This window comes from Saccoglossus kowalevskii, chromosome 3, assembly GCF_978046115.1.
Source record: "Saccoglossus kowalevskii chromosome 3, keSacKowa6.1, whole genome shotgun sequence".
NCBI classification, from domain to species: domain Eukaryota; kingdom Metazoa; phylum Hemichordata; class Enteropneusta; family Harrimaniidae; genus Saccoglossus; species Saccoglossus kowalevskii.
The window spans coordinates 13,171,505-13,243,593 of NC_140643.1; the positions used below are offsets into that span (position 1 = coordinate 13,171,505).

General features: G+C 37.2%; 5 protein-coding genes across 5 annotated transcripts; 1 reads left to right on the forward strand and 4 right to left on the reverse strand.

Moving 5' to 3' along the window:
• Window positions 1-6,269: 6,269 nt before the first annotated feature.
• LOC100377744 (general transcription factor IIE subunit 2-like) lies at window positions 6,270-15,046 on the reverse strand. Its single transcript, XM_006823145.3, has 8 exons — window positions 14,922-15,046; window positions 13,831-13,996; window positions 13,433-13,533; window positions 10,883-10,990; window positions 10,399-10,584; window positions 8,894-8,990; window positions 8,023-8,135; window positions 6,270-6,856 (listed from the first exon to the last, which is right to left on the reverse strand). Exons 2-8 carry the CDS (start codon window positions 13,973-13,975, stop codon window positions 6,755-6,757), a joined length of 852 nt encoding a protein of 283 aa, XP_006823208.1. The 5' UTR covers window positions 13,976-13,996; window positions 14,922-15,046; the 3' UTR covers window positions 6,270-6,754.
• A 2,511-nt stretch (window positions 15,047-17,557) lies between these two features.
• LOC146747488 (uncharacterized) lies at window positions 17,558-21,319 on the reverse strand. The gene is made up of 4 exons (XM_085497564.1): window positions 20,100-21,319; window positions 19,691-19,773; window positions 19,187-19,363; window positions 17,558-18,663 (listed from the first exon to the last, which is right to left on the reverse strand). Exons 2-4 carry the CDS (start codon window positions 19,770-19,772, stop codon window positions 18,449-18,451), a joined length of 474 nt encoding a protein of 157 aa, XP_085353690.1. The 5' UTR covers window position 19,773; window positions 20,100-21,319; the 3' UTR covers window positions 17,558-18,448.
• A 6,615-nt stretch (window positions 21,320-27,934) lies between these two features.
• Window positions 27,935-40,857, reverse strand: LOC102806462 (uncharacterized). Its single transcript, XM_085497292.1, has 5 exons — window positions 40,847-40,857; window positions 39,313-39,446; window positions 37,719-39,202; window positions 37,519-37,612; window positions 27,935-37,143 (listed from the first exon to the last, which is right to left on the reverse strand). Exons 1-5 carry the CDS (start codon window positions 40,855-40,857, stop codon window positions 31,442-31,444), a joined length of 7,425 nt encoding a protein of 2,474 aa, XP_085353418.1. The 3' UTR covers window positions 27,935-31,441.
• Window positions 40,858-41,407: 550 nt separating this feature from the next.
• On the reverse strand, window positions 41,408-44,851 carry LOC100366963 (uncharacterized). The gene is made up of 2 exons (XM_006816595.1): window positions 43,439-44,851; window positions 41,408-43,321 (listed from the first exon to the last, which is right to left on the reverse strand). Exons 1-2 carry the CDS (start codon window positions 44,849-44,851, stop codon window positions 41,408-41,410), a joined length of 3,327 nt encoding a protein of 1,108 aa, XP_006816658.1.
• Window positions 44,852-57,847: 12,996 nt separating this feature from the next.
• On the forward strand, window positions 57,848-64,001 carry LOC102806341 (patched domain-containing protein 3-like). Its single transcript, XM_006823146.2, has 2 exons — window positions 57,848-58,864; window positions 59,913-64,001. The coding sequence occupies exons 1-2, from the start codon at window positions 57,868-57,870 to the stop codon at window positions 61,643-61,645; spliced, it is 2,730 nt and encodes a 909-aa protein (XP_006823209.2). The 5' UTR covers window positions 57,848-57,867; the 3' UTR covers window positions 61,646-64,001.
• Window positions 64,002-72,089: the final 8,088 nt, after the last annotated feature.

A 72,089-nucleotide genomic window follows, 5' to 3' on the forward strand; every position in this document is an offset into this window, starting at 1 on the left:
AGTGCAAGGAAACAATTGTTGATTGTCATGTTGAGTTAATTGTCGACCAGCACAGAGAGATTAGTTAGGTCAAAACCATACCCTTTACCATTCGCTATGACAGATGGCAAGAGGTTAGGAGTATGTTAGAGATGGGTGTAATTGAACCATCAAATATACCTTATGCTTCACCTATTGTTTTGCCCAAGGTGAGACAGCTGCTAGCAAGGCCACTTTCTGATTGACTCATGTGGAAACCCAGGTGGTGTACCTGAATCTGGGCCATTTATGCATATAAATAGGCTAGACTAAGGGTAGTTGTGGTCCACCATTTCTTCTGAGTCTCCTGTGTGTTGCTCCTGCAATATTGCGAGACATGTGATACATGCTTCAATCGTCATTCTGTGAGACTTGTATGAACTGCTCTGCAATCTCCTGCTATCAGCAGTGCCCTCCAGTATAACAGCTTTCCTCTGCGAGCAAGAATCCTGTATTTCGCGGTCGTTGTGTTGCAGAATTCATTGACTGTCATCAATGTTCACACCCTGGAACTGCGAGTTATCGCCAATGCACACTTCCCTAGAAAATCCCCTATTTTAGTGACTTTATTCATTGTATTATTCTGTGCTTTGTTTCTTGTTATTATTTTGAGAGGTATTAAAACCAGAAGCTTTAACTTAATATTTTGGTGTATATGTATATCATTTTTAGTACTATTGTCTTGTCCACCCTGTTTTAGCAGTGAAAGAACCCCCTGTCCAGTGTGAGTTCTGTGGGTGCCAATCTCAATAGCAATAAGGATGCCTTACACTGCGACAACTTTTTATAATGTATTTACAGTCTTAGGCTGAAATTTTAGAGCTTTGAATTCCACAAGCGGGTTTTCATTAATCATTCCAACTTTTCAAAAAACTAAGCTGGTGAATAATAATTATAATTGTCAAAAAAAAGAATGAAGGAACGTATGCAGGGCGTGATCAGTTAATAATTGTATTTGCGTAAACAGATTATTTATTGTCGCTGTAATTCATTTGTCGTGATTTACCGATTACTTCCTCAAACGAATGTAGAATCACGGTATTCTGGGCTTTGTTTTCCACTCGCTTGGCAGGGTAATGATAAATAATATTATCTGTTCAGTATCAAGTCAATCACTTTTTAATTTTAAATTAATTTAAATAATCTTATGTCATTATGTGTAGCATATATCATACCATATATAAAATATCCTATCAGTCTAATTGAGCGCTAAAGATGATGAATTTAATTTGATTGAAGCTTTTTCATATAACAATGGGGCATGAATAAATTATTTTTGTGGTACGCCATCCTGTTTAAGTTATCAATATTTGCTCACAGTTTTGTCAGTTACTGGGCGACAGTATTCCTTCACGAAATAACATTCCTCATAGATTAGATAATCGTATATTTGTGATCGATTCACAGAAACTTCCGTAACCTATTCTCTTAAGTACTTTTTGAGTTTTCATAAACAAATTCCATGTATGCAGATTGAACCATTGACCATCATGACTGAATATCGCGGTTTTATACTGCATTGTTTGATGAATTATTCAAGATTTTAATAATTCGAATATTTCTGGTAGTTTCAGATGTCTGTTAATATGTGTATGTTATAACAATAAATTCAGGAAATAACTATGAATTATTCAACTTTAAAGGGCAGTGACCGTCGCGCAGCGCGAGTTCTAACGTCGCTAAGAGTCCCATATCGAACAGGATCGCCGACCTTTAACATCTTCGCGCACGTAAGTTTGCACAACCCATTTATAGTGGTCATTTCTCATACATTGCTAATCCAGCTTCCTCCGTCTGTTTCCCGTTTTCGCTAGTGAAGAACTACCGAAAAGCGAAGCGGAAAAAAAGACGGAGGAAGCTGGGGTAATTCATTGCGTAATGACCGCAGAATTACTAAATTACTTAGAAAAATAAACACACGGCGATCGATTATGCAAATGACACAGAATGCAAGTGTCTACTATGTATCTATGATATCATAATAGTTTCTTTAGCTAGCATCACTAAAAAAACAAAAAACGAAGCGCCCTCTCGTGGATACAAATTATGTGGTATATTATAAAAACGTTTCCAAACCGATGAGATGAAAAGCATCGGCTACTGATGCAATACAACATCAAACTCAAATAAAAACATAATCATTCATTTTGATTTTGAATAATATATTTATTTATTATCAACAATTTTTGAATCAGAGAAAAATTATGTGTGCATATATTGGCCAAGCTTGTTGTACATAGATGCAAATGAGTATAGGAACCATTAATGCTGTAGGGTGTACTGGGAGGGGTGGAGGATTTCATGTTTGTAATGACTGGTTGTAATGCGGTATCTCGTTGTTTTCAAGATGCAGCCTGATATTTGTTGCTTTCTTGCTTGTTCAATTGTGGCTAAAATTTGTGTGGTGGGTGGAAGATGTGTTTATTGTTTGTTGAGTCATTGTTTAGACACCCTGCAGCTTGAAATGGTATGGTCCAAATCCAAATTCGATATGGTGGTGTTGAATATCTGTGCGATATGGCAGTGTCGTCTAAAAACCACGCATCAAAATGATTTCTGTTTATTTATTTACTGTTGTAGATCCTGAGAACTAGTCATTGAATATGATGTCGGGAATAAATGGTTTTCTGAACAAGCTTTATTAATTATTGCTGGCAATATTCCAGTATGAATTGGGAGCAAACTGTGACACCAAATCTAGTCGTTGTATTGTTATGCTTCTAAAATATTTTTTTTAAATAAAATAAATTAAATAGAAATATTATGTGTATTTTTGTATGTGGAAACATGGCTTGCCCACTAAAAAATATAAAGAAGTGTGGTCTGCAGTTCTTTTTTTTTTAATTTTTTTTATTTGTGAAAAAAACTTTAGTGTAAACAATAAAACACTCACAGTGCAAGGCTAGTTCACCAACATGTCTATTCTCTTGCCTGAGTGTGAAAGTACATGATTTAGTGACTACCTCTTATATTTTTAAATTTTAGATTTTTTTTTATTTGGAAGGTTCTTCTATAAAAATAGAACAGATAGATATATATGTGTGTGTTCAGTCAAAATGTGGTTGATTTTTTTCAGAAACTATAGATGTATTTATGAGAGTTTCCCCTAGCTCGTCAGTTGCTCTAATGCATCTCAAAAATTATGAGAGTTGTACATTTACGATGCTGAAAATATACGAAAAAAATATACGAATGGGAATAATTTTAGCCCGCTAGAGGGCGTAGTAACAATGTTAGAGATTGTCATCAGGGAAATGAAATTTCTGAACATGACGTATGATCATTTACTAAGGGACGGACCATTTGATATCCTGGAGGGGCAGGAGGATTTTGTGAAAAAAAATTCTATGACAATGCTTGAAAAAAAAATCTACACTATATGTATGTGAAAAGTCAAGACAACTTAAGACTGGACAAAAAATATTTTTTTTAAAAGAATGATTTTTATTGATCCTTTTTCTCAACAATTTCATCAACTATGTTGTTTAGCAGTTCTTTCACAATTATGACTGTCTGCTGTATTTCTGTATAAACTGTCTCTAACAATTTATATTGTAGTATCGATGGGGTGGTGGATTGACGAACATCTCACCGACTGTGGACAGTATATTGCATTAGCTAACTAAATACTTAACCGATGTATTATTCCGTGTTAAAATATTTCAAGTGTGATCCCGATAGAAGTAAACACAGAAACAATATTGGAATACGAAACTGAATACGAAGAAAGCCTATGTCGATACAGCACTCAAATTTATCCGTAATTGGATTATTCACTAGTGTGATGGTGCTGTTTCGGGTTCTATGTTGAACCCTTCATCAGTCGGAACAGTACTTGACCGAATTGTTCGATTTATTTAGCTTTAAGAATGTTCGACGTTATTCTTTCATTATACAATTTAGTTATAATGGAAAGTAATTCTTCGTCGTTTGGTGTGTCGTTTTTCACGCGTTTGTCAGTACGTAGAGTAGAACGTGTAAGTTTATCTTTCGAGTTAGTATTTCTACGAAATGCAATGAGGAGAGAATTTGGAAAAATGTTGCGGAGTAACTGATCATACCGAATTAAGTCTCAGTTTTTTAATAGGGCTCTTTTGAGTTTAGCACCTTGTCTATAAGGGTTGAATGTAGTTGTGAATATCAAATATTGAAACGTTTCCGTTGTCTTGGTGTGCGTTTTCACGTCTGATTTATGATTCAGATCATGGAAGCGTAGTCCTTTATATAGGTCAAGGTACGTGACTTGTGTCATGGAGTATTCAAATGTGAGCCGGTATTTGTTATGAAGCATATTAGCTTCCCGACAAATTTGTGTAATTCAGGTACGGTGCATTTGAATACTATGAAGATGTCATCTTAAAACGTTACCAAGTTTTAATATATCGAGCACCAAATAGTAAAATTCGATTTTTCAGTAGGTGTTTGGGTATAATATTCATTATTAAACTCGAATGCATTTCTTTTCAGAATGATTTCAAGGAGTTTAATTATATATTCCATAGGTAGTGGTTTCAAAGGACTATCATTGTGTTTGTAATTCGATTGTATTGCATTAGCCGCGGTTGCTCGGATCGCTTCTTCGTGAACAGTATTAGTATACATTGATACGACATCCATGGTTACTAGAACGTTATTTTCAGATACTTGTATTTTTTCAATTTTGTGATTAATTAATCTTTGATGTATGTTGCCTTTTAACGATTGGAATTAAGAGGTGGTCAATCAATTCTGATATTTTCTCTGTTGGACCAGAGCAACCACCGACTGATTATTGGTCTACCGAAGAATATACTGCCCTCTGGTGGTGGTTTGTGTACTTTAGGTCGTAAATATACGACACCTGGGCGTTTTAACTTTGTAATTATATTTATACGTGTCGTAATCGATTAATTCCCAACTGTACATTTCTGTAACGAGCTCATAGACCAAATTAGTTGTAACTATGGTATCGTTACCACTAATTTTAGTATAGTATTGCTCGTTGTTTAGTTGAAGAAGGCTTTCATATATATAGTCAGTTATATTCATGTTTGTAATGCCACGAACTTTGTCGAATGGTTTTATTACAATTGTGTTATCATGATGTAGTCTATTTATTGCTGCTCCTTCGGCAGAATCCATGTTTTTTTTTGACAAACTTAGTAATGAAAATAAAGTCATATCATTACTGAGTGATGAGAAAATGTCAATTCCTTTAGCACAAAATTTGAAAAAAGTGTTTTAATGTAAGACAGCAGCACCTCACAAACTAAGCCAGTAACACTTTACTTGTATACAATTTTTTTTCAGTATTTGAATTTGTAGTTTCAATTTTTCCCCCCTAATCTATGCTTTATTTTCTTAACTTTTCATGTAGTTATTTTTCTTTAACTAATATCTGATTTGTAACCATATCATCCCCTCTGGGGGATTTTATGTTTTATGTTGTAATAAATCAATAAAAAAACATTACAGGTTTAATGTATTCTATTCATTATTCTATTTTTGTTGCAATTGTGATATCAAATTTGATTTCTTCTGGTGTTTACCCATAATTCATTGCAACACCACAAGTTCAAACAGAGTAACACCCCTTAGGTCAAGGTTCAGCAGCAGGTAATGAACCCCTATTTGCCTATTTACCGTAAAATCTGTATTGAAAGTCACATTTCTAATAGAAGTCGTACCCATTCTTTTTGAACAACTGAGAACCAAAAATTCACCATTTCTCACATGTTTAGATGCTCTAATAGAAGCCGCATCCCTTCCATTTCAATGTATAATTTTAATAAAAGCAGCGGCTTCGAATACAGATTTTACAGTAGTCAATTAACTAGTATTAACCAGTAAAAAAGACCAGCAGTGATCAAAAACAAGGGAATATTCTTTTTTTGAAAAAGTACCGATAACTCACTTAGAACCTAAATCTGACAGCAAGATGCTAATTTCCTAAAGTTTTAATTTAGAATTAAATTTAAACATTATGGACCAATAAATTTGCTTTACTTTTAGAAATTTTCTTTCAATATCCTTCATAGTCTTTACCTTGAAGTTCATATTGCGTTTTTGTAAATTAAATGCTGTGAATGCCCAGAGACAGATCAATTCTACTTGTGTAGCATATTAACATGAGCATGTCAGAGCTTCTTATTTGATTGAAATAGAGACTACACCAACCCCTCCTGTCATCTTGGTCTAAAATTGTGATCCAAACAATCAAATACTTTTTCTCTCCACTCAATATATGAAGACAGAGCAATACATACAAGTAATTTAGATACACACAGGGGTAAAAGATATATTTATTCTATCACAATGAAAAATACAGCATTGGGGACTGAGCTGTCCCTATGAAGACAATCAGGAAAGTGAAGCTCAATGAAATATTTCTCTCATCGATTTATGTGAATATTGTTGGTCAATGTCTTCAATATAAACCTCTCATTGTAACATTCAATGTTTTCCATATCGATACAATTTCTGAAAGAACATTAGATTATAATAATTTTCTGTCATCTATGAGTTCATATTCAGTGACTGTAGAAATCTACTTGACTGTGCAAGTTTATAGTTCCATGAACAAATCCTGTTTACAGTTAACAAAGATAGTAATACTATAACAGAAAATACTAGATATCCTTTCATATACAGTGTTTTTAAGTCAACCATTCACAGGCAAACTATACTGTAAACTATATGTCACATTGAGTAAGTGAATTCTGTGTTCCACAGCAGGAATATTTCATTTTGATTGTCTCTAGTTTTCAGAATAGTCTTTCAATACATCACCCATATGATCATTATGTTTCTTGAATTTCATTCCTTTTCTGCTTGGTTTTCTTCTCTTTTGTACCTGTATCTAAAATGATAAAATCAGAATGGAGGCATTTATTACAAACAATCAGAACACTGTCAGAGCATGCAATAGTTATTACTGAAATCATTCTAGTACAAACCCCTCTCCAGTAACACTGAACGGCCCATGTTTATACCAAGGCTCTGCTATCCCACAGATTGCCCTAGTGCATCATGAGAAATTTAATTTGATTAGCCCACAGACTCACTCATCATTTGCTATTTACCGGTATACAAACTTTCCCTGGCTTCTAGCATACATGACCAATATCCAGCACCCGAATGGCAGAAATGCTTGATTTTGATGAATTTTAAGCATAAAAATGACTGGCATTTGGCCAACTGGAATCAGATCATGAAACAAATACACATGCATATGTATCCAAAGAGGTGGGCACGCATGGATTGACATGAACGAACACATGCACGGATGTCAATCTATAAGTCCTGTTTTCGAACTGTGACTGAACATGACTTATAATCAATGGATTGATGGATACAAACCAATTAAAAAAGTGTGCATAAAGATCCTGAAAAAATGCAACAACTAGGACAAATGTTTTCTCCCTCATATACCTTGACCTTCATCTACGATGACGCAGACAATGCAATAAAAAACTATTTTGTGCCATATCTTATACATGTACATGTATGGGAATACAATATAATGAACATATAAATCACAAACTGCTGACTTAGGTGGCTGGATGCATGCATAACTATGCATATTTAGGATAAATAATCACCTTGCATATAATTTCCTGCTACATATGCTGATGCAACTAAATACACCATGGGCCTGTCATGTAGAATTTTTAAAGTGGCATTCAGCCTTCGTAATGTTGTTAGAACTCATTATATTGAGTCTATTGAGGTATTTGGGCTTGTGAAAATGCACAGATAGTGAGAAAACAGTCAGTAACCAACGGAATCACTAGCGGTATATAACTAACCGACGCCTCTCGATCGTTACCGATTCAACCCGCGTCCATCCAGTGCTTTGTTATGAGAGTCAGTTCCCATCAGCTTAGGGAGTTCACAATAGCAACTCAATAAGCTAACAGACTCTGTCGCGTTGAGCGCTTTTACGAAATGTCAACCACTGTATATGTAACACAGTATGACTATGTGTTCAAGAACAAACTGTTCATGCTTTACAGGCTTGCTTACTTTTTTGCCACCTATATCCTGCATTGATGTGATTCCTTGTTTCTTTAAATATTCTTCTATTTTTCCTTCATCTAGGGAGTCAACTGCTATACTTCTCCAAAGTTTCTGAAAATCTAAGAATATTGGCAAACGTATATAGTATAGGATTGAAGGGGGGTGGTTGTTGCATGCATGATTTTAATGTAAACAAACAATTCATTTTACATGCGTTGGAAATGTTGCTATGAGATCCATTTGGAACAAGACGCAGGGACCACCACCCTTTAATGTGGCTAATTAGAACAAAATTTTAGAATTTTAAAAGCATATTTATTCTTGATATTTTGCTAAGTGAAAGGTTTTATATCAAACGAAAGACAAAAAGCAAATAAAAACGGCAGCACACACATTTTGTGATTGCCTTATACCCCGAAACTCCACTATGTTAGCCATTTTGGATTGTAAAATATGCAAAATGTATACAAGGCTTGTAATTCAAAAACAGTCATTTAACATTGGTTCCCATGTGGAAAATATCATACGGTGACATATAGTGAAAAAATAGTATGTTGTTATAAAATGGGTAATTCTGATTATCTCAAACTATTAAGAGTTTCTGGGAAATACTATTTATTTTCCATGAAATAATGCTTTTACATGGATTCCTATGGCAATTGTTCCAAAAATTTCCATTTTTGTCAAACAATTTCCCCTAAAACCATGATTTGTACAGGGTAAAAACACCCAAAAAACTAAGGCATCATAAAACATTTACCCTATTAACCTTAATACTAGTTCAATGTACACCTGTGCACCTAGATTTTAGTAGTTTGAGATGAAATACAATATTGCTACATTGTATACAAAATATATAAATAAGCAATTTCCTCACCTTCATCCACTGTAAACTGGCAGGACTTGTCATTATAAAATAAAATTTTCTTTTTGTCTACAGGTCTTACAACGATGATGATTTGATCTCCTAATATCTACACAGTGAAGACATAAAATGCATTGTTATAGAATATCTACAAATTATTTCCCTGCTATGCAACAAAGCCCTAGAAAAACACAAATTGAAAAGACTTAACCTTTTCTTCACAAGACTTCTCGTCCAAATTGTTCTGCACTCTTTTCTTAGATTTTTCAATATTTCTGGAAATAAACCCTAATTTTGGAGCCAAGAAAAAAATTTGAATTTTCAGTTTTTTTACTCAAAAACTTTTGGCTTTTGTTGTCACATTCTTCTGAAGGAAAGTGCAGACTATAAACAGGACTATTTTGTGAATTTGAAAAGAGAGAACTGGTGGCACAGGTTGGCACATTATGACACCAGTTGTCTATATTTTTGAAATCTGGCAACAAGTGTGTGTTTGACAACACATTTTGTGTACTACCTGGTAGTTCACTATCTACTGTGTTTACATGTCAAGTTTTATCACATGTATCATGTAGTAGCATTGACATAAACCATGTAATATTTTTATATATATATACATTTTGTATTATATTTTATATCACAAACTCATTCTCTCCACTGAACAGCCACTACTGCTTGCCAATTTAATGTTAAGATGTATGAATACTGCTGATAGAACTAGCCTACAATTTAGTTCAAATGTTGCCAATGTGTCTCCATATATAGCAGCCGTTCAAGGACTGTGTTGCTGTATGCAAATAACGCTTAGGACGTGCACAGAAATAATACCCCCAGTAATTCTGATGTCAGTTTCTGCTGGTGAAACAGCCCGAAATGCGTACGTGTGAATGTCAGGATATTTATTAAACTTGTTTAAGTCATTTTCATTTGTAAACAGCAAATGCACAGCAGTGATAACATCATTCTTTTCCCTATACGCTGGTGAATGGCTGAGTATTGCAAAACAGTCACTTTGTACGTGCACGAAACATAAGTAAGTGTGCCCTCCTATGGCATGATTGACATCACAAATTATAATCTTTTCAGGATTATCTCCTTGTGAGAGCATACCATCTTCACAATATGTACTTGCTCTATTAGAAGCATTAGCATATACAGATCAGATGTACAACAGTTTAAACACCAAACTGCTCTATATACTGTAAAATGACTAATTTTCACTGGGTTTAAATTTCACTGATTTAGCATTTCAGGCATATTCAGTGGTTTTAAATTCATGGTGTTATCATTTGGATAATGTGTTCTATGCTCAATTACATATTCACTGGGTTTTAATTTAGTGCATTTTTCAGTCAGCGAAATAATCAAAATTAAAACCCAGTGATTAATTAATACTTTCACAGTAATAAGCATTTTAAGTATCCCCTCAGATGCTTGTAGATTAGCTTCTAGTGAGGATAGCATTTTTCGTCTATTTTTGTTTTTCTTCCACATGGTTATTCTATAGACATACAAACCTTAACAGCCTTTTCTGCCATTGGTAGGCTCTCCTGTATATCTTCTAATAGTATACCTCCTAGTCCTTTCTGATCGTGTCTATCAAGTAATCGTAATAAATCTTTTCGACCTCGCAGATTGTACTTTGGTTTGAAAGAATATTTGTTACTCTCCGAGACTTGTATTTTTGGGTTGTTGCACAAAGCCTGCATTAAAATTATTAATAAAAATAAATTGTAGTGTCGGGATGTTTATAAGCTGCATTTTTTATAATTTTTTTTCATATTTTTAATCCATGGAATACTGAACAAAAATTATGTTTTATGTAAGGTGTACATTTGTCATCATAGTGTGTAGATAACAAATTTGGTTGAACAACAATTTTTCCAACTGCCTATCTAGGTTTTGTTTGTACCTGGTATATGTGTGAGATGGACATCCCATTGGTTTACCCACCATGTTGTGTTTATGTGCTTAATTTTTAGCAATGTCTTAAAACCTCACCTCTGTGATAAGCCAGTGTTTCTGTTTAAGACCAACATCAAGTTGGTTTGTTTCATCTAGTATTTCGTCTATTGTCAGGGCGTATGTATCACCACGCTGATGTCGCACCTAGTATGGTAAAACGGTAATTAGCAGCAAAGTTCAAGTTAGCATACACGAGAAAAACTAAACAAATAGTGTAATTGTTCTATCTGTAATGTATGCACTTACATAAAAAACAAAGGTGTGGCAAAATAAAAATGGTCAAAATAAGTTGTATTTTAATGAACCCGTATACAATAACTATGTTTTTTTGGGGGTTAAAATATTGGAATAATAATAAACATTATTATAAATCTGTCACCGTAATGCCATAATTTATAGCATGCCATAATTTTGCGTTATTTTACGGGGTATTTTCATCCTACCTAAGGAAATGTGAATACCAAATATGGAATGATTACGCGCGTAAGAGTCCTCTGATAACAAGTCATTGTTAATGACACAGTCCTCGTCCAAAATTTTGTGATCTGACATATCAATTTGATGCTGATTAAGTCATTGAGATTAGATTGAAACCATTAATAGGAGAGGGATTTGTAAAAAATTATGATTTAGTATTTTTACACGAGAATTGGACACTGGGCAGTCATATTGAATCAAAAATAATGTTGATGTATCTATTGGTATACTGTATTCATGGGAAAGTAGGCATGGATATCATGAAAAACAAAATGGCCACCAGTCAGTCATATTAGGTTGAATCACAGAAAAAATATGACATGCAACTATAACCCAATATGTATGATCATCATACCAACTTTGATCCAAATTGGCCTAGTCATCTCTGAGAAACAGCTCCGGACAAGTAAAAATGACGATTTATAGTGCTTTTACATAAAAATTGGGCGTCAGCCAGCCATATTGAATCGAATCACAAAAATAATGTTGGTGCGCATGTATCCCTTGGTATACTATCTTTGTACAAAATTTAAAGAGAAACATTCATTGCATTCATGAGAAAGTAGCATGGGTACCATGAAAAACAAAATGGCCAGTCAGCCATATTTGTTCGAATCACGAAAAAAATATGACGTGCACCTATAACCCAATATGTATGATCAACATATCAACTTTGATCTAAATTGGCCTAGTCATCTCTGAGAAACAGCTCCGGACATGTTTAGGTATCAGAAATAGCAAATTTTACATCCAAAATGGCCGCCAGTCGGCCATTTTTGCTCCGATCATAGAGTAACTTGACGCGCATTGTGTATTGTCTTAATGTAAAGTTTGAATGAAATTCGTCAATGGGTGTCCGAGATATAGCTCCGGACGTACGTACGGAGGGAGGGAGGGACAGACGGAACGAACCAAAATTAATAGTCCCCGTTTTCGGACTTCGTCCGAATGGGGACTAATAAAAACAAACATGGCTGCCACCCGGGTTTGACCGGACTCCACACAAAGAAGTTTGCTGATTCTGTTCTAAACTTTTTTGGATTTCGCGGCATTCCCATGATGTATCCTTGGAAGGAAAAGATGTATAATAATAAGGTTATTACTTAGACAGTACACTGTCGCAATGACCTCAGCTGCGCATCGGTCAATACTCCCACTGAACTGTCTTTGTGCATACTTTACCACAGATTACTGATATCAATGTATGATTGTGTACTATACATACATTCAAAATCTAAAATGGATTTCACATAGTTTAACGTCACATACTGCCAAACGCACTACCTAGAGGTTGTCCAGAGCTTCTGGGTTTATACATGGTCCTACAACAACAGGTTGTGATGAAAATGGTTCATGTGTTTATTTTCGGAATTATTATTCACTCACTCCAAATAATACGTTGACATTAATGATTTTTAAAAAAATCATCGTGGATTAGAGCAAAAATAACCAAGAACAAAATCGTCAAACAGCGTACACAAAACATGTGCATAAAATATCGAACTAGATGCATGCAATGATTTATTCATAGTCTGTGATATTTCAGCAATAGTTCCATTTTCATCATTTTGTCATTTCACTTTTGCTGATGTAGAAATATGCATGTGATAAATAGACAATTCCACAATATTTTCTCTTAGTTTGAGCTCAGTAGACACTCGTGATTACCAATTCTTGTCTAATGCTGGAATTGATACAAAACACTGGCAGTTATTACGGTACTCGTGTCTGCTGACACCAGCCTAAGAAACTATATACATGGATGTATGTGTGCTTTTTATATGTTTTCAATGCACGACCCCCCCCTTTCACGAGGCGCCTCGGTAAGTCACAACCCTCGATAAGTCGCGGTTTTTGCTTGGATCCCGACACCCGCGATTTAGCGAGGGCCACTGTATAAGTATCACATTATGACTTACCGGTAGTAGGCAACAAGTTTGATTTAATACAGCAAAAAAATCCTACATAAATTATCCTAGCTTAGGCAGACATACATATGCAAGAATCAATGACAACAACAGGAATCAGTTTGAATGAGCAGGTAATTCAATAGAAACTACATCTTGTATTGCAGGTGAGGAAAAGAGATATATTAACAATTCATATTACCTTCATATGATTAACTATTTTTGCAAGGATTCCAAACTTGTACTTGGAACTGGCTTTCAAATACTTGTAATTCAATTCAGTTGGTCTACTGCTTGCTACAACTGCAAAATAAATGTGACTTATTTTAGCGTTAAATTTATACATTGCATATGCATTGTAAAATACTTTAATTTAGCTAGAATTAATTTTCACTGAAAAGACTTTTTGTATGTCAGCACTCTGTCTGTAACTTTTGAGCTAATTCTTAAGGTTTCATTCATGTAAACACATCCCCTGCCGTAATGTCTTTATAGAACAGTCATTTTAGCTATCCGTGGAGTGATGTGATAATTTCTATGACAAGTGTACAACAAATACAGGACATACAATAGCATCAGTTTGTGGATACACAACTGTACCTTGACTTTTAGGAGAAGATGGTTTCTTTTTCTTTCGGGACGATTCTGATGCATGTGCATGTTTGTGTTTTCTCTTCTCCACTGTGGGCAGTGCTAATGCCCTTTTCCTGAAAGCATCCCTTTCTCTCAACAGTGCTGGATCCATACCAAATTATGATGATTTAAACTGAAATACAGAAAAATAAATATATGTCAGGTCAGACAGATACAATTAAATATTTGGTAAATAAAGTCTGGAATATTAATGCTGCTATCACTGCTCATGTACTAGATGTCATTCACTGGCTATGTCCCCCCCCCCCCCACACACGAGTATTTTTGGATTGAAGATACATATTACTACTTAGCCTGACATGTAGACGCTAGTGGCGCCCTCGCTGGCCAAACTGCACCAGACCCCACTAATGCCTGACAGAACAGTGTATGTCTCGTGCATGTGCATATTTTCTTTCCTCCCTTGTTATATATATAGTGCAGGTGGATTGACCAGAAACAGGTAGTGATTTTCGAGGGTTCGGAGCGTTGATAGTTCAATTGAATGATATATGCTTGCTTCACACACAGTCCCTCCACACATTACCAAACTGTATTAACTATATAATTTCTATTATTATACATCTGTCACCGTTATGACACAAGTTACAGTGTGCCGTAATTTTGCGATATTTTACGGTATTTTCATCCTACAACATTAGGAAATGCGAATTCCAAATATGGAATGATTACGCAGATGTACCGGGGTATAATTTTATAAGGTTATACTTTTCGGTATCCTCGTAATAATCTTAATATTATTTTGTGCAAGGGTAAGGTCCTGTGTCGGGACGTAGATGTTAATGTATTGACACGAATAGATCGTCAGGCCCCTGTAGTGCTAACTGCTAGCAGAGTTAAACAGAGAAGTGCTCAAACAAAAGTCCAATCCCAACTGCATGGCACAAGATATAACACACAACAACAGCAGTAGATTTTGGATTTTAGTCAAGGAATTTGTACATATGTTCCATGCGTGTACTATATGTCGGAACAAAACATGTGCTACTCCCAGACATCTACAATCAATGAAATATTGATCAAATTACGTTACTCACCGACAAAAACGTCAACAACAGTAAAAACAGCTGTCTTGTATCACTCACAATTTGACCCCGTGTAAATTCGCCACGAATAATATAGTGCATTCGACTTCATTCGGATTGTCGAAAATGGTATTACTTGCGTAAAATCACTAACCAGAGCGGACAGACGAAGAAGTGCATTTAAAATTAGTAACTCATGGTTGTAACGTAAAACGCGAGGGGGGTTGCCAAATGCGTGCGGATTAATACTGTATGTCTGGTCCGTGTTGTGTTCGTAATATATGTCACCGCTGCGGGCGCACTTGAATATTGTGCGCTTTCTAGAATTCGTGCGCAGCCATCGAAGCACCCCGGTGCACACAGCAGTCAACTGTTTACGTTATTTCATTTTGGAAGCATTCATTTTGATATGAAATACACAATGTTATTTGAGTTGGGGCTTCTGGGGACCGTGTTTTTTTATTTTTAATTATTCATATACAACTGGATACGTCAACCTTTCTATGTAGTAAAGTTGCATATTATTGGCGATCCGCTCCCCTAGTAGGATTGCCCTTAAAATCACTTTTGTTGGCGACCCGCTCCGCCAGGATTGGCCTTAAAATCACTTGTGTGCGTGGGTGTGTCTCTGTGTGTGATTTCCAGTGTCCGATTTGGCTCAAACTTGGCAGGTACCTTCACTCTATTTAGTAGGTAAAATATGAAAAACAATTATGGTCCACTGTTGCCATAGCAACAGCCCCGAAACTGATTTTTGAATAGCTTCACGCCGGCATTGTTACACTGTATCAACGTAAGTTCCAAATCAATTTTGAATAATAATAATAATAATAATCTTTATTGCATAATCATATCCTTATTTGAACATTGACTCAGAAAAGAAAAAAAATTACAATAAAGATGAAAAACGGAGGAAGTAACAAAAGGGAAGCACTAAAATAGAAAAGAATAATGCTAGTTTTGTTATTTTTTGGCTGTTAGTGCTTGTTAGCATTGTAATCAATTTATTAGTATTTGTGTTGTTGCAATGTATTACATTTATTTCCTATACTGTCGACAGTCCTCGGGCCTAATGTAATTGTGCTTCCTAGACATTCGAACGCCGTAGACGTTTGATGGGAAATGCGAACCATTTCACGCGAGGGACTTTAGTCCCGAGAGACTGTCCCCGTCTACAGGTTTCTAGTTGATATGAATAATTCATAGTTGATGCTGACGTCACGAAATAAATTATATTAACGTAATGTAGGCAAATGTATTCTAAATGACCCCCTGAATGCGTTGGTTGTCCACATTATCATGAACACAATGAATACGACTCAGGAAGAAATTTCAACAAACTAAGCGAGAGTTATTGGAAAGGTCGCAGGCATTTTCATCTAAGAAAATGACAACTGAAAGTGGGAGATCCTTGGTTTCGAAACGAGTTCTTTTTTGACAAGACGAATGTCAACACGGCACGCTGACGAACACATCTCTCCCCTCTGTGTGTTTGCGATAGTAACTCGCTGGTATTCTTTACAAGAAATATCATGGTAGTCTAAGCGCTCCAGCACTTTTATAATGTATTCGTCACAATTTGTTTGTGTCATGATATCAAAAACTGCTGTGGAAAGTGCCGCGATCGCGTATAGAATCCGTATAGTACAGTCAAAACAAACTTCGCGTAATTCGTGGGCGATCCTAGTAGCCAGCGACCCCTGACCCTTGTTACGATTGGCCACGATAAAATGATAGAATGATAAAATAAAAATCTGCGCGACTATTCATTTGCATATGAAAGTACCCGGATCTGGAAAGAAATCTTACCAGTGAATTGCAGCACCGGACAGTCGGTAGTGCCTAACAGCACTCCATACTTCCTGTCCCGGTGTTCGCAATTTATTCACACCTATTACGTTTATACACAATATTTAATAATAATAACAGATTAATATTAGGTACGACCGACTGTTGACAGTCTATTATTTAACATTTCAGTTCTCTCATTTTCATACAGCTTGAATTCACGTAAGAAATGCATTTCGTCTTAAATCTCATTTTGGTCGCAAGCAGTGCACGTTTTACCACTGCAAGGAATTTGTTTGTATGTTCTTTCTCTATTTCTAAATTATGGGCGCTAATTCTCAATTTTGTTAATGCTGCTCTATGTTTTGCATGTGTTACTGTGTGTGCGGGGGGGGGGGGTAGTAGAAAAATAATATATATTTTCTTAATTAACAATTTCTACTAGAAAGCGGGCCGTATAGATATTCAGTACATATGCAAACAGAAAACGTTGCCGTTCTAAACATACGACCTCACACGGTACAATCCAGACCAGATCTGATGTTCAGGTAGCCAAACAGTCAAACAGTTGTTCCCAATAACATCTACTAGTAGAATCGTTGTTTTTTTTTAGTACGTCTGCTGTTTGGAAATATTTTGATTTTCGTAACTTCAGGTCGAAAGAAAATATGGAAACGAAATGCCATTTGTTACAGACATTCGTGCATTTTGTTAGAGTAGATTAAACTGATGAAGCAATTTGGTAACTGGACAGTGATATCTAGATTCAAAATCTATTTTACCGTTCATCAAGCGTTAACAATGTCCAATTAATACATGAACACACTTTACAACTGTATAATAAAGTGGAATTCAAACAGTTCTATTTGAATTATCATTTAATTTATTTATTTATATCTTCGTTAGTTTGTGATCCATGTACAAGTACTATATATAATAATATACAAACAGTATAATGCAAGTAGGCCTCTAAATTTTGAAAAAGTCAACTTCTGTTCAAGTATCCACAGTAAATCAGACTAGACTAGCTCAAAGCTATTTTCTGATTTCATTTTTATTCCACCAACTTATTTGTATTCATCATCATTAGTAGTAGTAGTATAATTGTTATTTTTCATTTTTGTGATTTTATCGATACCATGTGATTATTGTATGAATAAACATTTATTTTTATATAACCATGTATGATTAGCATATGATAACATTTACGGCTTTCCATACATTTAGAATACCACGCTGATACCAGCTTCGCAAACGACAGGTGGGTAAAGAACAACAATGGATATTGCCGGCGTGCTAATTATACAATAACAATATTCCAGGTCTCCGCGAACAATTGGACCGGTAACCTAAAGCGCAATCGCAGTAAAAATAATGAACGATGAACTATAGTTCTATGGCGAGTGTAGGTGCAGGTAGTTTTTGTTCGTAAACAATATGCGTCTTCGACCTATCAATTACTACTGGAATGTATGGAATTCTTCACTTCTTTCGTTTTCATACTAGTGGTGTTATCAACTTACGCCATTCGATTCACTGTTTATATGGGATGAATGTTAATGTGATTCATTTCCTTTATACAACAATCCAAAATACATTCCAATTCACCAATTCCTATCATCATCAACATTTTCGATGATGGAAATTTAATCACACATTCCAATCATAGTCTGTAACAATATTCTCAAGTATATTCGAGTTTATAATCAGTCTATTGTGAGTTGGCTACATCATGTAGTTTGAGGGGGAAGTTAACTCCCCGCAGCTGGTTGCATTTCGTTCATAATATTGTGCAAGCCATGAATTATCGTTGTTGACGTTTGTTTTGTTACACTATCATACGTAGGAGGAGGTTCTTCCACGCTCTCTGAACACGTATTCAGATCGTCGTCATGTCCATGGCCACTTTCTACTATTATTCCACTATCTACACAATCATTGTACGACGGGGGTAGGTCGCAGTTACCTAGTACAGGGAAATAAAACGCAACTATTATATATATATATATTTGCTATAGTCAGCTTCGAAAATCGGGCGAACATAGAAGCAAAAACAGATCGTATTATTTTCATAATATAACTGCTAATATTATTTTAATAACATAGTTTCGTGAACTCAGACACTCGCTATTACGTTTCGAGGCCTGTATAAATTATAACATTTAATGTGACGTAATCGAGGGGCACATACTCTGGGAAATCTGTGTACAGCTATTCTGCAAAATCCTAAACTAGCGAAATATGCTCCATACATTTAATTCAACTGCATTCGCAATATTTATACGAATTACAATAATACACACACATGGATATCATTGGAATATTATGTTGATAAACCTTACAATATTTATTGAAAACAATTGCCCGTGAACTTGCTTCGATTTTCAATTTATTAAACAACAACAAATAACATTATGTTTTCAGAAGATAAAGACACTGTCAACTGGACAGAGAATAGCAAAATATCAAGACATTATAATAAATCTTACCATTATTCGTGTTACAATGTATTGATGCAGGGCAAGATCGTGAGCAGAACTTTCTAACGAATACACCGATCACTGAGCATATGACAGAAATGGCTACCATGGCACCAACAGCAGAAAACACGATCAGCATATTCTTATTGATATTAGCTGTTTGACCCATCTGGCATTTAGAGCTAGCTAAAAGAATAAAATTCCGAATTCGAAACATAACAAATCTAATAACATCAATTGGTCAGTGTATAATGTCAAATGTCAATTCAGACTTAACAGGGATTTGTGTGGTTCGAAACAATTTGCCAATCTGTGTTGCCATTCACCGGCATTCGCACGATATATTAAACACCTTTCAATATTGACATTATTAACACCGGTTCCGATAGTTCAGAGCATGGCAGTTTTGAACTTTTCAATGCCGCTCTTGTCTACGTAGATTTTAGACATCGCATTGTATCAACCCATCCATGAAATGTGACGGAGTGGGACAATAGTAAATACGTTGCTTACTGTGTTTACTGATCTGACCATAACAGTGGATCCAAACTGTAGTCAGCCATATAATGGTGACGTCCACAAGACAACGAACCATTCTATAAACAAACCAACGACTGAGAGAACTATTTATGCTACTCTAGTCGCATACTGAAACATATTCTCACTAGTAAACATAAATATAGGAAGGTACATGGCAGCGGTTCTTTTCATGACCAAATCATACAAAAACATTTTTCACCCGGTGATTCAATACGATTTATGAAAAAAAAATATATTTTCCAGTACTATAAGCTACTTAGTTGATACATTACAGATCATATAGGGTTCTAAATGGATAGTTATCTGAAGTTGTTTCGAGGCGCCTTTGTTTCTTTATGTTGATCAATAGTGCGAAAAACTAGGTCAGCTCAGCAATACATACCTATTACGCAGTTTGATTAGACAAGAAAGGGTCCTCTATTTTGCTCGATCTACATTCACTTGAGAGTAGTATCTAAATCACAGTATCGAGTATCGACTTGCCTATCAGGTGGTCTACAATAAGGCATGCGAAGTACAATACCAAAATCTGTAGACTTACTTTGCTATGTCAAACTATGCCAAACTTTCAATTTAATGGGCGTTGCCGATAGGTGACATCATTATAAGTCATGGGTCATTTTTACATGTATTTGAAGGACGAACAACAGAAACGATTATACTGATCATAATAGTAACACTATGGTCATGAAGTTTGTTAGATGGTGTAGATTGTTCTATAATAATCTCCATTGAGCTGTATTTGTTTATCACAATATAAAACACTGGTAATTACTGTAGATAACATTTACAATTACATTTGTTTTTATTGAAAAGAGGCTATTAATTGAAAAGCCCACATACATGTCGTAGAAGAGAAATTTCCGGGATAAAATAGACGTTTTTCCCCTAGACCCCGCTCAGGGTCATAAAAGGAATTTTTCCCGAGATATACGATGTGATTTGTATATGTTATTATTATACACCTGTCACCGTAACGCCATAAGTTACAGCGTGCCATAATTTTGCAGTATTTTACGGCGTATTTTCTTTCTACCATATAAGGAAATGCGAATTCCAAATATGGAATGATTACGCGCGTAAGCGTCCTCATGATAAAAACAAACATGGCTGCCATCGGGGTTTGACCGGACTCCACAAAAAGAAGTTCGCTGATTCTGTTCTAAACTTTTTGGATTTCGGCATTCCCATGATGTATCATTGGGAGGAAAAGATGTATAATAATAAGGTTATTACGAGGATACCACAAAGTATGAACTCAAACAGTACGCCGTACTGTCAGTCTCCGTGCATACTTTTCGGTATCCTCGTAATAACCTCATATTATTACACTTAAATAAAAATATCGGGTCTATGACATGTCTGCGAGATTCAAGTCTAAGAATGTTAAAATGCCTGAATAAATTGATATACTTATTAGAATGGAAGGATATTTGGTGAATTTAAAATTGAATTTAACCTTTCAAGTATGGTTATTAAGGTAGCGAGAGGGGAAAAAACAGAAAAAAAATTTTTTTCAAAAAATTTCGGATTATGAAACATTATATTGTGTACTTTCTTTATCTTTCGCTCAAATTTACTGTGCGCGATGCATTTGGTGCGTAATTTCAGTTTATTCTAAAAAATCTAGTTGTGGCTAAACACGTCCTCCATACATTTACTTATTTATATGACGGTAATATACCGCCATCTTGGTTGTTATGAGTCCCATATCTCGCGCATGCGTGGCGCGACGACCACAGTTTTTGAATGTGCCATCATCTGCATATTCGGTACTCACGAGCGCACCTAAATATATGGCGTGTTTTTCTGTAACTGTCTCATATACTCCGCTTCCCTCTGCGTGTAATGGTGGCAACACTGTTTATAGCTCGCATTCTTGTCGCAATTGACTAGGATACGCATGCGCATAAAGCAATTTTTCACTAAGACTCATAAATAATGTATTAGTTGAAATAGTTTTTACTAATATGTGATAGCCTCGTCCCACACAATACAAACTACTGATTTAGAAAATAATAAAACATTAAACAATTAAAGCGCGGTGATCGTCGCGCTGCGCATGTGCGACATTTGTGTTGATAAACACTGATTTTCCCACAATCTAATGCGCTCTCCAAATAGAAAGCACAAGTATAAAGTTTTGACCTGGGCGCGACTTGCAAACTAGTCGTGAACTGGCGTGAAGTGTGCGTAAACACGTCGTGACACATCGTGACTGCGTGCCATGTCGGGACGAGAATTTTGAAATGTTCAAAATTTTGGTCACGACAAACTTTAGCGACCGGGTCGTGAACTATGCGCAAACTGTTCGTGAACTCGTCGTGAACTCGTCGGGACGATGCGGGAGGATGCGTGCCAGTGCGTGGCAGTGCGCGCCATGCCACGACTGTCACGAATAGTTCACGAACAGCTCACGTCGAGTTCACGAGTAGTTCAAGACATGTTCACGAATTGGTGCGCGTCGCAGCGTGGCCGTACCTTCCCACTGACACGGTCACGTGTACTTCACGCATTGATGGCACGAGCAGTTCACGACTAGTTTACGCACTTCACGAACAGTTTGCGCATGACACGAGCAGTTCACAACAAGTTCACGAGCAGTTTACGACGAGTTCACGAGCAGTTCACGACTACTGCGCGACAGTGCCTTCTGGTCAACCATTCCCTGACCCACACTTTCCTTTGTGTCTTTCTTCGAGGTGGGGTTGCCTTTTCTTGCTCTTCTGCCTCTTCCAGCCTTTTCTGCTGCTCTTCAACAATGGCTAGAGCAGCTGCCAGGTATAGGCATCTTCTCTTCCCTGCAATGATTGTGTCTCTGACATTCAGCATGTTGTCTCTTCCACAGCCAATCCAAAAATGATCAGGGGTTGGGGAGGCCCCCTTTTTATATGGCGTGCCCAAGTCGGCACGACACCGTCCGAATTGCGCAAACTCGTCGTGCCAATGCGGGAAGTGCGTAAACTATGCGCAAACTATGCGTGAACTCGTCGTGCCAGTTCGTGTCAATGTGGACACTGATGGGCACGCATTCGTGAACTATTCGTGAACTCGTCGTGAACTATGCGTGAACAAGTCGTAAACAGTGTGGGAGCCTCCCAGTTCGTGCCCGAAAATGGCACGACTTGCCACGACAAAATCGTGGCCAAAAGTCGTGCAAGTGTCAGCCTGGCTTTAGTTTAGAACTTCCGCAAAGAATGCTGTATTTCATGAAATACTGTATGCTATGGTTGCTATGGTCTTTCGACAACATAATCTTTAGTGCGCTGCTCTATATCAGGTACTGTAGAATAACGGCGTATTGGATTTCATTCAAACAAGTGCTAAACCAAACACAGCATTCTGAAAAACAGATTGTATAGTCAAATAGAAATTGCACGATTTAAAAAATGGTATGTCGGACATTGATAAACATTTAATTAATTACAAACTCAGCTAATCGTCAACCTACTGCAATGTCAGTCGTACCAAACAGCTATAGCATTATGTTCGATGTGTCTTATTGCAGATACAAGCTATATGAATGTTCTCTATGTTTGAGCTGGTATTGCATATTCATTAGACTGGCAAAGTCGGGACTTCTTTTTTGTTTTACAAAAAAAATATAATTAATTGTCAATTTGGCCTTTTTAGCGTGATCGGGAAAACTAGCGTGACCGCGAAAGAAATCCCGACAGGACGCATCTGCAGGCATTTGACTGCTATTAAATATTCATGATGTCATTGATTATTCATGAGTGGGCGGGTGAAAGGTTGGGTCTCATTGGGTCACATTGGAAATAGCGGACTAGTCCACGCATGGAGGTAAATAAGAATTACCTCCATGGTCCACGGAAACACGTCTACTGCTAGTCGTATCTTGTAGTTTAAACATGTTTCACCTTCCATATTTCGCTTCGTCGCGGGAATAATTCAACAATCACATCGTCTGCTCGCGGTATTGTTGAGTGTAGATGTCAACTTGGTTCTTTTGCCACACGACCGCAAATCATACTGGCCTCTGGTTGGTTTAAAGAATACTACCCACTAACCTCATTAGCATAACTACGCGCTAAAAACCACCGTGTTTTTATGATGCCGATAGAGGGCGCAGTGGACGCTACCAGATTTCGCGGCGAGTGGGGAACACATTTTTTTAAATTAAAAATTACACCTATGTTTGAAAAAATCGCCCGACTGTGGCCAGTCTACATATTCATGATCGGTGATTGTAATCGGGTTGTAGCGTATAGCTTGCTCTCAGATTTAAACTTGCGACATCAATCAAACTTCTCCCTTGAAGCCATTCGAGTTTCCTCTCACTAGATTATCACTTTGTTGTCGGATTCAAATCATATTCTCTATCGTACGTCGACTTTTGGAGTCCGACTTCTCCAGAAGATTAGGTCATTCTGCCATTTATTTTACCCATGTATCTCAATACATCGATAACAGATTTTACATCCCTGTTAGAATAAACCCGACTGTTTAAGTCACGTAATTTTAAACTAAACTGTGAATTAATAAAAACAATAAATTGTGTGTTCCTCGAGGTTTCGAGACATATCTATCGAACAATGTGTCAACGTTTCCGAGAGCATATTCTGTTGCATTAAAGTCGGGCGAAAAGATTTGTGTGTAATGTATGGAATTGCCAATATGTAAAAGTTGAACCAATAGTTTACTACAATGATTATTGTTGACTGGTGAGTTATCACGACGTCATCTCTGACGAATGATGGCGTACTATCATATAGTAAGAAGTGTTCTGCATCGGGGTAAAATATAAAAAACGTGAGCGTGGCGCAATGATTAGCGTATCGCCTCGCCATTAGGCAAGTTGTTGGTTCAATTCTCGCAGCCGACTGTTCATTCAGCTGTATAAATCAGAGTATAGTCTGCCCTGCTTATCAAACATGCAAAATTATAGGTTAGGAGACTAGATCGCCCTCGCGCTGCACCAAAAAAATGAGGTGTCTGCAGTGACTTCCGGGTTCGGAGATGATGCCTGCTATGAAAATAATGTAAAAAAAGATGGTTTAAATTTTAAATAATGAGCTCTTTTAAAGTTATCAAAATATTACTTTCGATACAGCCATAAGCGGGAAAAACTAAATCATTAATATACACAAGCAAGAAGAATTAAACTTTATTTGTTAATACATGCTTTTTGTGATCATGTATATAGCAGTTTTCTATTATGAGAAATCAAACTACAGACACTTTAGCGGAGGGATTTATAACTCTCAAAAAAGGAAATTATTACGTTTGTCAACTGAAATTGTCTTGTCTCCGTCCGTAATGGCCGATATAATAGTTCTATATGATTACTTCTAACATCTGTGAGCTCAGCTCTCAATAGATCTGTCCGATGCGTTTCGTTTCTGTATTTGAGGGAGAATATAAAACAAATGTGTTCTGGGTTTGGATATTTACGAGGATATTTATCTCTCAATATGATCTGCACAACTCATTGTATTAATGCAATCGGTTATTCATTTAACATGAATAGTCGGGTAAGATGTAAGTTTCATATAGTGTCAATTATAAGTTGTAATTTATGTAGGTAGATACATGTACTAGTATTTTATTTATGTGTGTTCATTTGCCTGTAAGTATATGATTTATACTGGTCCAGGAGTGAACACTGCTGGTGGACGCAATTCTCCCGAGGGCAATCTTACCTGAGTTATTCATATCAAACCATACTATATAGCTTTACATATAGGTAGTTATATATAACATGTACATGTTTTTGTAATGTCCGAGATTCGGATTGTACATGTCCATATATTCACTGTGGGCGGTACGCTGTACATTACGCACCATTTTGAGCTGTTCTTTCCAGCTGACTCATTTTGTCATAGTCGGAAGCGAGTGTGCTCACAACCGCCCGATGATCGCAAGTTAGAATTCTCTGCTGCAGGCTGTATGTCTGGAACAACAAACCAACACCAGCCACGCATTGTACCGAGCAGTAATGATTTATCTATACTAGTAAATAGCGACGTCTGTAAACTAAATGGAGGCTACTTGATTTACAAGTTTTATATTCAATCGTGATAATACTTTTCTACCTCCTCCATGCAATAAATTATGTTGATCAAAACACTGCTGCCCCGGGAGTTTTTTTAGCCGAATAACATGTATCGCTTGATTAAACGTTTTATACTCTGGCACGTAAACCATCACCACACCTTCTAATTAATTCTTTCCAAACTTTACCGAGTATACATTGTAAACAAGGCAGGGTAATAATTTTTGTTTTGTCTTAATAGAAATTGAATTCGCTGAATACCATGTACGGCTTGGATAAACGCTTTATAGTCAGTCACGTAATCCCATTGCATGTATGCTCATTTCGTCGTCGCATGTAATTCTAGATGCATGCTGCATAATTATTGACTATAATTATAAAACAAATCACTTTATAAAATAGCAGAACACTTAATTAAAACAATACATATAAACATGTTGAAAATACGTATTGTAAATTTCAGAAACTGAGGCGTTGGGAGAGGTTGCTGGGTGGGCAAATGTTAGTCACCCATATCGCTAGACGCATCCGTCACATGTAATGGCGTCGGCGGGGTTAGAGCTTCCACAAATGAGCTTGTTTGAGAAGCATAATTATACACGCGTTTTTGATAATGACGTATTGGGTTTGGTTGTTGTGTATTTGGATAACAGATATTCTCATTAGTCGTCTCTGCTATTGTTACAAGCGTGTTTTTATCTGGAGTATAAGTACGGGACACATTTGGGTTTGAACTCCGGTGTTCTCATTGGTGTTCGTAACTAGGATACCAACAACAAACGCTATTTTACAGACTGGCGGGAGTCTATATTAAGACGATTCAATAAAAAGTAAGTTCCAATTGATTAATCCATGTAAGGCAATACCGTCTTTAGAACAGTCTCCCATTCGACAAGAAAACGACAGGTTTGCAAGTCCCCTTTACTGTTATATTCGGCGCAGCCCTCACGGTCACAGACTCAAGAGGAGGGGGCGTTTTCAACGTAGAAATGATTCGTTATTTCGTGCATTTATGGTCAGAAAACTAATGGAATATTTTCAAAGATCGCGATAACCCGGCTTTCGCCATTTACACACTCCCATGATATTTTATTTTATTGAAAAAACAAACAACAGACTTCATGAAAGTCTAGCAAATATCAAGTAATTGCATAATAAAAACATCAACGTGATTTGTGAACAGTGTATACTACATAAAAGGCGAAGCGTGATGTTTCATAAATTGGGGTGACCAGTTAAAACTAGCGTTCAAAATAAATGTAAACAAAAACATACGGGCCAGCTGGCGAGGCGCTTCCCAGGAACTGGTCATTTGCTTCTACCTTGTGAGGGGGGGGGGGCGAAACACGGGACAGGGTTGGCATTTTTATATACAGACTACACTGCAGCATGGAAATAGACGATGTGGTATTGCCGTTAAAGTGTGCATGATACACGCCACACTATATTCCTTGGCCTTCCAACTAACTAACATTTAACGATTGCATTCAATCAGATGCTGATTTATGAATAGTTTTTGTTCAGATAGCTTAAAATATACCGCTTGATTAAACAATTTGTATTCTGGCACATAATGCATCTGTTGCTATGTACGTATTATCAATTAGAATACGTCATTAATCAACAAACTCTTCACAACGGAGGAAAGGATCTGGTATACTCAAGCGTATCACGGACAGGCACATACCAGACTATGTGAACTATCATTGAACTTTCGTATTCTTGCAATTCCTCAGTTGTACGCTTTATTAGCATAATTGCCACGTAAACACGCTCTCCACTGCATTGATTCTGGGCACCTGGAAATTAGAACTGAAATATGTTAAGGGACTATACTAGTATACCTAAACCTGTATCAGAATAAAATCCCAACTTACCCATCAACTCCAACACTGAATACTTTGACCATTTTATAAAATTAATAAATAATTTAGAGAATCTGAATCATTCTTTAGTGTTTTCATATATTACCTTTTAGCTGTTTGTGTTTGCAGCAGTGAGTAAGTAATACTCGAGTTTACATTCAAACACCCCGTGATTTCAATGATCATATTACATGTACTTTGTCATCATTGATGCTGGGCAGTGGCAGCATCTATTCATTAAACACCAAATAACATTACATATTACATGACTTGAAAAAAGTGCCATGTGCCACATGCTGGAGAGGACGTATAAACATTATTAATACATTTTAAAGCTCAATATAACAATTGTTTTATTCACGTGCGAATGCGTTAATTATTTAAAGATTACAATGCATTATGTTAAAATATAAACTAAAACCAACTACCGATTTTGTTTTAAAAATCTGCTGAACATTCGACGAATTCGAATTTTGTAAATTATACTATTGATTGTCCTGGTTAATATATTTCATATTACCCACTTGTCGCATGGAATATCATTTAAAGCATTGTCATATTAACATATTAAATAGAGAGCCATAACAATGAGATTAGCATCAAACTTATTTAATCTACAATGGATTTCATGTACTTATTTCTTGTCCAAATGAAATCATGTAGTACCAATTCAGTATCAGTTGTTACAATACAATGACAATGAATCCAGTCAAGAACCATTTGAATTGATAACAGACTGAGGAATTATTCGTCACCAAACAGGCAGTGTATAATAGTGATAGTTTATGACATGTCCAATATATTTTTAAATAATTTGCATTAATATGATGCCAATGACATTTCCAGTCGTGCTGTACAGACCAAATATTGACATAAACGTATCAAAATCAGTCTTTAAATGGTATAGATAAACAGAAACATTTGCCCATTCAAGTTTTCGATTTCGTCGATTCACATGATTCGCATCACTACGACTGTAAGTTGATGCACTCTCAAAAACGAACGGAAGTACATGCATATAACATTTTCTGAACATATAAAAATCTAAAAAATCATTTTGTTTTGTTAGATATTAATTTACATATGGAAATTTAAATACAAAGTATACATCATTCTTAAAATGTCGCACTTTTATTTTCATGATGATCATTTTCAAAACGTTTGAACGGCTTTTACAATAATAATTTCCTTTCACTTGTGCAAATGGCACTACGAATTGTGTAAACAATCATCTTCAGTTCCTATGTGAAATTTAATTACAACCATGTTACAATGTTTTCAATCAAGATTCTGAAACTGTTTATCCGGTTAGACAAGTTTTAAAAGGTCATGCACAGCAATATACCCAGGTACAACAAATTTATATATGTCCACGTAGCCAGCTACAAACAGCCAATCAAATAATGTCTACTATGTGCCTATTTGGAGACACAGCCAGAATATGCCTTTACGTACCTTACACGTGGTTACATAAATGCATTAATCCACGAGTTGGGCTCCACACAAGTGCCGAAATTTATAGCTGTATTGAGTTTGATGTTTATTTGTGCTAATAGTATATGGAAGTGATAGACTCGATTATTTTTATTACCGTGCAACAGAAACAAATTTATCGGCAAAAATGTAGCATGATTTCATGGAAAAAATAATGTTATTTGTAGATGGGTATTATCATGCTGAACATAACAAAGTACAATGTTTAAAAATTACATTGATTGAAAAGGACAATTTTAAGTAGTCTCAATATACAATTTAAAATACGTGTAGTTTTATGGTAACTAAAATAGCTTCATTAAAGTCAACATTGTCTGAATATAAACTCATGTAACAATAACTAGAAGAGAAGGTTACACCCACGTACGTTATCGTGCAATAATTAAGATACATATGGTTGTTAAAATAAGTATTTGGTGTGTTGTGTTTTAAGTACGATTTCTGTAAATTATTTTTAACTTGACATAAAGCAATCTACAATAACGTTAAATCTTTGGCAGAGTAATCAAAATTAAAGTGCTTCTGATTGTATTTTGGGTTAAACAAGTTAAAATAACTGAATAAGTGAATGATAAAAACAAAAATATATATATTGGAAAAAAATAATAATTAATTTTCGTATAGGGATGTCAAAACACTGTACATATCATAATAACATGACCTAGTAGTAGTTAATGTGCTAAATGAGTTGAGAAGATTAAGTCTATTTCTAGAGTTCAATAGTAGAAACTGTGATGGTAATTGTTCTCAACAAACGCAAACACGTTTCAGAATAATATTATGGGATACAGTAAATTTAATTTCATGTGCGATGTGTCATACATATTGACCTTTTGAGCGTCATTTTTCTTAGCTCAAATTAGGGTAAATTTGTTTTCTGTAATGTTCACTTAATTCAATCTTAATTTTGGACCAAACAAACAAAATGTCACATTGCGTCTAATTGGAAATGTTCGGAGGAATTTTATGAAGAAAAGACGAGACTAACTATCTATTTTGAGATGGAGTCTGAATTAAATCTGGAACTCAAGGGGCTAAATTGCTCCCAGATTATAAATTATATTTTTGTATCTAAACCTTTGTGGGAAATTGGCTGGCGAGTTATTGTTGTTTACGGTCAAACACCTGCCCGCTTGATATAGAATATCCACTGTTATCTATACATAACCCATATACGAATGCTATTTTTAGGTTTCTGTGACTATTTCAAACAAATGTATTCTACAGTACGTTGGCAGTTATATTAAATATGAAGAATATGGAAAACCTTGCACTGCTGTAGATTTGAGGCTTTTCTCAAATGTGGTATATGAACATAATATTGCCAGAGCTTGTAATTTTGAATAAGTACACTCCACTCCTGTTAATATTATTATGAGTTGTAACCAATCATGTACTCATATATAAACATACAATGAAAACGACCGGAACTGTGTTATTTCATGATTCGTTTATAAGATAATAAATCGAGGTATACCACGAGTCTAATGCAATAATACCGTCTGCGTGACAGCAATGAACCAGGTCAGACAATATATTGCGGGAGATGAACGAGTGATCAACCTGGTCATACATAGAAACAAAAATAAACACAACAATTGAGTTTAGCAATTCCAGAATCTTGGTTTGTGTAATAGGTCAGCAGCAGAATAAAGTTAAATATCTTCATGATGTTCAGCCACTCATTACTGAGGATTGTGTCAACACTTTGAAATGCCGATAAGCCGAGTTAACATGAGGAAGACATGAGTCGATTTCAACAATTGTTTGAAACTGAATTTTCGGTCATTAGAGGCTCGATAAATACAATGTAATATAGAAAGTGTTTCCTTCATAATGTGGCTGCAATTTCAATGACAAGATTGTCTGAATCAAGTCTAGGTGTGTTTGAAAAACGCTGCCACCACGCTGACTATCTCGTTCTTTGCACAGCTAATCTTCATATTGGAATTGATTGTTCAATCGTGTTTCATTTGTAAATTGAATATAACTATCCCTACCAGGGCACAATAGAAAAAAACACAGAGTTTGTTAACTTTGTGGTATAAACTGTAACTCTAAGCAGAAAGCCCAAAGATTGACAGAACTGTGAAGCAGTGAGTATCGACTGATGTTAATATCAACTTCTGCTCAAGTGGAAATGGATACATCAAACGAGTTGGAGAGCACTGGAAGAGGGCTCTAACAGCATCTACTGGTATACCAAAATTCAAAATCACCAGATAATATTAACACTTGCAGGGTGGTTGTGATAGTAAGATTTCCACCAGCTAGATCAATTTGGATCATTATTCAACAAATCAATACAGGTACATGGCAACACTTCACAATGTTATTCCTTGATACCTCCTAATACAACAGCAGATCCGAATCATGACTCAAAAAGCTGACACCAGCTTGAATTGCAGCATCATGTTTCAAGTTAGTCTTCTGTTGCGTTATGTCTCCAACTTCCCGCACCGCCATTGAAATACCATTGACAGTAGTACATGTAAAACTGGTCTTGATGAACTCCTTGAGCAATATAGGTGCCGATGTCAAAAGAAAGAGATGTTTCCCAGGGAGAGTGATTTTCTTGAACTTTGACTGTTGATTTATTTCTTTTTGCCAACCATCCACCATGTATGGCTTGATAAACTCATCTTTACTGCCTACAAAAACAGTCAGATCACACGGCAGCTGTGTAAGGTGGGCATATTTGTACGATTTGCAAATTTCCAGTCCTGCTTCAAAACATGGCAGTAGTCTTGCCAATACAGCTGAGTTGTTTAATACAGCATCATCTATGAATTTGAATGCTCCATATTCTCGTAAAATGTCTGAGATATTGGATGACGTGTATAGAGCTGCAAATGGAACATTGTAATCATTGGGATGTGGATATGGCATTGATGGAGCATACCAGCCACCGACAAACAGCTGGACTGGACACATACCATACTTAGCAATTATGTAGTGTGCTACTTCAAATGCAATCAAACCTCCAAGACTGTGGCCATAGAAGATATGCTTTCCTGTCAAGAGTATTGGCTGTAACTGATCACCGATAAGTGAAACCAGATTTTGTAACTTCTTTGTAGGTTTCTCGCTTTCTCTGCCTTCCCACCCTGGGGGCTGGACAACTACTGTCTGTATACCATGTTTATGCAATGATTGGTACCAATGCTTGAATACGGAAGTTCCTCCACCATTAGGTGGGAAACATACTAGCTGGAAATGACATTCCTTCTGCGGCCCATCAATTACAAAAAGCTTGGGAACACTGCGTTCTTGAATTGTAACCTGCTTATTTTCTGAGCTGCTGCTCCCAAGCACCTTATAATATATTTCTTCACTTAAACTATTGATTGTCATTTGGTCATTCAGAAGCTCAACTGGTTGAAGTAAGACACCAAACAGATTTGTTAATACAGAACTCATTTCTGCTGACATCATAGAATCAAGACCAAGTGAAAAAGGAGAAACATTAGTTTGCACCTCCCCTGATATTCCAAGAACTCGTCTCAAATAATCACAAACATGTTCTTCTATTATTCTGATGGCTGATGATAGATCTTCTGAACGAATTTTGTTCACCACATTATCATTAGAATCTTCTAAGTATTTGTCTTCAATTGTGATTAGCTTTTTAAAGATAGAAAATAGACCGGGATCTCCCTTCAAGTGATTGATGATCATGTGTTTATTCATATCGTAGTATTTCTTCTTATTGTACATTGATGTAATTCCTAGGGCTGTGCATTTTGCCATGATTGCGCAACCAAGGACATAGAGAAGTTGTGCAGGTGACATACTCTTCACTCCTTTTGCATCCCATATAGCAACATACCCCTTTCTGGCAGCAAACCCGGTTGAATTGATAACCCCTGCATGCAGAACTGTGGCTGGCAGACCTTGACTCCTTCTCAGCTGACCCAGACTAGTTAAGAACATGTTTGCAGAACAGTAGCTAGCTTGGCTTGAGTTTCCAATTAGCGCAATAATTGATGACATCATGACAAAATATCTGATTGGGAATTCAAACTGCTTGATGAGTTGATGTAGAAGAAGAGCGCCATATGCTTTTGCCGCCATCACTGAATTCCACTCTTCTTCAGTAATATCCTTGAGTAGGTTGTCGTGGAAAACTACTGCACAATGGAATATTCCTTCTAATGCTGGTATTGTTTCATTCTCTTTGATCTTGGTAAAGGCGTTTTCAAGTGAATTTCTGTCTGTTACATCTACTCTCATTGGTAGTATACTGACATTTGTTCTTTTCTGTATTGTATCAAATTTATGTTGAGCTTCTACATCTGGTGCACTTCTTGAGAATGTAATGATATAACCAGCTCCACTATTGGCAAGCCATTGCACCATCTCTAATCCAAACCCTTTGTTACCACCAGTAATCAAATAAGCTGCTTTGGGATTGAACCTGATATCACCATCATCCATATCAAGCAAGACAGGAACTTCCACCTTATCAACAGCTATGACTGTCATATTCAACTCAACATTCCTAAATGCAGAAACTTCAGATAACAACTTGGTAGGGGACTCTGACTCACATGTTGGTGATATATCACCATGGCGAAGTAGAAAATGCATGAGTTCTAGCATTTTTTCTTGAAAGATCACGCACCCTTGTGCCTGACTATGAAACATTCTAAAATCTAGACTCAGTACTTGTATGTGAGATGGGAACTTTACTAAATTTCTTTCATGGAAGAAAAGGATTTTTCCAAATGGATTCAATTTAGAACATATCAGGCTAATTTGCTCTTGCTTCAGTTCCTCACCATGTCTCAAGATTATTAGATCAAACTTGTCAAGCTGACTGATAGGATGCACACTTTCGCCTCCATTCACAAGGGCACTTGTTTGTCTTCCCAAATTTCTGCTGGTCTGTACATGCACACCCAGTAATCTTCCTATGTTTGTTATGGTTGTTTCAGATTCATCAATCTCATCATTTACATACATCAATATTGTAGATTTGTCATGTACTTGGGCAATGTGTGTCAATGCAAGGTATGGTAGCAGTTGTTTTCTAGCAATATGAACAGCAGCTACACAAGATATTTCGTCTGGTACCTTGCAAATGTATTCCTCATTGATGATTATTTCAGATGACAAACAGTCTACCAAGCCAATCACTCTTTCTCCAGACATATGAGCTAATGCATTCTGGCCTTCTTTTGTTATTTTTCCAGCGAATACATTCACATTGTCTTCTAATGCTGATTCCTCTTGGACTATGAGTGGCATAAATGCTTCAACCTTGATCTTGACTTTGCCTTGCTGCACATCACCAAGGTCAGTTGATTCATTACTGAAGTGGAAGTCAGCATCACTCATTTCCATCCTCCATTTATCTGCTGTTACTCTACCAGTGTAAGTCGATTTTGGTTCAACCAGCAATCTTGGTGCATATAAGTCAAATATTATGTCTGTCTCAGGGGTTTGTCCAGATTCTGTACTTCTGCAAGGTCTGAGTGCAATCTGATTTTCAAATGGCAGTGGTCTTTGGATTAGATTTGATACATTTTCTGCTAATTTAGAAACATCACAGTGCAATGGAAGGTCAACTGTTTTGACTGGAAACTCAGGATCTTCATGCATAATGGTTATACCAACTGCTTGAACTCCAACATTTGAAGGTATGGTTTCTCCATATTCAGCAACAGCTTGGGAACATCGTGTTAACAACCACAACGTTGGTGGAGACTCTACTTCAACTTCAAGTTGTTTAAGTATACTGTATACATTTACAGCAAGGATTCCCCCAACTGACTGGGTATGCGTGAAACTCCTCCAGGAATTTAGTGAGTTCAAATCCTGGTCAACATCCAATGATGATGCTATGATAACATCAGTCGGCATAAACATATTAATGGCCTTCTTCAACTCACTATTCCATTCCCTTTTGTCTTCTGGGGTGTATGATGAAGTAATCATTACTTTAACTCCATTTGACTGGAGCATAACTTTCAAGAGTTGGGAAAAACCTTGCAGATCAGGGATAACCAGAACAGCTTTTGCTTCATTAATGGGAGTCAATGTTATATTTTCTATAGCTGTCTTATCGGGTTGTAGGTTTTCTGTGAGCCCTTCTTCTCTTATGTATTTGACAGGAGTGACTTCAGTAGAAGAAATTTTCTGCCAGCTTACCGACCACAGCCGAAGCTGTTCTGTTGAAGATAAAATCTTTGCAAATTTCAAATGTTTCATCAAGCAGAACACATCGCCATTGATTGCATCAGTCATTACAGCATTACAAACATATTCATTCTGGTCATTTTTATCTACTTCAATATGACAGATTATTGAATTAGGTACCATTCCCTTGAATTTCATCTCTCCGATCGAGTGTGGTACACCAAACACTGGATCAAATGGTATTCCATTTTCATCTGCTTCGTTTTTATCTTTAGCCAGCTGGATAACTGCAAATGTCTGGAACACTGCATCAAGGTAGGCTGGGTGGAATATGTACCTCTTACCCTCCCTCTTTACAGCTAAAGACCTCTCAGCAAAGAGCAGTACCTCTGAAAAATCAGCATTGTGTAGAATACTGTTAACAGAGTGGAAGGAATCTCCTAAGTTAAATCCACTTTGAGCAGCTTTCAAATAGAATCCATCATGAGAAATCATCTGTTGACATCTGTATCTAACTTCTTTAAAATCACACTTTGAAGGATGCCAAGCGTTGGATGAATTACCATTATCCATCATCAATTTGACATCACCTGTTGCATGTAATGTCCATTGATTCCTATTCTTGTCTTTGCTTCTGAGTGAAAACTTTGAATTCTCTCCATCTTTTTCCAATGTAGTTTCAAGTATTGCACTAGAAGATGGTGCATATAGGAATCGTTTAAAAACTAAATTCTGCAGATGTATCTCAGTATCATCAGTAGACATAGATCTGGATGCTGCTAATGCAGTTTCAACATATGCAGTTGCTGGTAAAATAACATTGCCTTGGGCAATATGATCATTCATCCATGGAAGAACAACTTGAGAAATCTCAGAATTCCAGACACGGGTCTGAGAGTTGGAAAATGAAGATACTTCTAGTTCTTTGCCAAGTAAAGCATGGTTTTCCATCGGGAATCTATACATACTCCTAATGATTTTGGTTTCAACAGTGCAGTGTACTCGTTGCCATGGATAAGTTGGGACTTGTACCAGTTCACATTTTTTGCTACAGAATAATACTTGTAGATCTACCTGGCAGCCTTCAACAAATAGTTTCCCTAGTGCCTGGCACAAATGAGTCATGTCATCTGCTAAAGACTGTGTATCTTTCGGTCGTTTTATTGAATGGGTCACAGAAAACTTACTAGGTTGTGGCTTCATCATTAGTGCAACTTCATTCATAGGAGGAATTAATGCTGGATGGGGTCCGATTTCCAGAAAACAAGTATAGCCTTCATTCACGAGTGTTTCAATGGCTGTCATAAACTTGACTTGGTATCGTACATTTTTCCACCAGTATTGGGGATCCATGATATTCTCAGAAGATATGTATTGTTTGGTGACTGTTGACATCATAGGAATAGATTGAGTGTATAATCCAACATTTCTCTTCTTGTGTTCAGAAAGAAACTTCAACTTTTTCAGAAATCTCGTTTTGATGGCTTCTTGCTGATGACTGTGAAACGCATTATTGACTTTTAAGATCATGCTTTTAATACCATCTGCCTTCAATTCTTCACTAAATTGCTTAATTGCACTTGTTTTACCCGAAATTACAATCTGCAAGGGACTATTTATGGCAGCAATATCCAATTCATCATTGAGATTACTGCTGGCTAATCGATCTTGTATTACTTCAATGGAATGTAGTACTGCTAGCATTGTACCAGAACCACTTGTCTTCATCAATTGCTTTCCACGATTATAAATTATACCTACAGCATCTTCTAGTGTTAGCAGACCAGCCGTGTAAGCTGCTGCTACTTCACCAACACTATGACCAACAATAACATGTGGATTCACGCCACAAGATCGCCATATTTCAACAAGCCCAACTTGTACTGCAAAAATAGAAGGTTGGGCAATTTCTGTAAAAAAAATTGTGAGAAATGTGTATGATTATTGGAATGAATATAGCATATATAGATTAAAGGTTCTATAAGTTGCCAGAAGCGTTTTAGTATTACATATGCCTTTTGTAATGGCAGCTGCATCACCTGCCACCATAGTGGGCAGCACCTCATATCAAATAAAATTTGATGTAATGTTAGCATATCTATTAACCATTATACAATCTATTGTGACATACCTTCCTATTAATCAGCATATATTTCTATTTTAGACAATATTGTTAAGCTAGTTCTAAACTGATTGACAACACCTTGGTGTATTTGTTTGAGTTAGTCCTTGTACTATTTTTAAAGATAACAAAGTGTTGTAATCGAATACTTTATTACACTTACCTGTACTGGCTATGGCATCTGGGTTAGTTTCTTGCATAAGCAAGTGTACAAGTGACCACTTAGCGCCCCATTTATGAAGAATCATGTCAATTTTCTAAAAATACAGAGATAAGTTGCTTTTGTTAGAACACACAATGAAATCTCACTAGCCATGAAAGAGCCAACAACTTTATAAAGTATATATATATTCACATATTTACCTTTATTGTATCACGAAAATGCGGAACGGAATTCATTAGCTGCCGTGACATTCCCCACCACTGAGTACCCATACCGGAAAATACAAATACTATTGGAGTTCTGTCGTCATTAGAAGTGCCTTCAACACAATTAGGTGATGGCTTTCCATCTCGTCGTTTTCTCAGTTCTGCAATGGCATCTTCTCTTGTTCTTGCTATTATTGCTATTCTATATGAATGATGCTGTGACTTCATACTAGCTGTGAATGCAGCATTTATAAAATTGGTGTGGTTTTGTCCAATCTCATTCTCCAAATAACTAATCCAGTCTGCCACGCAATTCACTAATCCTTCTTTTGTTGCAGAAGAAAGAACTAGAAGTATTGGTAAAGATACTTCATCTCCAACTATGGGTCCTATCATTTCCTTCTTTCTTGTCTTTGGCAGTCTTTTCTCATTGGGTGGGTTATATGCTTCAAATACCAGATGTGCATTTGCACCCCCAAACCCAAAAGAACTGCAGCCTGCTAGAAGTTTGGGAGAACTTGGCCAATTTATTATAGATGTTGGCACTTTTATCCCGTTTGTCTTAAAGTCTATATTGGGGTTACCTTCTTTAAAGTGTACTACTGGAGGGATCTGTTTGTGCTTCAAACTAAGTGCAACTTTGATGACACCAGCTACACCTGCAGCACCTTCACTGTGACCAAGGTTCGATTTAACAGACCCAATATAAAGTGGTCGCTTTTCTACTGGCCTCATTTTACCCATGGCTTCCCCTAAAGCATTGGCTTCAGTGGTGTCTCCAACTTGAGTTCCAGTACCATGTGCTTCAATATATTGTACATCATGTGGATCTACCATCGCGTGTTTGTAGGCGCAACTAACAAGGCGTGTCTGAGCGTCATAACTAGGATTTGCAATACCAGGGGTACGTCCGTCATTAGTAAGGGCACCTCCTCGGATTACAGCATACACATTATCCCCATCATTGACAGCTTTTTCCAAGGGTTTCAGAAACACCATACCAGCACCTTCACTCCGGCAATAACCATCAGCTGAAGCATCAAAGCTCTTACATTTCCCGTCTGGTGACAACATACCAGCTTGACAAAATCCTATACTAGTTCCAGCTTGGAGGATTAAATTCACTCCCCCAGCAATAGCCATTTCACAGTCACCATTTCTAATAGCTTCACATGCAAGATGTATAGAGTAAAGTGATGAGGAACAAGCTGTATCTACTGTGAAGCTTGGTCCTTTGAAGTCAAATTCATATGAGATTCTGTTAGATGGCATGCATGAGTTGGTACCTGAGTTTGTATACTGGGTAATGTTGTCAAATGGATATAAAGACATTGATGAATACTCATTGGCAGTAGAGCCAACATACACGCCTGTATTTGACCCTCGTATTGAAGATGGTTTTATTCCAGCATCCTCCAGTGTTTCCCAAACCACTTCAAGTAGAATTCTCACTTGAGGATCCAAGTTATTCGCTTCATCTGAAAGATGAAATAAATAGTCATTGCTGTAATAATGTAATTAGGTTCTCCCTATAGTATTGGGATATTTTTTGAGACTACAGCCAACACTTGAAAATTAAAATGTATACCTGGAGGAATCTTGAAGAATTGTCTGTCAAAGGTGTAAACATCTTGTGTTAGGTATCCACCACATTTGTTGTACATCTTACCCAACGTTTTCTTGTCTGGCCCCCCAGGATAGATAAAAAATGACGTATCTAGTCTGAAATAAAAAAAGAAATGATGTAGTATTATTGATATATTGACCAATAGTTAGACTGTCGACAGTCCTCCGGCCTGATGTAATTGTGCTTCCTAGACATTCGAACGCCGTAGATGTTTGATGGGAAATGCGAAACATTTCACGCGAGGGACTTTAGTCCCGAGAGACTGTCCCTGTCTGCAGGTTTCTAGTTGATATGTATAATTCATAGTTGATGCTGACGTCACGAAATAAACTATATTAACATAATGTATGAAAATGTATTCTAAATGACCCCCTGAATGCGTTGGTTGTCCACATTATGAACATAATGAATACGACTCAGAAGGAAACTTCAACAAACTAAGCGAGAGTTTTTGGAAAGGTCGCAAGCATTTTCGTCTAAGGAAATGGCAACTGAAAGTGGGAGATCCCTGGTTTCGAAACAAGTTCTTTTTGACAAGACGAATGTCAACACGGCACCCTGACGAACACATCTCGACGAACACATTTGTGATAGTAACTCGCTGGTATTCTTTACAAGAAATATCATGGTAGTCTAAACGTTCCAGCACTTTTATAATGTATTCGTCACGATTTGTTTGTGTCATGATATCAAAAACTGCTGTGGAAAGTGTGGCAATCGCGTATAGAACTTTGCTTAAGTCGTGGGCGATCCTAGTAGCCAGCGACCCTTGACCCTTTTCACGATTGGCCACGATAAAATGATAGACATCTGCGCGACTATTCATTTGCATATGAAAGTACCCGGATCTGGTAAGAAATATTACCAGTGAATTGTAGCACCGGACAGTCGGTCGTGCCTAACGGCACTTCATACTTCCTGTCCCGGCGTTCGCAATTTATTCACACCTATTACGTTTATACACAATATTTATTAATAATAACAGATTAATATTAGGTACGACCGACTGTCGACAGTCTAGCCAATAGTATAATAAAACTATCTATTGTAATTATGATTATTACTGCTGATGGTGTAGGGCACATGGTGTCAGAAATGGAAAGGTATCAACAGAATGTATGTATCATGAATTTGTATTTTCAAGAAATTAGTCGAAGAAATGAAACTTTGACAGACGGGTAAGAAAACAAAGATTTGTTGTTAAGACACACATTTTTCTTAGGACTGTTATGTTATTTCCGAGGGTGTTGCTGAATATTGCAGAATAAGATCTGTTCATAAAAGTCCCGAATCAAAAGCTTTAATTATATTTAGGGAATTTAGGGAGAAGTAAAGTATTGAAAAATTGATTATATGTGAAAGCGAGTTTGTGGGGAACGTTTAATGTTCTGATACAGGTTTTCGCCCATTCCCAGTGACACTGAAGAAACTCACGGTTCTCGATGAACACAAACTCCGTTTTATTTCAACGGAACGGTTTACAAACACTTGTTACATCAGCGACATCTTGAACATTCTAGAAAAACCTACCAACGAGGCTCGAACAGTATCATGGGTAATGGAAGAGTATGGAGAATTTATCTTACAAATCAGAGTGAAATCATCGCGAATGACAATAACTGTAGAATAGCTGGTGCATAAATTTTGTAATAAACGATTTCCCGATATCAGAGTGTATACACAAATAAATCACGAATCTTGTACAATGATATATCCTGAATGTTTGTTGTTCAATAATAATAATTCAGTCACGATGTTCATAACAACTCTCATAATGCGCTCTGAAAACCCGAAAGTTCTAACTAAGAATTATTTCTCATATTTGAACTTCGCTAATGTTCATAACAATAATTGAGACTCTAATATAATAACTAGACTTTTGGAACAAATGTCAACATAAAAATCGATAAATAAGAAGTTTGTTCTCGGCTCCTGGTGAACGTGACCCCAGGTCATCAGTGTTACTAAAATAGCCACTTAAATTAGCAGCACTACATAGCAGGTTTTCCACACCCTCCCCCTATTAAAGTTACCTTAACTTTAATATCATGGTTTTCTAATCGTTCTCAATCTCGTTTGCAATGACACCAACTAAGCGGTTCACTGCAGCAGTCTTTGCCTTTCGACTTGGACGACTCACATTCTGGTTCTTGAGGGTCCCAACTGGTTCTTCTGATTTAATATCATCACTCACTGGAGTTTCATCATTTGTATTGCTGATTTCTAGGTCACAAACCAATTGGAGTGGCCTTTCAACGATGTAGCCACTGCCTGTCTTGATTTTGTATCCTCTGATCACTCCGTCCTTACCAACAATGGTATCTACAATGCGTCCTATCTTCCAATTTGCTTGGGTCTTTGTTGAGTCCTTCAGTAGAATGACAGAGTTCTTTCCTGGCAATTCATGCTTTTTGGTTTCTAACCCCTTGGTATTACGCTCCTGTAATGCATGTAAATATTCATTCAACCAACGTTTACGTACATGTTCTCTACAGGTCTTAAGGTATTTTAGACGTTTGCCTATGTCATCATCTAAGTCATGAACATTGTCCTCTAGGTAACGTGCTGGCTGTCCGCGTAACAACATATTTGGAGTGATAACTACTTGTTCTAAGTCTTCCTCCATGTAGCACAATGGTCTGTTGTTCATGAAAACTTCTACATCCAGCAGTACTTCCTCAAGTTCTTCGAACGTCAGCAGCGCTCGTCCTATAGTTTTGGATAGGGCTCTTTTTGTGATGCCAATGAGTCTCTCAAAGAAACCACCCCACCATGGAGAGCGTGACAGGTTAAATCTCCACTCAATGCCCTTTGTTGTGAGGTAGTTGAATATATCTTCATCATTCTGAAGCTTAGTTAGCCACATCTTGGTCGCAACAAATGTCTTGGCATTGTCACTCACCATACAACTTGGTGATCCTCTCCGTGCAACAAACTCCTTCAGTCCACGTTTGAATTCTATCGTTGACATATCTCTGCACAGCTTTAAGTGTACAGCTCTGGTAGTTGCACATGTAAAGAGAGCGATGTAAGACTTATTCGTTTCACTCTTGCCTAATTTGTAGTGAAGTGGTCCTGCAAAGTCCACACCTGTCACATCAAAGGGCTCAGTAAATTCAGTTCGGAAGGCAGGCAGAACTGATGTCACAGGTGCATCCAACATTTTTGCACGGTACTTTTTACAATGGTTGCAATTGTGTAGTATTGATTTGACTAGGGATCTCAGTTTTAGAATCCAGTATTTCTCTCTCACCTTACTCATTGTTGTGGCTACTCCCCCGTGTAATGTTAGAATATGGCAATGCTCAATTATCCGTCTCGCTAAGGCTGTCTTTCGTGGAATGTAGATTGGATTGTAACCTTGGATTCTACTGCTGCATCTCTGTATCCCGTCATGATCTACTGATATTGCAATGTCGACTGTCATTCTGTTTGTTTGTTGTGTCATTTTAATCCATACTGTTTCCGCTGCTGACATCTCAGATTTAGTGAGAGGCCCAATCCGTCTCATCCCTCTACAGCTGTCTGCAAAACGCTTTATGTGTGTCGTTATGCGCAAAAGCTTCCAGAAGGAAAATCGGCTCAGGAGGTCTTGTACCCATTTATTCAAGTCGTTCTCATCTTCTGTCAGAAGCATAGCTTTATTGTACTTCGTTGACCTCTTTTCTGTTTTCGTGCCTGCTGATTCAGAAATCTCTGGTTGAACTGGTCTGTCTATCTCACTTGAAAGCCACTTTGGCCCATTGAACCAAAGTGTACCAAGACGGTCTGGCGTTGTGCCTCTGGTCCCTAAGTCGCTTGGGTTTTCTGTTGTCGGTACATATCTACACTGAGCATCTGTAAGCTCTCCGATCTTTCTTACTCGATTGCGAACGAATGTTGACCATTCACCGTGGTTTTGAAGCCAATACAAAACTGTTGTGCTGTCTACCCAACTATTCCAGGCTGTGATGGGAAATGCAGCTAGTGCCTTTGAAACATTATTCTGCAATTTAGCTAAAGTATGAGCAGCTGCCAATTCCAATCTTGGGATGCTCCTGTCTTTTGGTGCGATTCTGAACTTGGCAACTAGCTACTGCTGACTGACTGGTTTTGAGTCCCGGCATGCCACAACATAGACTGCAGCACAGAGAGCTACTTTGCTGGCGTCTGCAAATCCATGAATCTCAAAACTTGTGGGTGTGTCGGTAAACACACAGCGTGGTATGATTATGGTTGGTGCTAGTTGCAAGCTCTTTATCCACATCCACCATTTTTTGTGAATTCCCTCTGGCACCCTTTCATCCCAATGTAACTGAAGGAGACAAACTTCACTGAAGATCAATTTTGCAGTGATATTTACTGGTGAACTCCACCCAAGTATGTCATAAATGCTGTTAATATCCGATATCATTTTCTGTTTAGTAGTTGGTTCACTGCCTTTTAAGCCTGGCTCAAAGTCAAGAATCAGTGTGTCTTCCATCTTGTTCCATGGGATACCGAGAATCTTTGTGTCACTGGTTGATGTGTTATCAGTCCCTTCATGTTTTATGTTGTTTTTGGAGCTAAGATGGGTGATGTTGCTGTGCCATTTGTGAAGTGAAAACCCACCTTCTGATAGTATTTTGGTAGATTTTTCTTTGAATACTGCAACATCACGTTCTGTCTCTCCTCCTCCTTGAATATCGTCAACATATGTATCATCCAATAGGGTTTGGACTGTTATTGGATAGTTTTCCGTATAGTTCTCAATGTGTTTTTGCAGTGTTACTCCTAGGATATATGGACTTGAAGTTGCTCCAAAGATCACCCGTGTAAAACGGTACTCCATCAGTTGACGATCTTGTAGATTGTTGTACCACAAAATTCTCATTGCATCTCTGTCTTGTTCGTGTACTCGAATTTGAAGAAAAGCCTTCTGGATGTCTCCTCTGATGCAATATTTTCGCATACGGTTCCTTATCATAATGTCAAACAGTAGTGGCTGTAGTGAGGGGCCTGTCTCTAAGCAGTCATTGAGTGAGGGGCTTTTTGTGTTGGCTTTTGCTGAGCAGTCGTACACTATCCTCATCTTTGTTGTTTCTGCTTTCTCTCTGATAACAGCCTGATGTGGCACATAATGAATGACCTCCCCTGTTTGATGAAATGGCGCAGGCTCAATAATTCTCTCATTTATTTGTTCTCTCATAATGTCATTGTACTCCTCTAATTTCCCCATTCTCTCTAGTTTCTTTGATGTGCTGTACAGTCGAGCTGTGCATAAGCCTTTGTTTGTAGGAAGAGGAATGTGATCTTCCTTCCATGGCAGTTTCGTTTCGTAGTATCCCTGTTCTGTCATACTCAACTGTTGTCTAAATTCTTCATGAATCATTGAAGTTTCTTTGCTATCCACATCCCTAATTCCCAAAACATCCAGTGAGCACAGCTTCTCAAATTCTTCATATCCGGTTTTCATGAAGAACTGCTTCTCTGTTTGACTTTCTGTTGAAGACTGTTTTCCTGAAATTGTCCAACCCAACATAGTGAACTCAGCACCTGGATCCTTGTCTGGATTTATGCCCAACACCAGCGGTTCTGTTGTTCGAATCCTCTGGTAGTCGGCTGCTCCCAAGATGATGTGAATAGCAAGTGATTCTCAGTCGTTTCTTCCTCACTAAACTGCAGTCTGCGAAACCGAACATGTCGTTTCTTCAGTGATTTGATGTTTGGGTTTGGTAAGTGGGTTAAAACACCCTTTTCTGCATTTACACAGGTGACATCAAATGAAAACCCACCTACTGCTAGTGATTCTATTGTAATATTGTACAGTTCGACAGTTTTCCTGACAGTGCCATACATCTGTTCTATACAGCGTTGTTCTCTCTTTATAGGTTTCAAGTGCAATTGTGTTATCAAGTCAGTACACACATATGAACTACCAGCACCTGTGTCAAACATGATTTGAACTGTCTCTGTTCCAACTTTGCTCAGGACTGTAGCATGAATCGCACTTGTATGCTGTGTAGTGATACTCAGTCCCTTTTCTACTTTTGCACTCTCTGAAACGTTAAGTGTAGATTTTGCCCTGTCACAAATTGATGTGTGGTGCTTTCCTTTGCAATTTCTGCATCCCCCTGATCTGCAGTCACTCGCAAGATGTCCAACTCCTGTGCAGTTGAAACACATTCGATTTCTACGGAGTATGGCTCTCCTTGTGGCCAAATCGAGCACTTTGACACAACTATAACTGGAGTGATCTTCAGAACGGCAATACACACACTTAATTTTACGATTCGATGTGTGATCTCCATTACTCCCAAGCAGCAATTTTTCATCTTTTCTTTTCTTATCATCTCTCCATTTTGTAGTATTATTCTCCTCAGTAACTCTCTGTGGATTTCTTTCCACATATTTCCGCAGACTCTCAACAAGCTCTTCTAAACCCCATTCTTCCCAGTTGTCATCCTTTTGTACAAGCACTTCACGTACAGGATCTAGTTTGTCCATTAATGTATATACTGAACTTTGTGCTGTAGTCAGTTTATTCATTGTTTTGAGTGTACGCACAATTCTTGATAGCCTGTTATAAAAGACATGTACTTCATTCAATTTGTGGATGTTAGTAACAGTTGGAATTTCCTCAAGGTCTTTTATCAGTGATTTGTGTACTTTAATATCTTTACCGTATGTTTGTAGAAGTATTTTCTTAGCTTCCTGATATCCTGCAGCAGTGTGAGGCAGTCCCAAGATGTCCTCTCTTGGTTTGTCTTTCACCAATTCAATTAGATAATTAAATTTACTGACTTCAGCAATATTGGACCCATCCACCTCCACAGTAAACTGATTCCAAAGCGTAACCAGTCTTTGTAATCACCAGAGAAGGGAGTAATAGTGTACTTTTGTAGTTTCACTGCTTGTGTAGAGGGCGCTGTTAAAGACTGTCCACTGCTCACCTGTTCAGCATGTCTAGCTTGTATTTGTTTTTCATAATCAAGTTTTCTCAAATACCACTCCTCCTCTCGTTTTTGTTGACGAATAATTATCTCTTCAATTTCTTGTTGTTGTCGTAGTCGGTGTTTGGATTGCTCTTCACTCACCCTTTGCTGGATATGTAGTTCCTTTTCTAGTTTCCCTTGTGTCTCTCGCTCTGTTGCATCATCAACCAATTTTCTGATATGCTGACGAGCCTCCCTGATTGGTTGCATGGACGTTTTCTGCGTTGTTGTCCACTGCTTCACATACTCTAATTCTGATTCTTTGTCTAACAGATATTCAGTTGTTTGATCTCTCGAATGCTCCAGCCGTTTCAGTAACTCGCCTACTTGTTCATACGCCATTGTTATATCAGCAGTACATTCACTCTGTGATAATTCAGTAATTTCCTCAAGCTTGAGTTTGGCTATTGTTAGTTGCCTTGCAAATTTCTCGTCCGTAAATGCCATGTTTGGTGTATTTCTGTGTGGCGTAGTATGAACAGTTCACGTATTCTTTAACTTCGCATCAAATGTTTCAGTTCTTTTTATATAAGCTGGCAATAATACTCACTGTTGTATTACACGGTTCTGTATAACACAAACGCTATTGTGCAGTAAGTCCCGTCGTGGTCGCCACCTTCCAGTGTGGGGAACGTTTAATGTTCTGATACAGGTTTTCGCCCATTCCCAGTGACACTGAAGAAACTCACGGTTCTCGATGAACACAAACTCCGTTTTATTTCAACGGAACGGTTTACAAACACTTGTTACATCAGCGACATCTTGAACATTCTAGAAAAACCTACCAACGAGGCTCGAACAGTATCATGGGTAATGGAAGAGTATGGAGAATTTATCTTACAAATCAGAGTGAAATCATCGCGAATGACAATAACTGTAGAATAGCTGGTGCATAAATTTTGTAATAAACGATTTCCCGATATCAGAGTGTATACACAAATAAATCACGAATCTTGTACAATGATATATCCTGAATGTTTGTTGTTCGATAATAATAATTCAGTCACGATGTTCATAACAACTCTCATAATGCGCTCTGAAAACCCGAAAGTTCTAACTAAGAATTATTTCTCATATTTGAACTTCGCTAATGTTCATAACAATAATTGAGACTCTAATATAATAACTAGACTTTTGGAACAAATGTCAACATAAAAATCGATAAATAAGAAGTTTGTTCTCGGCTCCTGGTGAACGTGACCCCAGGTCATCAGTGTTACTAAAATAGCCACTTAAATTAGCAGCACTACATAGCAGGTTTTCCACAAGTTTGTGAACACGACGAATGGTTCAGTCATAACCCTGAGGGAACTCTGAATGTCTTCTAGTAGAAATAACATACCCATCCATAGATTTGTAATCAGAAGTCGCCTAGGAAATACAAAACAGGTGACTGAAAGCAATCCACATAAAGGAAAAGAAAAAAACTGACAATTTACACTACAATATAGACCGATTACGATGCCTCACTGGAAAAAAAAACAAGAGATCTCGACCAAATGCCTTGGCCAAACTCCATTGGCTGGTCACCTTATTTGCAGATTCCCCATAAGCTATTGTCGAAGTACTGGTTGGGGGGGGGGGGGCATTTATTGAACAAATCACATAAATTGGCATGAAATGACTGCATTCAATTACCCTGTACGCATTCTGACACCTAGTCAACCACATGATGGCTACATTGTAACAACGCAAAATGTGTTTTTATATTTAATAATGTAACCTGAATAATTACTATTGTCTCACCTCCCCAACCATTTTTTTCACAGCGAATTATGATGCTAAATTGCTTTTGCATAAACGGTTGGCCACTAGGCCCTGCCTCAATCTAAAAGTATCTAGCTCTGGAAGAATGTCAGGCAATAAATACAACGTTTTCAGAATGTTCGAATACCATTAATTTGTAAGAATTGAGATTATATTATTAAGCATAGAAACAGTTGAATTTATTCATTACTCTCAACAAATTCTGGTAGATTAAAAAAGGATGTTTTCCCAAACTGACCTATTTTCTTAGAGTAAAATAAATCCGATTCCGATTAGTTTATTTATATTTTTTTGAGATATGACATTAATGCAAAGCAAATACATTGCCAAAGAATTAAATGTCATCATTTGGTTCAGTGAAAGTTCTAAATTAGTGATATTAGATACCACTGTCTCAAATAAGAATTATACTGTTGGTCTTGTTTCAACTGTGTTTTCAAAACATGTACGGTCTATGGCGACATGACATCAAATTAAAAAAAATCACGGCTCATTGAAAACAACTTGTACAGCCAAAACAAAGTCAGCTTGAACATTCAGTTGTGAGACATTACAAAATAAACGGTGCCAGCGTTAGATATCGCAAATGAAAGTACAAAATAAACGCAATCAAAGGCGCCGACCACGCGCGTTGGAAATAAATAGAACGCGCTGCGACGGGAAATCTCACCTGCATTTTTCACTCACGCAAACGCACACACATGCTATTTCCGTATATTGAATACGTTGGCAACGGAAGGGACAAGTTTAAATCATCTTTGTATTAACACAACTTGAAAGCAACAGTCTCACACTAAATATATGTTTACCAATTATCAAACTAAACATTCAATGAAGCGGACTGCGACGGTTAAGACGAAAAGACAAATGAATTGAATATCGGCAGGTACATTACGCAGGTCGGGTCGGGTCAGGTCGTCGGGTCGGGTCACAATTTAGGTTGCAGATAATCCAATTTTTGCCAAACAACATTATATTTTCACATATTGTTTATCCGAACTGTCTATCTACCTACATTTAATTATTTTGTACGTATGTTTTGGATTTTATGAATGAAGTGGCCATTAGTCCAGTTCATTTCCACTGTACGCTGCAATGTGATCGTTGTTACTGTCATCGCCATATTGTTCCGAACACCAAAACAGCACGATTGCCAGCTAAGTTGCTGACTGCTTTGAGGTACGCGCCTGAAGATCGTTGTCTTACTTGATCTCCTCGGATCAAACTAACACCAAAAGGAGACGTCGCACTGATTACGAGGAACACACACAAGTCAAGTGTTCTGGAAATCAATTCAAGGATTACACCCCCAATTTAAATATTCCGTGTACGTTGCCATATATTACAATGTATGAGATATCAAAATATAGGACACTGTATGTACTGTGTAGAACTAAAAGCGGTAACCCCCAAATTATAATGGAACGTTCTATCTGTTGGAGTTTTGCGCGCAATTTTGTGTTTATTATTACATGTACATTGCGTTGTCCAATAAAGTGTTATCGGTAAAACGTACGTAAATTTTTTTCACGGCTATTTTAATAATTGCATAATGCAAAATTCTAGGTTCGTTGATCCTACAACCCGGTCATATATAGTACGTCAGAGGCTGACTGGATTTTCGCTACGATATTTGCCAATAAGACTGGGGGTCGATCACTACTATACACCGTGACGGCATAGTTGAAAAACTCGGGAAACGGGATCAACTCGCGCCTCTAAGTCGACCGGTCGCTCACGTACAAAGACGATCCCCGAAGTAGTGGAATTTACTGAGTTTTTGAAGGCCAACAAATCATCTATATCAGCTAGCGAAGTGAAAGGAAAGCTGTTGGATGAAGGTTTTGCACACTCAACACACAGCCATCTACAAAAAACATTTACCACACATTCAAGCGAGATTTAGACTACTCACATAAAAAAATTACGTCTATTCCGAAAGAACAGCTGACGGAACATAACATGGGCAGAATCATGAATTATATCGACATGATTTCTCAACTTGACCCTCTCCGTGTTCATTTTGCTCAACTTCAACTTGCTCACTAATTAATTGAATCGTATATAGATTGCCACATCTTTCTTACCCAAGCCAAAATGTACCAAATTCAGCACAGGCCTGTGCGCCAAGCCTGTATTATTTTGAACAAGACACAGCAGTCAATCGAAAATTAATCAATTTTGCACACTTTTCAGTCATCATATGTTATTTACATGTAAAATACATTTTTTTTTAGATATTACTAACATAAAATGGTGACAGAATGAAAGGTAATAAACAAAATTTTGGTCAGCTGCTTTTAAATTAGTTAAAAGCAAAGTGTTTGGCCAATTAATTAGTGAGCAAGTTGGCTAACTTACTTCCCCAATACCGAGACTTGCTGTAATAACACGCACTTTGTAATTTGAATTTATAAGTTGTGTATAGTGAATAGCAATAATAAACAATAATAAACATAAATTACATAAATTCTAGTGATATTTGTTATAATTTGTTTATATTTGTTCCTGCTTTACACACACACGCAGAGACAATATACGTAATATAAATAGTATACTATAGAACGGTATATCTCTCTTGGAGGATGAAGTGGCTCTGAAAAGGACCGTTTTGTTTAGGTTTTCTAGTAAGTTCTGGCGGGGTTATGTCCAGGGCATCTAGAATTGCGAGTTCAGTGAACCGATTAGCAAATACGTCATTTCTTTGCAATTCTCATTTTAGATGCTGAAAACAAAGCTCGCAGGTATTAAATTCTGGGCTATATGGAGGCTGAAACAAGAGTGACCTGTTTGGCATCGAGCATCTCGCGGAGAACGGGTTCGGTGAAATTACTGCGATGAAAACCACACTTGTTCATCACAACAGAGTCGCCTTCTCCAATAAACGGCTGACCATCTACTACATCTTCATTCAGTGCCTCCTCAAAAAAAATTAACAGCTCCATTCCATTTGAAGGACCGTGGGGAATATTGAAATGGGTCACACCAAGCGGGCTATGAAATAAATTCCCAAATTCACGGTAAAATTTATGTTGGATGTGTATCTTTGCACTTCCACTGCCGGCTGACCGATTGGAACATGTCCATAGACACGATTGCCCGCCGTATAAAAAAAATGAACACGGAGAGGGTCAAGTTGAGAAATCATGTCGATATAATTCATGATTCTGCCCATGTAATGTTCCGTCAGCTGTTCTTTCGGAATAGACGTAATTTTTGTATATGAGTAGTCTAAATCTCGGTTGAATGTGTGGTATATGGTTTTTGTAAATGGCTGTGTGTTGAGTGTGCAAAACCTTCATCCAACAGCTTTCCTTTCACTTCGCTAGCTGACATAGATGATTTGTTGGCCTTCAAAAACTCAGTAAATTCCACTACTTCGGGGATCGTCTTTGTACGTGAGCGACCGGTCGACTTAGAGGCGCGAGTTGATCCCGTTTCCCGAGTTTTTCAACTATGCCGTCACGGTGTATAGTAGTGATCGACCTTCTAGTCTCATTGGCAAATATCGCAGCGAAAATCCAGTCAGCCTCTGACGTACTATATATGACCGGGTTGTAGGATCAACGAACCTAGAATTTTGCATTGTGCAATTATTAAAATAGTCGTGAAAAAAATTTACGTACGTTTTACCGATAACACTTTATTGGACAACGCAATGTACATGTAATAATAAACACAAAATTGCGCGCAAAACTCCAACAGATAGAACGTTCCATTATAATTTGGGGGTTACCGCTTTTAGTTCGACACAGTACATACAGAATGTCTTATATTTTGATATCTCATACATTGTAATATATGGCAACGTACACGGAATATTTAAATTGGGGGTGTAATCCCTGAATTGATTTCCAGAACACTTGACTTGTGTGTGTTCCTCGTAATCATTGCGACGTCTCCTTTTGGTGTTAGTTTGATCCGAAGAGATCAAGTAAGACAACGAACTTCAGGCGCGTACCTCAAAGCAGTCAGCAACTTAGCTGGCAATCTTGCTGTTTTGGTGTTCGGAACAATATGGCGATGACAGTAACAACGATCACATTGCAGCGTACAGTGGAAATGAACTGGACTAATGGCCACTTCATTCATAAAATTCAAAACATACGTACAAAATAATTAAATGTAGGTAGATAGACAGTTCGGATAAACAATATGTGAAAATATAATGTTGTTTGGCAAAAATTGGATTATCTGCAACCTAAATTGTGATCCGACCCGACGACCTGACCCGACCCGATGCGATCCGACCTGCGTAATGTACCCGCCGTTCCCTTCAAGTTTGCCTTGACTTGTAAGCTGCTTACTTACAGCTACAAACATCTTTCGGCTACCGGCAAATTCATCTCCGTTAACTAAATCAAAATTTCGGCGCATTGGAGGTTGGTTATAATACCTTTGTATGCCATATCTAAGTGACTGTAATTATTTCTTCGTGTATACTCCCCCCTTCTGCGTTCGTACCTCGGCGTAAAACGTTCTCAATGCAGAATCGAGCGTCGTTATTGTAAACGTTAACAGGGCGCCTTTGCCGTATCCGAATTTGCTTCTCAGATATTGTTTAAATGTGGAAATGGCCTTACTTGTTGCCATCCTGGTCCTTTTACTGTAATTCCCTAACAAAATATTGTCCAATTCGAAGGCTGAAGTTCTACATGTCTCTCCGAAGCCATTACGGCAAACAATAACAGCGACTGCGAACGAAAACGAAATCAGCGAGCGACAATTTGTTATGCGCAGTAAGTAGTTTCAGTGACGTCATCTATGTGATATTGATGGTATATTGATGGTGTTAATCCATCGATTTGATTGGTCCAAACACAAAATTCGCATATGCAATTAATAGTGTATTGGCTGATAATGCACGGCTAAGCCAAGTGGCCCTGGAACATGAATTGACTACAGGTTTAATACGGAAATACATAAAACCGGTAGTATTTGATTTTTAGGGAAATATAGTAGTTGAATTTTGAAAAAATATTGAAAAAAATAACGAATTAAAAACATCTGAAAAATTATATAACCATAATATTGCTTTTTGTTAATGGCGAGATCCAAGTTGTGAGCGTTGGTCGTTGGGTGATTGTCGTTCGCCACACAAACCTAACCCACCGTCCCTCAGCACCGTGAGGGACGGCGCCTAAACGAACGTCAGAACGCTGTGTTCTCCGTAAAGAAAACATGATCTTTAAGTTTAACTGGTGACCAACTAGGAGAGATTGAAGGACAAACAAAAATGCAAAAAACAACGAGTCACAGGCAAAAATGTTTGCCACCAATAACAACGGTGTCCCGTAGCGGCGTTCGTATTCTAGCTGACCAAATTGCAGTGAAATTGCACCGGGGTAATTGTCATCTGTTTCAAAGAACACGGCACAACGCAGAATTCGACGACGATATATGGTATTGTAATTCTCTACTATGGGTAAATAAATTACAGGAGATCATGAAGGTAATTTCGAAAGCTGCAGATTTGTGCCTAATACGACGGTGTGCAAACTTGAAGTCTTTCATTCGGCCGGAGCTGAGACAAGGCATATCATGTACATGTCACAAAAACGATGAGAGAATCCGATCTTACAACATCAAACTTACCCCAGAACAACGACAAAACTTGTCAGGCATATGCATACTGTCACAAAAATTTGGCTATACCAAAGATGTATCCAGGTCAGATGTTGGGACTGAGGTCGCCGTGCCGGTCGCCGTACATGATACACCACCGCGTCTCAAACTTCGGTCGAGCCAAGTACCGCTGGACGTCAAATATCCACAGTTACAAGCAGTATGATGAGTCACGAAACTGGTTTATTTCACTACTGTACTTTCAATGGGCAAATTACAGTCCAAATTGTACAAAAAACGGAATGAAAACGTGGAAAATCCTTTTTTTTAATGATCCAAACTGTACACGACCCTGTATTTCAAATAGCGTTGACGTAGTCAGTAAAAGGTCGGGAAGGTCATCTTTTGTTGTGCTAATTTTTATGTTTGCGCTGCTCTATTCACTGTGGGTACGTTTCGTTTTCACGCGGAATACAAATTAGTTTATATTCAATTTGAACTGTGTTGCGTATGTAATTTTTGTATGCATCCAATACTATTCTTATAAATATTCATGTTCAAGGGCCATATAGTAGATGCAAGTAAACTTTTTTTTTTACTAGTTTTATCGAATTGTCAATATACTGGTATAATATAATAGCAATAACCCCCCGCCGAAGTTGGGTATATCACTTGATATTGCACAATTCACTCCATATATTGTGCAATATCTCGTGGTATACCCGCCTTCGGTGGGGGGTTATTGCTTAAATATCCACTTGGCGGGCAATATACCATGTAATATTCATTTTGTTCAATGTCATGTGACCGAGTCTCTACCAATCACAGCATGCGTAACAGCAGTGAGATGTGATAAGAATGGATATTACATGGTATATTACCCACCAAGTGGATATTACATGGTATATCACATGCATAACGTCATTTAAACTACCGCGCAACGATACTGCGCATAACAAATTGTCGTTCGCTGCACTACTACTATCTTGGCCGCTGTTGCTTTTGGGATTGCTTTCAAGGTTTTGAAGGAACTTTAGCTATTCGAAATAGGCAGCTAATTTACCAGAATGGATATTACGCAAGATACTCTGTGTTGATGGTTCGGATATTCTTTTTATCGTGATATTGCCCTCACAAACACGTGTTTTTATTTAAAGCGGGGGAGTCGTCACATGCTTTATGGAAATGACTAGCCAGATCAAAACCTACACCCAACGCTACAAGGTTTGAGTACAATTAGGAAGCATTAGGTTTAACCCGGCCAGAAAATGGTAGTTTATTATTATGAATACACTTTCATCAACCCCATGGCACAAATTAAGGCATTCCTCGATCTACTAGTAATTACAAACAAAAAGTAGCTAACTGCCCCTTGACTGCTACTATTAACTTAGCAAATATTTCGGTAAAACCAATCGTGTGTTTTAATTCTGCAATATATCGATAGTAATATAATCCATCGTAGAAAATGTACAGCAGAAATCGTGTAGGCAACTATTCTTAGTAAAATACGGCGCCGCGAACAAGGTAGTTTTGGATCATCAGAACACATATCCGGACACGTCTTGAATTAGGAATAGCCAGTTAGTAAGTGTATTTATTAGTGGCTTTGTTGTTGTTCGATTTGACATTTTGATTTGTTTTGGCCCGAGAGAATACATGACTCAAATTCTGTTTCATTATGTGTATTGGAGGTTTTACCATGACCACGTCGTTACGTTTTGGATAAATATAGTTGGGGTAATATGAACACAACATATTAACCCATAGATACTTTCAGTAGGAGTCAGCTTGACTCATCGCCAAACATTCCGGCAACGCCAATATGAAGCCAACCCTGTAGGATTGGACCCGGCAAAATAAGCATGTGATTCTTGGGGAAAATACTTCAACATTAAACAAGAATAGATTGCTGTGTCTTATCGCGTTCATGGGTACACTCTCCAATTGTAGTGTACCTTACAATACTATCTTACAGGTGGTAAGTGGACCGGTTAATCTTACCTATCTTCTGTGGGAGGTGTTGTACAGTCGATTTTGTCCGTCAACATTTTCCAGAATTTACTAACGCTGTCGATTCCATTTGCATATCGGCATCCAATTCCAACAATGGCAATTTTTCTGCTCAGTGGTAATGTTGGGTCGTCATCACTGATAACAGGCCGCGCTACCGGTTTACTTTGTAGATTTCCCATACTGATGTCTTTCAACCTAGAATTAAATGTGTAAACAGCGGATTTTTACCATACGATACTCAAGTTCCATTCAGTTGGGGAGTAACGCAGTTTGACTGAGAAAATTGTAAAGTTTGCGAATATAGTTCTTATCAGTAGTGTAAATAGCAAACACAGAAAAAAAACTTACTATAAAATTACGAGTTTATGACTTTAGCAGATTTTAGAAAGTTTGTGTATGAATCACGTCAAAGCTGAACTGCGCGAGTATATACTGTATTCTGAACTTCTTGGTGTGGCACACCTTGATCACACGTACTTTCCTAGCTAATAATCACCCACGTTGCTGGATTTGATTGGTTGAACAATCCAGTGTAAATTTAGGTTACACCCACAAAGATAAAAAAAAATACGTCAGAACACAAACATAATCTCGTTTTCAGGCTGCCCCAAAAGGAGAGATATGTTACACTAGAACAGGAACGAGGAAATAACCAAGTAAACTAAAATTGTTGCCACTTGCGGTTACACCCCAACATATAATAAGGTTATATCAGAACAGTAACAATAAAATAATCAAGTATAGCAACATCAACGTCAGAACATAATGCCAACCATCACGCTGAATGTTAATGGTGAATTGAATTGAATGCAGTGGTGTATTTGACTTTAGCATCAGGACAATTTCTAAAACTCCACAAATGAACTTGATAGGATGCATGTATCAGACAATTACGATACTTGTTTACCAGAGCACATTTAATTTTGAAAATGTTTTATTGTTTTTCAAATCAGCAGTTTGTATTGTGTGGGAAGAGGCTTTTACATCTTAGTAAAAAACACATTTAAAGTAATACATTATTTATGAATTTTAGAGAAAATTTGCTTTATTCGAATGCGAGCTATATACAGTGTTCCCACCATAACAAGCAGATGGGCGGAGTATATGAGACAGCTACAGAAAAACAAGTCCATATATTTATGTGTATTTTCCGAAATGTCAAGAGGACAATACTCACCCACGCTGTAAGATTTGATTGGCTGAACAATACAATGAGAATTTAGGTCACACCCACAAAGATAAAAAAGTCATGTCAAAACAGGAATGAGGAAGTAACCAAATAAACTAAAATCTTTTCTACAGTACAACAACACCTTCGTCAGAAACAATAAACATAATGTCAACCATCAAGTTGAATCTTATTGGTGAATTAAATGCAGTGGTTTATTTGACTTTTGATGGAAACTGCTCAGCTAACATGGCCAGAATAAGTATTTGTTGAAAAACACTGGTAAAAACGATCGCAATTGCCTAAAAATAAATACCAATTTCGGTTACCAAGTTTTGTTTTCACTTGCCTCTTGTTGTCTTTTTTGTATAATACAGTAAACTATATTTACTGTTTTAATAAACACTGTTGGTAAGTGTGTCTGCTACCTGCAAATATCTATGCAAACAATACTAAAAAAAAGAATACTCTTTCACTTCACGCCGAGATATCATTAACCAACCATGCGTCACACTCAGGCTGACAAGTTAATGTCACGATTTCTTTCAGGTCTTTCACCTGAAAATGTAATGTAATAATTGTAAAGCGTAATGTAAGATTTTAAAAGCATCAAACAACTTCCCACGATACGAGATACTTCTATCGGCCGATACAGTGATTGATACAGTAATTGATATGTCAATTGCGATAAACATGACTTTAGCATCAGGACAATTTCTAAAACTCCACAAATGAAAATGAAAATACTAACTTGATAGGATGCATGTATCAGACAATTACGATATGCGATTACCAGAGCACTTTTAATTTTGAGCAGTTTGTATTGTGTGGGACGAGGCTATTACATCATAGTACAATACATCTCAACTAATACATAATTTATGAGCTTTAGTAAAAATGCGCATGCGTGTCCTAGTCAAATGCGACAAGAATGCTAGCTGTAAACAGTGTTGCTCCCATAACAAGCAGAGGGAAGCAGTATACGACACAGCGACAGAAAAAACACGCCATATATTTAGGTAAGGTCGTGACTACCGAATTTACAGCATGTGCTATTGTGACTGTAGATGCGATTGCGTAGAGCGGCGGCTGAGTCGCCTATTCTATCAGTACGGCAAATTTATAGCCAGGCACCCAATACCTTTCGTCGTGGTGCCTCTGATCGTGGCGGCCGCACTAGGAGCTGGCTTGCTGACTCTCACGAATGAGACTGATCCTGAATATCTATTTGCCCCCGCGGATAGCCGCGCCCAAAGCGACAGAGCTCGGTTGGGCGAACTCTTTCCAAACGATGACGCTACCCAATTTAACAGCGCCAGATTGAACAACCTTGGTCGTTTTGGTCGTGTGATAATTACTGCTTCCGATGGTGGGAACGTATTGCGTGAAGGTATATTTAGTGAAGTCATCAAAGTGAATGATTTCATTGTTGACATAAATATTACGGTAGACGGTGAAACCCTTCGATTCGACAATGATCTATGTGCAAAGTGGCTTGATCAGTGTAGTTTGAATGATATAATCGGTCTGTATAATTTTTCCTCAACCAATGCGGACAATATAAACATAACATATCCTACGACAGGACAGATATTCATCGGCGGTGCTCTCGGCGGTGTGGCGTTTTACAGCGACCAGGAGACAGTGAAATCTGCTTTGGCTATACAATTGCATTATTTTTTAAAGTCGGGTGACGAGGAACTCGAATTGCAGAGCGATATGTGGGAATTAGAATTCATGAACTCAATGTTCGTGTACGAATCGGACAATATTGATGTGGCCTACTACACCTCACAGACACTTGAACTAGAGTTGGAAGCAAGCATTACTAGTGTATTTCCTCTCTTCACCATTACATTTACGTTATTGATAACGTTCTCCATTGTGTGCTGCATCATGGCAGACTGGGTGCGAAGTAAACCGATGTTGGGTCAGCTTGGCGTCTTGTCTGCTGGGCTGGCTATTGTCTCTTCTCTCGGACTGATGAGCTACTGTGGTGTACCTTTTATTAATGTTGTAGCATCGATGCCATTCCTTATTTTAGGTGAGTTTTACGAATTCACAGTGACCGTGTTTACGTAAGTCAAAAATGATATATGTGACAACCATCGCATTTGGTTAATATAGACTGTGAATTTTAAATCTTATTATTTTGTGTTGCATAATTGAAACATGGACAAAGGATAAATATTCTTATCATGTATTATAACAAGGCAGAGAATATGTAATTAATGCACACGAATACGTTGTGTTGTGCTGTTGCAATAATAGTCGTCGCCCATATTTAAATTGGTACCTTCTAAGATGTATTGAAATGCGCCGAATATTTTAATGGTGGGGGGGTGCAAAGGAGATAGCTGGTGCAAGTTACAGGAAATAAAAAATGCATTTTACGTTTTTACAGGAAATAAAAAGAAAAGTTCTATTTACAGTCAAAAATCTGTTCTTACACTTTACAGATAAAGCAAATTCCTAATTACATTTTTATAATATACTTGATAATTTGTATTTATGGATCAAAATTGGAAATTGCGTACGAATTATGACATTTATATTGAAAATGTTTTATACACTTACAAAAAATAAGATCTTTGTACAAATTACGGACGAATAAAATAGCTGATTATATTTTTCACCTTGTTCATGTCTACGAATTCACGTTTCTTATTACATTATTAATTACATTAACACGAAAATAAAAAAAATGATTACAGCTTACGAAAATACCCATTGCCGACGCTCTTTAATGGTAGCAATTTTCAGCAATGTTTGTCAAACCTATTATTTTGTTTTTCCACGATAATCCTACCAGTTTCTGCGAACGCACGCGAGGTGCGAGGTACACGCTAATTAGTCTTATTTTCATAGTAACTTCCATGTATCCTTTTCATAGCAACATTTCTTGCTATTTCGCATGTTCTATTTGTGACCAAATCCTTCAGACTCAACAAAAATGTTATGTAGCTTTAATTCTTAGTTGGTACTATCCCTATCTCGATTGTGAATTATATTTTACTTGACGCCATTGCCACCAACTATTAACATTAATATATAACATTGTTGAGTAATGTATTTGTAATATTTCCTTATAGGAATTGGAGTTGATGATATGTTTATTATGATAGCTGCTTGGAGGAAAACACCGTCGAAGTTCACCGTAGAAGAGCGAATGGGACATGCATACTCCGAAGCAGCCCTATCTATCACAATAACAAGCATTACAGATTTTCTGGCATTCTGTATTGGAGCCATTTCGTTCTTTCCTGCTGTGCAGATATTCTGTTTATACACCGGAGTCGCCGTACTTTTCGACTACCTCTACCAAATCACTTTCTTTGGGGCGTGCATGGTACTCTTCGGACGCCGTGAAGCTGCCAATCGCCACTGTTGCTCTTGTATGAAAGTTCTACCAAAGAAAGAGTCTCCGTCTACGACATATCGACTTTTTTGCGCAGGTGGATGGTCAGATAAAACACCCCCAGACGACGAAGCAAGCGAACACATTTTTGTAAAGTTCTTTCGCGTTCATTACGGGCCGTTCATCACCAAATTGCCGGTGAAGCTTGTTACGATGGTATTATACGCCGCATATCTCAGTGTAGCAATATGGGGATCTCTACATCTACAGGAAGGCATTCGACTTAAAAACTTGGCCAATGATAATTCGTATGCAACCACATTCTACGATTTGGATGATAACTATTTCAAAGTGTATGGCCCGATAGTTTCGTTTACCATCGACGAAGAGGTTGACTATTCCAGTAAAGTCGTTCAAAACAAACTGTATGACGTAATTGAAGAACTGAAAGAGAACGATTATTTCCACAGTAGCAATTCTACTGTTCAGTTCTGGTTAACCGAGTTTCTTGTTTTTATGGAACACAACAATATTACTTATTCGAACAAAGACCAGTTTATTCAAATTTTAAGAAGCATGTTTCTAGTTAACCCCACCGTGTTTGACACTGACATTCAATTCAACGACGCGAACACCAGTATCGTTGCATCTCGGTTTTTGGTTTCTTCGTCAGATTCTAGTACAGCGAACCGTGAACGCAACATTATGGTGGAATCGCGTCGCATAGCCGACAAGTCAGACATCCATATGTTTGCGTACCATCCCGCCTTCGTCTTTTATGAACAATACATTGCTATACTGTCCAACACTCTACAAAACATCGGCATTGCAGCAGGCGCAATGTTCCTTGTGTCCCTTATTTTGATACCGCATCCACTGTGTTCGTTATATGTGACACTGGCAATCGCATCTATCTCACTCGGTGTAATTGGCTATATGACGCTATGGCATGTGAGACTGGACGCTGTAGCGATGATTAATATTATCATATGTATTGGTTTCAGTGTGGACTTTTCCGCTCATATCACCTATGCTTTTGTTATTGCACCACATAATTCTCGAAATAAGCGTTCAGTCCACGCTCTCTACCTTCTCGGCTGGCCCATATTAGAAGGTGCTCTGTCAACAATATTGGGCGTGTTGGCTCTATCTTTATCAGTGTCCTACATATTCCGAACTTTTTTCAAGACAATGTTTCTTGTTATTTCTATTGGTGCGCTACATGGACTCTTATTTCTGCCTGTTTTCTTGACATTATTGGGACCATGTAGATATCCAAAGAAAGAGGAAGTAGATGAAATACATATAGTTGATCCTATGAGCAGCGGAACGGAGACCAAACACGGACACCGGAATCCACTTATCGATGATAACATGGAACTGTGGTTGAAGGAAGTCTGTTCATCTAATAGAAGCTTGCGTCGAATTAGCCCCGAACCTATACACACCACAACATGTGAACAATAGAAGTGATGGAGTAGAATACGGTCAGGTCAATTCTAACAGCGTGGCCGACTATCGTGAGTATCTAACTCCAGCCTGGAGAGGAATGTGACATTTGATAAAATCCAAATAGTTGTGTTAGTTCCAGCTTACTGATTTCCGTCCTTGAATAGAGCTTGTTCGCAAACGCTTAATTTTATGTGCAATATTAATGTTATGTACACGCAGTATCCAAAAGAATCATTTCCGGTGCAAATATATAAACCTAGCTAGCTTGCATGCAAATATAAATCAGTATGTTTTTGTTTTGATCGTTTTAAATGACGACGCGCGTTACATTTATACGAGCATTGAACTCGGAACACGATGATAGTTTGTTCAAATCAGACCGTTATGTAATGCTTATTTTGTACATCATATTCGTTCAAGTTAATTTTTATCGATTAAATTGCTTGAATATTAAACAGGAATGCTTTATTGAGATCATACGTTTCGATCTTCGAGTATTTTTTTCTAATTTGTATATTTTTAAATATCACCGTCATTACGCCTGAGAAATTGCTCGGGTTAAGACTTTTTGCTGTCTGGTTGTCCGGTTTTCAACCGTTCATAACTCAAGCAGGAATGGGGCACCGCAAACGAGATTCGTGACTTTGGCACTATGGCGTACGATATTTTCTGAACAGAAACACTTACAAGAATTGTTTGGTCGTATCTTTGGCAAGTAAAACATCATACATTTCTAAGGCACTTTAAACAGATAAAAAGTTGTTTTTTGAAAAAAAAGTAACACATAGTTTTTTTGGTCTTTTTAAATATACATGATATACTAGTAATTGTTAGAAATTGATTTTCCATTTATTTACTACGTCCATGTGATGCCGTTTATTTTTACGATGGACCATATTAAAACACAGATAATATAATTTATTATTATAAAATAAATCTCCCTCAATCGTTCAAGTCACTCGTCGATTTTGCTGCATCATACCGGTTGTACACGTTTTTAATAATTCAAGGATTAAATTATAAGCTTTAAACTAAAAGGGGGTCTCCTGCACATGCGCGGGAATTGATTCATAAGGGACGGAAACAACGCATGCTAAAAACGCCAAGGCTCAAAGATAGACGCCTGCTTGAAAACAACGACACGCTATGGCTTGTCTGTCGCATGTGTAGGTGACGCTCCCGCTTTAATTTCGGTTGAAACACACATTCTATAATATACTATTAACAAATATTTTCCCAGAACTTGTTAATAATAAAATTATGATTAAATTTACAATAGTTGTCACAGCTATTAATTTGTATTAGCAAATATGTCTAGTTGGCAGCCGCTGACTAAATGTAAAGGCAGCCATTTTGCATGACATGGATACAAATTACAATTACAAGTGCTGCTATGTAGAGCACTCCATAACTCACGGTCGATTTCTATTCCAATTTATCATAATTATTTTGTGGTGGGCCATCAGAAAACTTACGGTTGACAAGAATATTGGTGGGGTGGAGGTTGCTCAGTTCATGAAAACAAAAACAAGTGTCTTAAAATATCTGTCGTGTGTGTCGCCGCTCTTTCAGAGCACCGACTGATCTAAATAGTTGTCACATCAAATGTATCGCATGTTGTCTATATATTAGAAAAAAAAATGATTCTTGGTAGTAATTGTAATTGATTCATTTGTTGATTCACATTTTCCAATACATTTTTTTCCAAAAAAAGTCTTTCTTATAGTGAGTTGTATATTTATTCTATACAACACTGTATGTAATTATATCAGTAGCAAAGTGGCTATAATGCAGAACAATGTGTACAAATCCAACAATAGAATGTCACGGTAAAAAAAAGTTTAAATGCCTATACACTGGTCTTGCATAAATGTTTAATTTTCGAAATGTGTGATTTTTTCGCTAATTATATTGTCTTCGTTTGATAACAAAATAAACTATCTTTTCTTGTATTGTTTTAAAAATTGTGGATGTATAGTGATACTTCTTGTACAGTGCTTCTCATGGAATATAAGTGGGACAATATTATGAAGTGGAATTTATCTCCGATTTCATATTTCTGACATTGTCAAACGGTTGTTGCATAATCAATATCATAATTTATCATAGCATTTATTGTTTTTTAAGTTGTATGTCAAATATTCTTAATTTATTTGTACCTTCCCAAAACCGCTTTTCAGTATATGCTAAATTGTTTATCTAGATTGTTTTTTAGCTTCTGTATATGTGTAATAGTTGCATTAGTATTGATAATATGAGCACAGAGAATCTTTATTTGTTGTGATTCCTCTGCATTGTAACATCTGCAACTGTTCGTTCATTAATGCCGCTTCTCCGAATAAATAATGTTTAACACTCGATAATAATGTAATTACATTGTAGTTTTCTTTAATTATTAAATAAAGACGTCTAGAAGAAAAGTCCCCACACTCCATATATACCTGTTATTGCTGCATTGTTGGCTCTTCGAATGTACTACGACGGGAGCCACTGCTTTCAATATAATGGTGTCGGCAGCATTGATTCAAAATTGGTAATTTATGGGCTGGTATCTCTGACGTTTCTTGACACTGTCAATTTACTCCAAAATATTGATCACTTGTTTTATTAATATTGAGAAGCCACTTATTCGTGTAATTTTATCATTCGTCCCAATATGTCCTATATCGAAAAGTATGAAGTGTGGATGTGTACAACACCGGGTTCGGGTGGATGTTGGTTATCTATAGATATCGCAATATGATATTATCAGGGGAAAATTTCTTCTCTCTCGGGGTTCTCCACACTTGTCAGGGGGGAATCTCGTCTCGTCTCTCTATCTCGTCCCCTTGAGGATCGGGAAAGTCACTTTAACTTTACAGTCAAATAAGGCACACACAACGAAATACGTTTCAACTCTCGTCTTAGTCGATCTTTTGGAGCACTCTATAAGACACAGCGCCCTGGGGAAAAGTCCCCAAGACTCTCACAAGGCTGAACCAAGACTCGCCCAAGACTGGACTGCCTCAAGGCTCGCCCCTGGACTGGACTCTCGACTCGACTCGACTGCGTCTGTCGTGGAGTATTCGCCAAGACCAACTCAAACTCTCTTTATTCATTTTCAAAACTCTAACCAATTACAAAACAGTAAAACGACTCTAGGGCGTAACCTTCAATCATAAAGCCAATCACACTAAGTACTGAATACGTCATATCTTTTGATTAATCGTTCACTACATTAATAACTATGAATATAAACTGTCAGAATCGCGACGGTTATCTGGTAATTAGTTCCAAATCACTGAGCCAAGTTCCGTCCAAAACTTCAAATAGGCCTAAACGATGACAGACATAACACAGCAATTCGGCTAATAATCAGCTAATAAAGTCGGTTAACAGATACGCAAAAACAAATTCATGACAATATACTGATTTTCACATCATTATACCTCTCGTCCGAGAGGGTGGGCTTGGCTGGTATAGCGTCCTGTGAAATCAGAACCAACCTCTGATTTTTAAATAAAAATGTACCCACCTTTTTAAACAAAATGCGGGCTAATTAAAAAAATCAAAACACTTTTATTTTAGTTAAGCATAAAGTAGATACACCGTATTCTCGTTTTGTTCGAAGTCTATGTGTACTTAATGTGTTTTGTTTAGGCGGCACTTCACAAATTACAATGTATTTCACTACCAAAACACTTTTTTGTCGACATGTCCTATGGGTAGATGCCAGTCTTTTTCAATAGTACCCCTATTTTTGGTTTTCGCCGACACGTGATCTTCGAAAAGTATTCCGTTCAGAACGTATATGCGCATTCCTTGACCAGGCAAGTGCCCCGGGACATCTTCTTACCTGTTATAGTATGCACACTGACATAATCGCGAAAGCTGCTGCTGGGCCGTATAGAACAATAGTGGATTCTTCGCGTCTAGTGAAGTCACTTTCGCTTTAATATCATGTCAGATAATTGTGTGTTGTGTTCATAGCAAACCTTCTCATTTACCACTGTTTATATTATTCTCAGCTACTATGGGTTGTAGTAAATGCTTAAAATGCACGCTGCAAGAATAATATGGTAAAATGATCAGGAAAATGGCGTTCAGTTGAAAGTCGGCCTCGTTATAATAATATAAATAAATTTAAAAAAATGATGAAAATATTAAAAAAAACAATAGTTACACAATCACATATATTCAGTGAATACAACTATAAATAATATAAAACAAATATAGATCGAGTTAAAATGACTGAAAATCTGCGTTTTCGTGTTATCAGTCGCTCAACATGTCCTACATTCAAGTAGTATGAATCATGAATGCGTCCATTATGTTAATACTGGGTCTGGTGTCTGAGTTCATCACAAGACAATAATTCACCGTTGCCATGGAATTAGACTAATTACGAGAGAGATAGGTCAGAAGCAATAATAATCGCTTGTTTTATCAGTAGTGAGTAGACGCCAATTCGCATTATGTTATCAGTCATCTCAACATGTCTTATATTCAAGTGGTGTGAATCATGGATGCAAACATGTCAGTTCTGGGACCGGCGTCTGATTGTTGTTCATACACACAACAATATGGTATACTGAATTTAACCTTTTCTCACCTCTGTGCGCAGGACGTGGTATTTTCATTAATTGAGTGTTGTTGCTTGGATATAGCTAGTAAATTGTCGAGGACAGTTGAAGTTTTCGGTTTAATATAATACAAAGATCGTCATTGTTTTCTGCAGCCACGTCGACTTGACCTGGAAATGCTTAGATTTTAGCAGTTTATATTGTAATAAGAAGTAATAAAACTTCACGCATTATATTATTTATATTAACAAGTTGACGTAATACGAGCGTCCAGGTTAGGTTTTCTTTTCGTTTTTTTTAATCCGGAAAACTTCTCACGAGATCTCACGTCGACAACTTGTTTACCGGTAATTCTAATGGCGCCACATGTGGTTACATAACGTGAATCAAAATTGGCTAAATTAACATTATTTATTTTATTTTTATAAACACGGGTGAAACTATTGTTTTTTTTTATTTTTGACTGGTATCTTACTATATCATGAATTAGTAGACATGGGACCATGAACGTGTTCTATTTTGGGGGAAATTTAACATAATACATATATTGTTTACGATATCAGAGAACAGGATTTACTCAATTGCCTGAATATAGGCTGATGAAGAGTGGAGGAAAGTTAATTGGCTACATAATATTACAAATAATTCACGCAATATATATATAGGATATCTAGATTGTCTTGAATATGTTGCATGCAATATGTGATTGGTCGGTCGGTTTCTTGGATGGGTGGTTGGGGTACACCTTTATGACCTTTATCATTTGGAATAACATAATCTGTTAACAAAAGTGGTTCACCTTGAAAACTGACTGCAAGAGGGCGTGGTTACCGGCGATCAGTTGGGTGTAAGGGTTATGTTGGAGTGGAGCTAGTATAGCCAGTGTGTATAATGATTATTGTTTATATAAACATATATAACATATACTGGTAGTCGATATAGCGACCTTTGCTACTAGGTCGTTATTATTACGGCAGATTTCATGTATGTATGTCCTATTTATGTGAAAGATACTCAATATCGGACCTCAATATCGATAACCATAACAATGTACATCAGTGTTTATTTCCATGTCAGTGTCCTCGTATCTTAAGCTGATTTCAGATTAAATTATCCCCAGAACTTAGTTATCTGTAGTACATTCTTTGTCCTAAGTCTTGTTATATTTTCATACCTGAAATGCAATTACATTTTTTGTGAATAAAAGAAAAAAACTTATTGCAAACAATATATGTGCCTTTGTTAACTACGAAAAACTTGTCAACTATGAAGGTGGGAAAAGGTGTGTATACACTTATAGCAATGCCAGTGACTCTGTTGTTAGACAGAGTACTAGTATTTCAAGATAGGGGTCTGGCACGGGTAAAATTAATGAAGGTATGGGTAAAGTAATTAGTTACATGTCTTGGAATGTACATGGATTATTGAGCAATTTACATGACGCAAGTTTTATCCAGTATTGTACGCAATTCGGTATCTTTTGTTTGGTTGAAACTTGGCTTACACATGGGAATGTTGATGTTCACGAGTATTTCCCTGATTTTAAATTGATCTCATGCATCAGGGAGAAAAATCGGGTGTCAAGGGGCAGGCCTAGTGGGGTGTTACTGTTGGTATTTCTAAAGATAGGATCACTGGTATCAAGGTGTTAGATACAGAGATGAAAAATGCTATATTTCTATTATTAAAGTCACACTATTTCGGATGGGGCAATGATATATTGTTTGGGGCTGTATATATACCACCAGAAGGTTCTAGGGTGTACGAAAATGAGACCAATAGAATCAGTTTCCTTGAACAGGAGTTAACAAGGTTGAAAGCCATTTATAATTGTACAGATATTTTGCTCGTCGGTGACTTTAATGCTAGGATAGCAGATGAACCCGATTTTATTGCAAATGATGATACAAATTGCATTCAATTTCTCCCACATCTCTACGAGAACGACTCATTTTGTATGCTACGTAAAGTTAGGGATAAGTTAACAAATAACTTTGGAAAGAGTTTACTTTCTTTGTGTTTTACTTTTGGCATATATGTTCTTAATGGTAAGGTGGGTGAAGACATACTTGGTAATATTACATGTATAGCAAACTGTGGTAAAAGTACTATGGATTATGTAATTGCTTCGTCTGGGTTATTTGATGTAGTTTCTAATTTTCGGGTGTCAAATAGAACCGAGTCAGACCATTTCCCATTGAATGTATTTTGCAATGTAAATGTAATGATAGTGGTCAGGTAATACATACTCCCCAAGCTAATGAATGGAAAAAGTATCGTTTGAAGGAGTGTATAAAGCAGAATTTTGTAGATAAGCTGAATTCAGACGAAGTGGTGGGGCTACTAGATAAAGCACATGCTTATGTAGGTGAAAATAACGACAGGGTAATGGATTGTATTAAGGGTGCATTACAACTAGCTGGGGAAGGAATGGAATGTCGCGGTGCCACTAAAAATATGAACAACCAACCACCATGGTTCAATTAATCCTGCCAAGATGCTAAACGGGAAATGTTCAGATGTTTTAAGTTGTTCAGGAAAATGCACACTGCCGAAGCACTGTTGCAATACAAACTTGCTCGAAATACTTTCAAAAGCATTTGTAATTTTAATAAGAAAACTCACGCAGACTTGGTGTTAAGTCGAGAACAAAAATGTTGGGATAATGTGGTTGGTCGGGATGGTATGTGGTCCGTGATTAGACAGTATTGTAGGGGTACCTCTAGTAGTCCACAAGATTCGTCTAATTGTTGGTTGGAACATTTTGCCCAGATAAATAATCCACATGTTGTAAATAACGGGAACGTCACTTTTGATTCATTGCTTGAGGAGCGTCATGCTGAAAATGGTAGCTGTGGAGATTTGAATGATTGGATCACTAATGATAAAATTATCAAAGCAGTGAAATCACTGAAAAATAGGAAAGCTACTATTCCAGACGGAATTCCTGCCGAATTTGTTAAATGTTCTGTAAATAATTTATTACCACTCATGAGTGAATTATTTAACAATGTTTTTGAAACGGTGAAGGGTGGTCACGTGGGGTAATTATTCCACTTTTTAAAAAAAGGTTCAAAATCTGATCCCAATAACTACAGGGGAATCACATTGATGGATGTCTTCGGGAAAACTTTCTGTAGCATACTAAACAATAGACTTTATGAATGGGCAGAGGATACTGGGGCCATCTCTGGAGTGCAGGCAGGATTTCGTAAAGGCTTTGGTACTGTACAACATTGGTACAACATATTGGTCTTGTATGCAATCGTTCAAAATTATCTTAGGAAAAAAAAGGCAAATTTTACTGTATATTTGTTGACTCTGACTCTGACTCTGTTGACCATGGCCGACTTTTTATCAAATTACACAATATTGGTATTTCAGGTAAAATGTTAACCATTGTCAAGTCAATGTACAGTGATGTCAAATCGTGCATCAGACTTGATGGTTGGATTTCTGATTACTTTCCTTGTACTATTGATGTGAGACAGGGCAGTGTATTGAGTCCTGTTCTTTTATATAATATGATTGGGAATGTGGGTTGCCGGGGGGTGCAGCTAACGCAAGAAATGTTTGATTTATTTGCTTTATTGTATGCCGATGATGTAGTCATATTTGCTGATTCAATTGTGGGATTGCAGCGGCTGATTAATATTTTCGAACGCTTTTGTATAAAATGGAAAATAGCTGTAAATAAAAAGAAAACTAAAATTGTAGTGTTCCGGAAAGGTGGCACTAACTCAACTAAAGAAAGATGGTTTATGAATGATGAACCAATTGAAATTGTAAATTCCTACAAATATTTTGGGTTATTGCTGTCATGCAGAAACAGCTGGTCTAAGGCTGTTGCAAATTTGGCCGCACAAGCACGCAAAACAATGTTTTGAGTATAAAGTTGGTATCCTTAATTATGATGTTTATTTCAGACTATTCGATGCTTTAATTTTACCAGTTCTTTTGTACTAGAAATTCTAGTATGTCGGACCTTTCATGCCGGAGTAGGCAGCGGGGAAAATTAATCATGAATCATGAAGGTCATATTTTCGCATTAGTGTTTTTGACTGAACTCTGTCTCAATATGGAAGAACTCCATTTCCTATTAATTGTTTGCGCTCACTGCAACAACAGAAGGGATTCAAATATCAACATAACGAGTGGTGGCGAATAAACATTGCATTGTCTTGAGTTAATCTTTGAAGCTTATAGGCATACAGATTAAACCTGTGTTGTTGATTTTGGCAAACACTACTTAGGCTACCTTGCTTTCCTTCAGAAAATCAACATTTGAATCTACTTACATGACATTCTATGTTATGTTGACTTTATCATATGAAAGTTTATAGTGCATTTCATCAATTAATAAATAAATGTGAAAATCGTAATTTTCAACACAAATAATAGTCTCGCTACCTTAAACGTTTTCTACTTTACAACTATAAACTATCAACCATCTTCGCCAGCCATGTTTACTCCACCACTGCCTAAATACTTTCTGTTCAGCCAGTTTTAAATTGCGCCTTTTTTTGACAAGTTGATATCCGTTGATATTTTATATTTTTCCGAAATGCAAATACGTGACGAGTTCGCGAAGGAGCATGTTTACATCGAGATCGCGAACTCGTGCGATTCGGACGGTGCTCCCAATACCAAGCATGGTGGGTGTTTTTATTTGGGATATGAATTCAAATTAAATCGCAATATTATAGCCAAGTATCTGTAAAATACACTGGGTAAATAATTAATGCAAATTTTAGTTTTACACTTAGTCAGAAAAGTTCATAGGGGCTTTTGAAAACAAGACACAGGGCTATTTTGATGTTGCATAATGCAGGTCAGTCAGCAACCATAACTTTCGTAATATCGCCATCGGCGTCACGAAACAAAGAAGAAATAAAGAAACACATCTCAACTATAGAGGGCCTCACTCACAATACAAGACCATATTATAAAACAATGATTTGATGTGTATATATAGTTTCAATATTGTAAATATAGTATAGTTGCAATATAAATAAAGTCAACTGTTTAGTTATAGCGCCTTCAATCATTTGGGGGGAGTCATCTTTATTTGGAATTTTTTAAGACATAACTCAAACGGAAACTGCTCAGCTAACATGGCCAGAATAAGTATTTGTTAAAAACTGTAAGGAAATTAAACGTGCACAATACAAGATACGTCTATCGGCAGTATACAGTAATTGATACGGCAATTAGTGATAAACAGGAACTTTAGCATCAGGACATTTTTTTCAATTCCACGGATTAAAATCAAAATCTGAACCTGATATTATGCATGTATCAGACAATTACGATATACGATTGCCAGAGCACTTTTAATTTTAATTTAAAGGGCGGTAGTCGTCGCGCTGCGCATGTGCGAGATATATGGGTCTCATATAAACAAAGATGGCGACTTTGACTGTTGCGCAGATCAACGAGTACGAAATGAGACGTTTCCAAGCTTTAATTAAGCAATTTTCATGTTATTGTAAGGTATCGAAGGAGTCAACGGCGGTAATCAGTGCAAGTGGCGCCCAGGTCAAACCTCATACTTATGATTTCCATTTGAAGAGCGCATTGGATTGTGGGAAATCAATGTTTATCAACACAAATGTCGCACATGCGCAGCGAGACGACTACCGCGCTTTAATTATTTTTTATTATTATTTTCTAAATCAGTAGTTTGTATTGTGTGGGACGAGGCTATCACATATTAGTAAAAACTATTTCAACTAATACATTATTTATGAGTTTTAGTGAAAAATTGCAAAAAATGCGCATGCGTATCCTAGTCAATTGCGACAAGAATGCGAGCTATAAACAGTGTTGCCACCATTAGACGCAGAGGGAAGCGGAGTATATGAGACAGCTACAGAAAAACACGCCATATATTTAGG

Bases quoted from the DNA above. Each gene is read 5' to 3' on its own strand.
- LOC100377744 (XM_006823145.3), bottom strand. From the start codon at position 13,975: ATGGATCCAGCACTGTTGAGAGAAAGGGATGCTTTCAGGAAAAGGGCA. The intron at 10,991-13,432 runs GTAATATGAATT...TTACCATACTAG, and splicing joins AAATAGTTAATCATATGAAG to GTGCGACATCAGCGTGGTGA. The intron at 8,991-10,398 runs GTTTGTATGTCT...TTCACTGTGTAG, and splicing joins TGGCAGAAAAGGCTGTTAAG to ATATTAGGAGATCAAATCAT.
- LOC146747488 (XM_085497564.1), bottom strand. From the start codon at position 19,772: ATGGTTCGTTGTCTTGTGGACGTCACCATTATATGGCTGACTACAGTT. The intron at 19,364-19,690 runs GTAAGCAACGTA...TTATTCTTTTAG, and splicing joins TGGTCAGATCAGTAAACACA to CTAGCTCTAAATGCCAGATG. The intron at 18,664-19,186 runs GTAAGATTTATT...TCCCTGTACTAG, and splicing joins ACATTGTAACACGAATAATG to GTAACTGCGACCTACCCCCG.
- LOC102806462 (XM_085497292.1), bottom strand. The intron at 39,203-39,312 runs GTATACATTTTA...TTCATCTTTCAG, and splicing joins ATTCTTCAAGATTCCTCCAG to ATGAAGCGAATAACTTGGAT. The intron at 37,144-37,518 runs GTAAGTGTAATA...TTTTTTTTACAG, and splicing joins AGATGCCATAGCCAGTACAG to AAATTGCCCAACCTTCTATT.
- LOC100366963 (XM_006816595.1), bottom strand. From the start codon at position 44,851: ATGTTGGGTTGGACAATTTCAGGAAAACAGTCTTCAACAGAAAGTCAA. The intron at 43,322-43,438 runs GTCAGTCAGCAG...AATGTTTCAAAG, and splicing joins CATGCCGGGACTCAAAACCA to GCACTAGCTGCATTTCCCAT.
- LOC102806341 (XM_006823146.2), top strand. From the start codon at position 57,868: ATGTGCTATTGTGACTGTAGATGCGATTGCGTAGAGCGGCGGCTGAGT. The intron at 58,865-59,912 runs GTGAGTTTTACG...ATTTCCTTATAG, and splicing joins GATGCCATTCCTTATTTTAG to GAATTGGAGTTGATGATATG.